Source organism: Punica granatum, chromosome 8, assembly GCF_007655135.1.
Source record: "Punica granatum isolate Tunisia-2019 chromosome 8, ASM765513v2, whole genome shotgun sequence".
Lineage (NCBI taxonomy): Eukaryota > Viridiplantae > Streptophyta > Magnoliopsida > Myrtales > Lythraceae > Punica > Punica granatum.
In genome coordinates, this window is record NC_045134.1 from 9965529 (window position 1) to 10037282 (window position 71754).

The 71754-nt window shown below is 38.0% G+C and overlaps 5 protein-coding genes across 8 annotated transcripts; 4 read left to right on the forward strand and 1 right to left on the reverse strand.

The window, feature by feature from the left end:
* Nucleotides 1-1504: 1504 nt before the first annotated feature.
* On the forward strand, nt 1505-5289 carry LOC116188240 (serine/threonine/tyrosine-protein kinase HT1). Of its 3 annotated transcripts, none has more exons than XM_031517461.1 (5): nt 1505-1793; nt 1888-1958; nt 2823-3715; nt 3863-4318; nt 4586-5289. In XM_031517461.1, exons 3-5 carry the CDS (start codon nt 2990-2992, stop codon nt 4862-4864), a joined length of 1461 nt encoding a protein of 486 aa, XP_031373321.1. In that variant the 5' UTR covers nt 1505-1793; nt 1888-1958; nt 2823-2989; the 3' UTR covers nt 4865-5289. The 3 variants fall into 3 exon arrangements, with proteins under 3 accessions (XP_031373321.1, XP_031373320.1, XP_031373322.1); XM_031517460.1 differs by having other exon boundaries at nt 1505-1737; XM_031517462.1 differs by lacking the exon at nt 1888-1958 and having other exon boundaries at nt 1505-1737.
* Nucleotides 5290-14311: 9022 nt separating this feature from the next.
* On the reverse strand, nt 14312-16548 carry LOC116189307. Of its 2 annotated transcripts, none has more exons than XM_031518910.1 (3): nt 16236-16548; nt 15225-15564; nt 14312-15124 (listed from the first exon to the last, which is right to left on the reverse strand). In XM_031518910.1, the coding sequence occupies exons 2-3, from the start codon at nt 15537-15539 to the stop codon at nt 14522-14524; spliced, it is 918 nt and encodes a 305-aa protein (XP_031374770.1). In that variant the 5' UTR covers nt 15540-15564; nt 16236-16548; the 3' UTR covers nt 14312-14521. The 2 variants fall into 2 exon arrangements, with proteins under 2 accessions (XP_031374770.1, XP_031374769.1); XM_031518909.1 differs by having other exon boundaries at nt 15225-15552; nt 16236-16547.
* A 954-nt stretch (nt 16549-17502) lies between these two features.
* On the forward strand, nt 17503-18845 carry LOC116189097 (dehydrodolichyl diphosphate synthase 2-like). The gene is given in 4 exon segments (XM_031518628.1): nt 17503-17924; nt 18065-18079; nt 18081-18139; nt 18315-18845. Coding segments are annotated over 4 exon segments (747 nt in total). The 5' UTR covers nt 17503-17699; the 3' UTR covers nt 18763-18845.
* Nucleotides 18846-22515: 3670 nt separating this feature from the next.
* LOC116189067 (dehydrodolichyl diphosphate synthase 2-like) lies at nt 22516-23856 on the forward strand. The gene is made up of 3 exons (XM_031518595.1): nt 22516-23009; nt 23197-23265; nt 23637-23856. The coding sequence occupies exons 1-3, from the start codon at nt 22623-22625 to the stop codon at nt 23706-23708; spliced, it is 528 nt and encodes a 175-aa protein (XP_031374455.1). The 5' UTR covers nt 22516-22622; the 3' UTR covers nt 23709-23856.
* A 35110-nt stretch (nt 23857-58966) lies between these two features.
* Nucleotides 58967-60537, forward strand: LOC116188940 (dehydrodolichyl diphosphate synthase 2-like). The gene is made up of 3 exons (XM_031518392.1): nt 58967-59554; nt 59644-59714; nt 59923-60537. The coding sequence occupies exons 1-3, from the start codon at nt 59117-59119 to the stop codon at nt 60371-60373; spliced, it is 960 nt and encodes a 319-aa protein (XP_031374252.1). The 5' UTR covers nt 58967-59116; the 3' UTR covers nt 60374-60537.
* Nucleotides 60538-71754: the final 11217 nt, after the last annotated feature.

Genomic DNA, 71754 nt, shown 5'->3' on the forward strand with positions numbered 1-71754 from the left:
AGAGCTAAATAAATGAAAATGGGCCTCCCCGGCCCAGGAACTTTCCGCTCCGGGCCCATGCCAGTCAATAATTAGCCCGATGGGGGAAGAAACGAGGACCGTATCCGTGCGGGACCGTACTACGAATCAACCGTAGACGTACGTACCCCACCACCCACCTCATTCCCTCCAACAGCGACACTTGGATTCCCCCCTCGCCTTCTCACTTCCTTTTTATCTTTTTCCTTTCTCTTTTTTTATTTTTTTATTCTTTTTCATAAATTGTCTATTTATGATATACTACGATATTTATCTATCTCTGCCAGTCATTTCTGACTTTTTCCTCTGTGGGGCCCGCACGGCACTATGTCCCTCGTCCGGGCCCAGCGGCATGCCTCCTTCCGCGCTCTGGCCTCAGCGGCACATTTGCGCGGGCCCCACCGGGAGAATCTACCGTCCGGATCGTGCCTTTTGTACCCGTACACGATACGTATGGTAGGTAGCATCCCATGGGAGTGGAATTTGATTGATTATTATAATATGATTTGTTTTGATATTTTCTTTCTGTAGGAATTGGAAGTTGATATATCTAGTCCTTCTATTTTCACTTCCTTCAAATCCCTTTAGTCTCTGCATGCATTTTTGCTTGACAGATTATCAGTATCAAAGCCGACCAATACATGTACAAAAGTGAAACATATTGCTTCATTAAGATCCAATTCTTTAAGTATTATGTTAGACCATGACAATTTGCAAAATACATGGATTGATCACGGTGTCCCACAACCATTGTTAATTAATAGTTTGTATTCATTTATGGAACCTCATGTGCTTGGCTGGAATTAATTCAAGAGATACTTTTGACTTTTCTTTTATTTATTTTGTTGAAAATATCATGACAAAAATAAATTTCTTTGTGTTAACATAGAAAAACCTCTTCAATGATATAATCAATGTGACAATATTTCTATTTTTAGGTCAACAAGTCTTATTATTATTATCGTAGTTTTTAACTTCACCCCTCTTTTATTTGCAGTATTCCTATCGTAGCTAGTCACTATTAGAGGATGGATGCTGAATGCCAAAGTATGGATGGCTGTAGTTTGGAAGGTCACTACAAAGAAAATTAAGACTCGCCAAAAGCGATGAAACTTATTTAAGTTCAAGTGCAGCCGTTGTTATTGATCTTCGCAAAATGCTTATCAACTGATGTATCGTAACTTATTTGAGGATAAAAAAGTGAACATCATTCTAATTGAAGCTGAGGAAAGAAGCCACTTATCGAGACACTACTCTCCCGAAAGCATCTTCCTCCGAGCAAATCACTCATCCAAAGCATGCACATGCTAAAATTGACAAAAGCTCAAATTTCGAGCCCGAGCCCTATAGTGAAATTTCAGACAAGCTGGGGGTTTAATTTACCAAAACAAAAGGCCGATAGACTAATTTCTAAATAGTGAAAGTAAAGTCATCGCATATATATAGGTCCCATATACTCTTTTTTTTTTTTGAATATTCTCTTACAATTAATGAAAAGCACCGGAGAGAGAGATAGGGGAGAGAGGGAGAGAAGAAGGGGGGGCCGAGAGAGTCCGTGCGGGACGACACCGTTGTGGGCGGAGTTCCGAAAAAAGTTCCGTGTCCAATTTTCCTCTGGTCTCTCCTCCGAACGGAGAGAGATAGGTAGAGAGAGGAAAGAAGAAGACGACGGATTTGCTTGAACGTTCCTCGTCGCCGGCCGCCGGTTCACGAGATCCGGTGAGTCCGCTTGAATTGATTCCTTTCGCCTTTGACTTGAAGCTCCGTCTGCATCCGTATTGGACTTTTCCTTTCCTCCTTGTGAATCAATTCATATTTATTCCCCCTCTCGTATGCGCAATCAGCTGCTTTTTCGCCATTTCTCTGCAGATTTTGATTGAAATTCTGTTGATTCTGAAGACTCTTCGTCGTCGTCCTCGTCTCTCTGCGGTCCATTTGAGGTTTTCCCTTCAGAACTTTTGCCCTGCCTTTTCATTTCTTTGATGTGGCTCTCTCCGTATATCGATGATTCTCGAGGGTCAATTCATGTGGATGGAATTCTGTTTTTATTAATTCATCTAATTTCATCGAATCTTTTCGTTTTGGAAAATAGATATATTTTGTCAAGCCATTCCTTTTCATGGCTTGCAACGCAGGGTGATTTTTGCATTTAAGCAATATTTCAATTTTTTAAATATTTTTCTGTTTAGAAAAGAGTTTTTTTTTTTTGGCCCCTGAATATAACCGGTGGCTAATTCTCTGTTGTGATTGATGAAGAACGTTGTGGCCATTCTATTTTTACCCGGAGATTCTATGAGAAATGACGCTTGTGAAAATGCATTAGGAAAGGAAGATGCAGGAGAAAAGATTCTGCAGCTGATAGAATTCTTGTTTTCGATACGATACGGTTGTGAAAATTTGATTTTGATGGATCCGCTTATCGTCGTTCTTTAACATTGACTAACCGACCTTGGAATGAGAGTTTGCATCTACTCTGCGATTACTTTCGATCCCCCTTTCTTTCACTTGAATTCATGAGGTTTCTCTACTGTGTCACGGGTCATCGTTTCTGGGAAGTGGATACTTTATTGCTGTTTGACTTGGATCTTTTTCTGACTCTTTGGGGTTGGCAAACCTGAGATGTTTTGGGTTGGTAATTTGCTTGATAAAGAGAGGAGTTTGCCGAGTATTAGGCCTTGGCCTTCTTTGCTTCAACCTGGCAGTGTGTGGCATTATTTATGGTTTTAATGGAAATTATTTATTGCATTTCTTTGAGTCAGCCTGGAAAAGGAAATTTTCATTCTTATTGGTTGATCTGCTGTTAGGTTTGATGGGACTGAAGAACAATAGCAGTTCGAGCTTTTCAGTCTGTAAAAAGTTGTTCTGGCGCAATATTCATGATAATGAGTCTTCTATGCTGAAGAAGGAGAAGATCAAGTACAGCTGTGGATACAAGGTGTTTTAGCGTCTGTATAGTTTAACTTACTTGAAAATGGATGAAGAGGCCAGTTCTTGGATTAGGCGGGCAAAGTTCTCTCACACTGTTTGCCACCGCCTAGACCCTTCAAAGTTGTCCTCAATTCCTTTTAATATTGAGGTAGAACGAAATGCTAGGCTAAAATCACGACCTTCAACAACTATCACAAGCCCGAAATCAACTGCCTGCGAACCACGGATTCAGAAATTAACCCATAAGCAGAGGTCCCTATCCCCACTTCCTGAGACCGCCCTTTCTGATGCATTCAAGGAGGCTAAATCCAGTCAGAGGCGGTTTTCAACTCCTGTTCCACAGAGGAAAGGACTCAACAAGTCAATCCTGTCTCATAAGGAGTCTCGTGATCCCAAGACATCAAATTCCATCTCTTCATCAAATAAAAGCCCATTAAGGCAACTTGCTTCAATGAGAATTAATGATAAATCGAAGGGCAGAAAGGAATCGGCCTGGTCAAAGTATTTTGACCATGGAGGTGGTAGAGTTGTAGCTGTGGAAACAGAAGAATGGGCTGTGGATATGTCCCAGCTCTTTCTTGGGCTTAGATTCGCCCATGGGGCACATAGCCGACTCTATCATGGGATCTACATGGATGAGCCTGTCGCTGTGAAAATTATTAGGGTCCCAGATGATGATGAAAATGGATCTCTAGCTGCTAGATTGGAGAAGCAATTCACCAGGGAAGCTATTATTTTGTCCCACCTTCATCATCATAATGTGATAAAAGTAAGCGAATCTTTTTCCCCTCCCATCTTCTCATGTTAACATACTAGCTCTTTTCTTCTTGTATAAGTATCAATTTTCTTTTGCTTGATCATTTGGTTCTACTTTCAATGTCTTTGTTTCTGGTTCTTAGTTTCTCGTTTTATGCAGTTCGTGGCAGCTTGCAAGAAGCCTCCAGTTTATTGCATCATCACGGAGTATCTCTCAGAAGGGTCCTTGAGGGCATTCTTACACAAGCTTGAGCGCAAATCAATTCCCTTGCAGAAGCTTCTTTCAATATCTCTCGATATGGCTCGAGGAATGGAGTATGTTCATTCCCAGGGGGTCATTCACCGTGACCTCAAACCTGAGAACATACTAATCGATGAGAACTTCCACTTAAAGATTGCTGATTTCGGAATAGCCTGTGATGCTGCTCACTGTGACACTCTTGCTGACGATCCCGGGACCTACCGATGGATGGCCCCCGAGATGATCAAGCGTAAATCCTATGGTCGAAAGGTTGATGTCTACAGCTTTGGGCTTATACTCTGGGAAATGGTGGCAGGAGCAATCCCCTATGAGGATATGACTCCCGTGCAAGCTGCTTATGCTGTACTTAATAAGGTTTGTCTTTCCAAATTTTGGCATAATGTTTTCTGCATTTGTTTCTGGTGTAAACATGGCGCATATAAGTCAGGGAGGCAACTCTTAAGGAGCATTTAACTTTGTAAAAAGGGAATGCTAAGATCACCTTTAACTTTGTTATACTCATTATAGAAAGTCATTTTTTTTCCGGGTTTTTATTATTTGTGTATATATATTTGTGTTTTTATAAATATTCAGCTTGTTTTTGCTCTTAATAAGTTTCTAATGAGGCATGGATTGGTCCAGCGCTTGAGACCGGAAATTCCAAAGCACTGCCCACCTGCCCTCCAAGCGCTCATTGAGCAATGCTGGTGTGTCCATCCCGAAAAGAGGCCTGAGTTCTGGCAGATAATTAAGGTGCTTGAAGAGTTCGAGTCCTCATTTGCTCGGGATGGAACTTTGAAACTGGCGCAGATACCAGCCTGCTCCGATCCCAAGAAAGGGCTTCGCCACTGGATTCAAAAGCTGGGCCCGATAAACCACCAGAACAACAGCCCTTCCATGCCCAAGCCAAAGTTTGCGTGAGTATTCAGCTTTCAATAGCAAGCCCAGCTAGAGTTTGCTTTCATGCTATTGCGAGTGGGGATTATTTTGGAGTCAGAAATCACTTGTGGCTTTCATCATGCATGCAAGTGAATCCACTGAAACATAATTATGTTTTTGTGTATATACATGTCATGTACCCGTGTTGTGTGTGAATGTGTATAGATAATGTGAGAGCCTCTGTTCCATGTGACGAAATCGTCCAGGTACAGAGAACCGTACGGTTGTGGTGTCGTGATTCATTGCGAAAATGGTTGGAATTTGATTGATGAGTGTTCGTTGAAGGGTACTCATTTTATTGGATTCTCAATTGGTTGCGTGGAGTGAGGATGTAATAAATAACTATTGCCTTGCCTTTCACGTGACCCTTCAATGGGACCTTTTCCTTTTATTGGAATAACTTTTCTCGTGCTGGAGTCGTTACGGATTTATTTCGAGGCATGGATATGTGCATGTTTCATGATATCCATGCAAGTGAGTACGTCGCTGTACTGTACCTGCCGTGATTCTGTATATATACTTCTCCGACTACTACTCTTGACTGCTTCATATGATGCGCATAATTATCCTTCTTTGTACTATAGTATGCATTGCTTGCCTGAACTATGCATCCTACATATTAGGAACCTATGGGTATTTAGGATGATCCCTGGTAGATACTATGTGTTACAGTCCTTGGCGTGAACTTTTAATTGCATAGTTGCATGCTTGGAAATATTTATATCTATATTTATATATTAAGTTGAAAGAGAGATTCATGCGGAAATTTTCATTTAGTCACATGTCACTAAATGAACCATTGCTAAAAGAATATATAATATTTTTTTCCGGTATGAATCCTTGTATTCGGAAGGTTAATTGAGTTTCAATTAATCCAGTCGAGCTGGGTCGATTCATTAAGAGGTAAAACTCTCAAAATAATATTTTGAAACTCCTCTCTTCTTTCTGTACAATTAGAAAAAAAAAAATTTGCAGGTGTGAATCCTTCTTAATTCGAACTCATCCATTAATTTAAATTTTGAAGAATTAATTATTATTATTATTATTGAACTTTTGCGACCGATTTCAGTGCATGATTATTTAATTTTTATCAGATTATTTGTTAATTGATTCTTACTCTAATAATTATCATGAGAATATAACATGAAATTGTCAATCACAATTTTTTTTTTAAAAATAAAACAGCTCTGTAGATGAAAATCATATGCCATCAATAATTTGAACTCGAGTTAAATAAATGTTAAAAATTCAATATGACAAAATACAGTACTATCTCATTAAATAAGATTTCAGTGTTATCCCAGCTCGATAATTATAACTTAAGTGGTCAATGAGTCCATATTTTCCTTAAATTCATATCTTGGCATTGCTTTTTTTTTTAAAAATTTTTTCTCCTTCAGTAGACTTGGTATTGCTCTTTTCTTACATAACTTAAAATTTGCACCTATTTTTGGAAGAAAAATATTACAGTAATTAATACATAAAGATTGAAAAATCTAAAGTGAAGATTATAGGATCGAAGTTAAAAAAAGTTCAAGTTTATAGGACTTCCGCTGTATTTCTACCATATTTTTAATTTTATTTTTAATAAATAATTTTGGGAGAAGAAAAATTATATTAACATTCTTTAATTTGTAATGTAAAGTAGATAAAGACCTGAGTGTAGCACATATGTGTAAAGAATTAAAGAGGTATAGTTTATTCAACAAAGTTTGAAGATATAACTCTAGTAATTTCATCTTGTCTTTAAATAATAATTATTCAGGTTGTTATTTGAAAAATAAAAAGCCATACAAAGTTTTTTATCAGGATTTAATACTGTATGCCTTATGATTTGACACTTTTCTTAAATTTATTCAATGATTTAAAAATTACATAAAAAGACTCATGGTTTGCATGTTCTATATCTATCCCGGAGCCACTTTTTTTGTCAATATTTAATGGAATTGCTGACATGGCAAGGATGGGCCCACATTACTTTCACGAGCCACGTCAGCAACTCCGTCAAATATTGACTGAAAAAGTGACATTATGATAGATCTGGAATAACATGCAAATCATTGGTCTTTTTAGGTAATTTTTATACTATGAAATAGATCTAAAAAAAGTGTCAAACTATGAAATATATTGTATTAAAACCCTTTTTAGATGGTATGAAGAAAACATGATGTGTTAACGAAACTGTATATTGAGAATATGGGAAAAAAAAAAAAGAATAGTCGTGAGACATTCTGTTTCAGTCTTCATATTTTGTTTATTGATATTGAATGATTTCACTTTTATCAATAAACTTGAATCTTAAGTGTGGAATTTTTTGCCAATGCATGATAATCTTTCTCATCTATTCTCGAAGTAAAAGATACAATATGTTATTTTATCACATGTATATAACCTGAAAATACATATTTTTTCGAATATTTAGTTGAATATTTTGTTATATATTAGTTTATTACTTTTTATTTCTCAAACGAAGTATCTAACTTTTATCTTTGGAACTTATAATAGAAATTTCACTTTCGGAAAATACATAACGAAGTCCAAGATTTTTTTAAAAAATCTTTTTGTTTGTTTTTTGCTTGAAGCTATCATTTATAAAATGAATACATCTTATTAGCATTAGTTATTAATAATTCAGAAGATCGTGATCATGAAAAGTCCATTTTGCACCTAAGTATTGACTTCTCATCTATATATCCTTTTCTTTCCCAGTCTTTCTTGGATGAAACATATCTAAGTATAAAGTTAAAGTAGAACCCGTCAACCACGGCACCTGATACATTGTTTTCGCAATAAATATAGGACCTGTGAATTTGGTATTCAGTGCATTTATATTATCCATTATAACTTGCCCAATGTCAATTCCTTGGAAATTTCATGATTGTGTCAAGTTTAGTTAAATATGCCAAGCATTTACATTTTGAAACTGCTTATAAAATCAAACTGTAATGTTAGATGATAAAGAACAAAGAGGGTGTAGCGCAGTGGCGCACTGTCTCGTTTGGTAATCAAAAGGTTTCAGGTTCTATATTCAATAAGACTACCATACTCTTTTATTAGATATTAGAATTTTTATTTAATTATATTAGACTTATGAACCTCTGTTGTACCTGAAAGAAAATGTTAAGAGGATAAAGGATTGATGATTAGGGAGATAATGATCTATAATGTACTAAGACATTTGAGTCAAAATCCTTCACAAATTTTCCATTATGTATATTATATATATATATACTCTATTAAGATCAAATTTAGCTCTCTTTTTTTACTTTTTTTTTTTGGAGTGCAATGCCTAATATGCAGTAGGCTAATGGATTCCAACCAATTCATGATCGAGTTGGGTCGTTTCTAAGAGGTAAAACTCTCCAGGTATGAATATTCTAATTGGTGAAATTCAAACCGCGAAATTTTATTTAAAGAGAACAAATATCGAATCACTTGACCAAGCCAAGCTGATAGTTAAATCCTCTTTAGCCTTCCCAGAGCTGGCAAGCTGCCGAAGACGCAGTCTTCCATTCTTCCATCACAACCTCATCATCCTATTCTTCATTGCGGAGTTTCTAGGAAGAAAAAGAGGCATTTATTCACATGAAAAGGAAGTGTCATCAAAATTCAATGCATCATTTCCATAACTTAATAAACGAAAGAAATTGTCTTGCTGACCGTGTCAATGGAATGAAATTTTTGTAACTTCTGTTTTGTTTTTATTTGGGACACATTTCCCATTTTTCGGGGTGTATCTTGATTTTCGGAAATTCATTGAACCTAATTAATTCAGTTCGAGTCGAGTCAGTCCACTAAAAGATAAATCTCTTCCAATTGTAAGTCTTATATATGAACTCGACACCTTACTTAAGCGAAATAAGTGTTGGACCGCTTGAATCAATTCATGTTGATATCCCCTTTAACATAACTTTTATGTTGCGTTTGATTCACATGAATAGGAATTTCATTACAGATATATTACTTACGTAAAAATAATTATTTTATTTATTTTTTTGTAATTGTAATAGCAATTACGAATAGCCTTATTATCTGTAATAGAGGCCGAGTCGCAATTCCTCACCTCCCTCGAGACTTGCGCACGACTATATTTAGGGAGTGTGAAGTGGGCTTGTCTCGATTTAATTTTTCTCTCTCATTTTATTTTGACGCTCGAAAATATTTGCAGACATTTAGGGAAACTCTTCTTTTTTTTTTTGGCTAGAAATTTAAGGAAACTCTTTTATTCCTTTATAATCCACAATATTTGCGAGACTTAAGTCTAGGATTTTCAAAAATCCACAATACTAAGGTTTGCATTTTGCGATTTAGAAGGAAATTCTTTTCATTCCTTCCAATGCCACGCGTCCCATCTTTATTAGACTCCAATGCCATGTCTCAAAATCTTTGATATGAAAAAATTATTCCTTAGAGCTAGGACATTATTTCCTCAACTTACATTGGAAATTATCTCCTCAATTTACATAGGAAATTATCTCCTCATGGACCCTCTAATCTTGTATATTACAGACCGCGTAAGAAGAAATTCAACCTTCAACGAATAATCATACGAGAAAAAGAAATTTGACTACTACAATAATAGTCTTGTCTTCGAGAGAGACCGAGGATGAAGACGGGACCCAAATTCTTGTGTGATCTTCTGAAATTGGAAGATTTTCAACCAATTGGCCGCTCATGTTTGACTCTCTGCATCTAGAGAATTTAACCACTTGGGACCAAGACAAGGATGTCACTTTCATTGCATAGAACTCTAATTATCATCAGCGCAGTTCATGCTCTCAACCATATCCTCTTCTGGGGCAAGTCATATATACTAGATGGAAAAGCAAATTGGGAGGACCTATTCGTGGTTAACGAAAAATTTTCTTTCATCCTCTTATATTAGAAATGGTTGGAGGATGCCATCAATGGCTGCAAGGATTTGCTTAGAAAGGCTTAACTCTTTAATGTTGTATACGTCTCTCTTTTCAATTATGATGATTGTGACTCCATCATCATGAATGCTTTTCGCAAATTATGGCGTCCGAAAACAACTATTCTTGGTATAAGCAAAGCCGAAGCTTCTAATTAATTGTGGGAAACATCCAGCTCTTGCGGATTACCGGTGAGCAGTACCTTCTATGATGAAGTCGTCCAAATTGCAGAAGAACTTGAAGGCTATGACTCACGGAATTATGTTGACCTCCCCCAGAGTCGCAAGCACTTATTTACTGCATATCACCGCTTTAATGATGATGGCAAGGGGGAATGGGCAAGTCAAGCTTTCTGACTTAGTGGCATTCTGGTTTTAAAGATCCATCTCGGTCGATACCCAATTTCGACGAAAAAGAGAAACCGCACTTACTCGCAGCACCCAGAACCCAAGCGTTGATCTTCTTTGGACAATGGTATCGAGATGGACCTTTAAACCAGATTGCCATCCAGTCAGAAGGCTTAGCTTGTCCGCTTCCCTTGTCATCATCATTAAGGCGGTGATATGCATCAAATAAGTGCTTGCTACTCAAGGAGCGACGAGCCAAATTCTGTGAGTTATAACCTTCCAAGTCTTCTGCAGATGGGACAACTTCATCATATAAGGTAGCGCTCACCGATAATCCGCAAGAGCTGTATATGTCCTACAATTAGATAGAAACTTCGCCTTTGCCTGTAACAAGAGTATTTGTCTTTGGACATCATAATTTGCGAAAAGCATTCATGATGTTGGAGCCACAATCATCATAATCGAAAAGAGAGGCGTATACAACATCATAGAGCTGAGCTTTTCTAAGCAAATCCTTGCAGCGATTGAGGGCATCCTCCAACCATTTCCAATATAATAGGATGAAAGCAAAATCTCCATTAACCACGAACAAGGTCCTCCCAATTTGCTTTTTCATCTAGTATATATGGCTTGCCCTAGAAAAGGATATGGTTGAGAGCGTGAACTACACAGGCGATGGAGCCATGCAGGAAATTGGCACCCTTGTCTCGGTCCCAAGTTGTTAAATCCTCCTAATATAAGGAACCGGCTTTCACCTGTTCAAGGCAAAAAACTTGCATTGATGATGAGCTTATCTTTTACCAGAGAAGAAATAACTTGCAGAAATAGCAAGGAAAAAAGAAGAAGAAAGAAAATCAAAGTCTTGGTATAAAGTTTGACTTCAAAAGTATATAATAAAACAAAGAAAAGAAAAACACAAAAGAGAATGACGAGAACCTAGTGTAGGAGAATTAATATGACGAATTAATCAAACCTGTGGGGATGTTTAATCAAAGGATTAAATTTGATTATTCATTGAGGATTAAATTTGTTCTTACACGGTCTGCAATATCCTCTTTCCAAGTTACGCGATCTCTTCTTCCATTGCACTGTCGATTCTCCGCAGTCTCCGATGAGGTGCACGCACGACCAAAGTTGAGGAAGCTTCTCGTTGAATGGCAGGGGTTTTAAAAGAAGAAATTTATGATCAGAAATCGTTACGTGCAAACATATGGCAATGCATGTCAAAGATTTACTTCTCGAAAACTTCAAATAATTGAGACATGGCATTGGAGACTAGAAAAGAACTGGGACGTGGCATTGGAAGGAATGACACGAGCTTCATTCTAAATTACAAAATACCAACCTAAATATTGTGGATTATAAATGGAATAGAAGAATTTTCTTAAGTGTCCCCCCAATCGATTTCAGAATGTCAAAAACATTTTTAATTAAAAAGAGAATGGAGCACAGTGACGCACTCTGACCTAATTAATCAAGAAATTTCGTGTTCGATACTCAGTGGGACTACTCGTATTCGTTTATTAGCTATCAACCATTCTATTTCATTGCACTAACTAATCCCACGAACCTCCCTCATAACAAAAGGAAAAAAAAAATCCTACTGCCATTGTTAATAGTGTTGGAGATAAATAAGTCATTAACCGCACCATTTTTTGCTGTAAAAACTGCTTGTAGTCGGACCTCTTCAAGAGGTTTGTTTTTTCTCATTTTGTTTCCCATTGGATTCAGTTACGATGGAAGTAGAGGTGGGGAAAAGAATTGTCCCACGCTCGCCCCCAGATAAAAGTGGAGGACTTATACGTGGCAAATCCAGTAACTCATTGACGTAAATTTTTGGATTACAGATGAGTCCGAATCTGTATAAGTTCAATCTAACATGTGACATCACAACTAAAAAGGTAACGATTTTGGGGAGACACACGCGTGCGGGCCCACATCACACCGACACGAGCCTAGGATCGAGTGTTGCAAGTAGTGTGCCTCGAGTAGGCACCTGCAACCAAGATAATTATATGTCGCTACGTGAGGCTGGGTGATGGAAGTAGAGGTAGGGACAAAAATTGTCCCACACTGGCCCCAAATAAAAGTGGAGGGAGCTTATATGTAGTAAATGCTTAGTAACATATTAGTTTAAGTTTTTGGATTGCACATGGGTCCGAACTCGTATAAGTGAAGTCCAACAAGTTCAGAGGCTTGGTTTGGTCTATCCCTAGGAGAAATTGTTGGGGAAAGAAGTGTAAAGAGAAAATAATATTTTGCGAAACTCCCTATTTGGCTTTAGAAATTTTTTTCAATTCAACTCAATTTATCTTCAATTCAATAACACAATTATTACTTTTCCATTTTTCTTTAATTTTTTTAACCATTCGATTTAATTTTTAATACTAAATTCTTTCAACTATTCATTACTTTTTTTCCATAATTCAACGAAACAATCATAAATTTCTCTAAACTATTCATTACGTTTTCACACTTTTTCTCATAATTCAGTAACACAATCATTACAAATCAATTAAAACCAAAACTCAACTCAATTTTAATATCAAACACAAACACCCCGTTTGGTTTTACAATTTAGTTTAAAAATTTTAACTTTAACTTTAACTTTACTCACTACAAAATAAAATTCATATCTTCCAAGTCAAATAGGTAGGTCCCATATATTATTCCACATACAATCCTATTATAATTAATTCTCTACACCATCCATTCATTCCTATGTCACTGGCTTCCTCTTGTTCTCGCATCCCATATTTGATTTGCAATATTTCCTGTTTGTCATGTCTACATCAATCCGAATTCCAATTTGATGAGGAGGATTTCAGAATTCATCGTAATATTGCCATGCATTACCATACTCGAACAATCTTTCATGATAATTATTCATCCGAATAAAATTGTGCAACTTGAAGCAGGCAAGAGCAATATGGTGTTGGCGATTGGTCTGAAGTTTGGCATTAACCGCAGTATTGCAAATCTGTTTTTCAGAATCTCAAAACACTGTTCAATAACATTATGAACGGATACGTGACACTGATTGAACAACTATTTCTTCGTCGTTGGAGGGGTGTCGTCATTAAAGTCACTGAGGTGATACCGTTGCCCTTTGTAAAGAGCCAAATAACTAGGAATATTGGGGAAACCCACATCAACTACATAATATTGTTCCGCAAGCATATATGTAGAAACAATATATATATGTAGTTACATGTATTTATCGAAATACATACGAGATTGACAAGAGAAAATGCGATATGAGCAATAAGAACTTATCACCAAGTGGCGCGGGGAATAATTCCAACGTCGTGGCATCGAACATAATTCTCGAGTCATGGGCTTTCCTATCCGATCATGACATATGTTAAGATCATTAATGCGAACAAACAAAGAGTACATTTTGCATAATTTCGCTATTTCGATCGCGATACGCGCCTTCCACCAATGCTAGCACACAAGCAGCCACATGAGTTCCATCTATTGTTCCGATGCAATTCTATAGTAATAATGAAAATAAATACGAATTGCAGTTCACCTAGAAAATTATTGAAGTCCATTTCATTAGTTGTAAGAGAAATACTTTCAAGAATGGGTACCATTGTCGGAACCTTCGAATTTCGGGCTGCAGATCAACGTTCCTCTGTCTTATGTATGCTGGTGCCAACGAATGAAGTCCTTGAAATATTAAATTGAATGCCCGTGACACCGTCTCCTTAGAATGCAAAATCGTTCGACAACCACGACAAATCGAGTACTATGTGCGAGTACCAGTAAGAATATTTTGACCATCTCCTCGACAGTCATACCATTCCTAGTATCTCTAATACCACAATCTGCTCTTAACGTGTCGTACAAATTACAAAATATGTGAAGATTCATCCTGAAATTCTCGAAACACCTGGTGTCATTTGCAAGCACTTCGTTCATGTACTCTTTGCCTTGTAGACTTGAGGTTCTACTTGGATGTCTTCGCGGGACATCTTATTCGATCGCTGCAATCTGCATCGCCAGAAGGAGGAACAAATCTTCTGTGCTGTAATTTTCTTCGTCACTTGATTCATTATCATTTCGTGGTGAATTCCCATGCCTTGGTATTGTGTCTTCCGTTGAGCTTAACAAACTATATCGATAAACAACATGGTAGATTATCAAAAATTGACACAATATAATGAAGGGAAGAAGGTTTCAATCATAAAACAAATGCAACAACAATCGAAACCATAAAAAGACACATCACAGATAGTCACATAAAGCAGATTAAATCAATCCAAGCGAAGCAGGTTCAAACTCAACAAATACAAAATAAGGGTTTGGTTAATATCATAATAGAAAAACAAAAAAGTATATAACAAACACATATGAGGAGGAACCACGCCCGCTCAAGGGCCAACAAGGCGACGCAGCCATTCCCGCCTAGCGCCATCGTAAAAGCACATGAACGCACGGCGCCAGTTCTCATGCTCCGCAATACGCGCACTACCAGCGAGATACTCGTCTATGGAAATTGTACCCCACATTTCATTGAGCACAGCCATGGCTGCCTCGATGCTGTGCATCGCTGGTTTCTCAGGGCTCGTCACGGATTTGCTTCTCTTTGTTTTCGAAGGGGTACACTTTTTCGCTTTCTTCTTCTTGTTCATACTATGCTTGAACAAGTCGATGCACTCCTGCAACAGCGAGTCGGTGTTGGAACTTCTTTTCCTCACTTGACGCCTAGACGCTGTAACGACTGGTTCATCAACCTCATGAACCGGGTCATCACTATCGCCAGAGCCCTCTTCAAGATCGATTGGTTCTTCCCCACGGCTGTTCGGTGCTGCTAGAAATTGCTCTTCCACACGTTCACAAGTTCTGAGGCCCTTAGGTGGGTCGGTGGATGAAATTCGTAGGGCACCTGTTGCTGTCGAAGCTTTGAACAGAGTTTTTAAGGCGTCATAATGCTTGCAGCCTTTGGACCGAAAAGTCCTGAAGTTGCTGTTCCTCTGCATGTTTAAAACACAGGAAATTTGCCCAGTAAGAACAACTTTGGTTGAAATGAGGCAAATTGAAAAGAGTCGGAACTATATGTAATCATTATTGTACCTTGATAAACTTGTCCCAAACATCGGGACTCGCCTTTACTGTGTTGGTTAGGCCATCCCAACCGACACCAGTGTGCTCAATGAGCTCGGTGAACTGATTGTATTGGATCTTCAACCTTCGTGCTTTCTGTTTCAGCTTTTCAGCGCCGAGAATCACGCCAGGAAATTGCTCTTCCAGTTCCTTATTCATCTTTTCCCAGTCTCTCCCTTTCCAAGATGATGTATGTGTCCTTTCAAACTTATCAAGCATGATCTCAATGAAAGCACTCTCCAGATCATTAGTCCACTCAACTATGCCTTCACCCTTGGGAGCCATCTCTGCTACCGAGCTATACCAACAACTTACAGAGCAGAGTACAACAATGTTGGTTGCCGTAAACATATTATAAACACAAATGGAAGCGTAAACAAGAGTCATGGGACCAAAGATAGAGTAACAGTAGAGCACAGACAGCAACATAAGATGGAAAAGGGAACAAAAAAAACGGAGAAAAGAAATGGACAACCGACTGTTGGAAGAACTTTCAAGGTTCACTAGCCACACATGAAGTCAGTCAGGCAAGGCACAGAACAGCAAACATCATACCCAGCCATTTCACGAATCAGCTTCATAGCCATTTCACCAAACAGTTGCAGGTGAGGAGGGCAACGTCAACATTGCAAACAACGGCCGTTCCAGTTGCAAGCCATTAGTAGAAATTAAGTCTACTCACTAAACAATTGCCTTAACAGCTTCAGTAAAGTACGAGATTAAAACGAAATAGCATCAAACAGAGGTATAACCGGAACCGCCTATCTTCTTCCTGCAAACTGAAAGCAACAATAACAGAAGGTAAAAGGAAGAAATTCACCAAAAAATTCATCAGCTGCTCCAAAGCAAGCAAGCAAACACAAATCGAGCTAAACAGGGACCGTTCTTGTACAACCAGTAAAGGCAAGCAGTGAGGAAAACCCCAACCGCCGAGAATGATGCAATTTGACGGAATAACATGAAATTGGTCGGAGAAATTACCTTTCACTTCGATATGGAAGTGGGAAATCGCAAACTGAGCCTCTTCAGAAGAGTACCCACTGGTAGGGGCTCGGATTGGGGATGTCTGTCCGGCCACTGCTCGAACTGACCACCGAATGGTGCAGGGGTGGGGGGCGGCTTCACGCAGCGCTGAAGACTGGGAAATCGGGGAAGGAACAGACAGATTCGCGAAGAAAAGGTGGAAGGATGTCGAGCAGAGAAGGAAGAAAGGGCGGGGAGGGGCTTGAGTTTAAGGCAAAGCTCCTCCGTCGCAACTGAAGAAACAAGGTGGGGGTGGAGTCCCGCATGTCGGGCAAATGGCCATATTTGAATTCTCGGATCTAAGGTTAATTTGGTAAATTTACCTCTTCTCTTCACCAATTTTTTTTTCTCGGGAAAAGAAATCAATATAAATGTTTCTAAACATATTACATAGAAATAACACCATAAATACTTTCTACAAGTAATTTTATAAAAATATAATTACAACAATAGCAAATAAATTTTAACTTAATATTTTGCATGCATAGCGTTCTTTTTTATCTTAAAATTCTGCACATAGCGCAGGTATACGTCCAGTGCAAACAAACATGTGATAATTTATTTGAATTTAAGATGATTGAAGTACCGTAAAATTCAATGAATAAGAGGTTGACTCAAATGCTAAAAGAGTTTACTACTTCTTGAGTTTTGTCGGTTGAATCTCAATGGGAGGTCATGTGAAGTACTTCTGATAATGCGTCGGGTCTGCCGCAGATGATCTTCTCGGATCGGCCATGCGACTTAGGGAAGGGTAGGGATTAGGCTGAAGTTTCAGCACGAGAAATTCTGATCTTTTCCCTAGAAAACCACTCTATATTACATTTAACACGAAGAATATAAAACCGAAATGTCATCAATTTAAGATGGACCACAGAGTTTCCGATTCGGCTGATTATAACATAGTGAGTAAATCTATCGTACACTTATTGAACATGTGAAGAATGATCCTTAGCGTGATTTGCAAGGATTGTGATGATATTTTCCATGTGATCTTAGTACGAGGCCAGCTAATTAACTCGTTCACCAAAAGAACTGCATACACATGCACGTCATTGTCTACACATGACTTCACAGCACACGGCGCACCTAATCAAATCCTCTGAAAATATACAGAAAGTCTTATGTACAATGGGTATACCACGTGACATGCTTACAAGTCAATATATATATATATGATCATTTTGGCGCTAGGGCAAAGCCATTGTCCTTCAGTTCAGTATGGCAACAATTTTCGGCCCGTTTGTGGCCATTGGAAGCGCTTTAATCCCCCTGACGATGTTGTTACTTCGCATCCCAATTTCAGTGATAGAGAAGCTCGTCTCTCTCTGTCTATGGATACTAGGAGCCCTCAGTACTGCCAAAGACGAACATGAGAAATAGGAAGTCAATGGTGGACTGGTCCATGCTGACGGCAGCGACTTGATGAAGGTGGAGTCGCTGCCTCCCGGCCTCCGGCCAAAGCTGATGCCAAGGCACGTTGCAGTAATCATAGATGGCAATGGCAGGTGGGCTCGCCGCCGGTGGCTGCCGGCATCGTTGGGCCATGCATTTGGAGCGCTGTCCTTGAGGGATCTCATATGTAGTAAATGGGGGATTAGGGTGCTCACTGTGTTTGTATTCTCTACCGAGAATTGGTCTCGAAACAAGGTGAGCTAGCTGCTTGCTCTTGCTTTTCCGCAGCATCAGTTATCGTGACCTATGTCCTCGACGGCTCAGAAAAATAATCCTTCTTAATTAGTTTGCTCTGGTTTTGGTTCTAAGTTGAAATATTGGTGCTTCTGGTGCAGGTAGAGGTTCAATTCCTGAATCCTGATGGGTCTGATCGTAAGAGCGATTGAATTCAAGCTGCAGATTTATTCAAGGTAATTTTAAGCATCTCATTCCATTAGATTACCTCTGCAGCTAGCAGTGTCTTTCTGTGATACATGCAATTTGCTTTGCTAGTATAATAGGTAAATGGCCGTCGATCAATTTCCGATAGTCTAGGAGTCCAATGCATACTTGAATCTGCTTACTAGTTCCTCATGTTTTTAACAGGGATGGGGTGCGAATATCCATCATAGGAGACTCATCAAAGCTTACCAAGTCATTGCGACGAGTATTGATTAAGGTAGAGCAGTTGACAAAACAGAACTCCCAGTTCCACCTCATTTTCGCGATTAACTACAGCAGGAAATCCGACGTAACCCAGGCCTGCAAAAGTATTGCTCACAGAGTGAAAGATAGTCTCATCCATCCAGAAGACATTGATGAGGAATTGATCGAGAAAGAATTAGCAACCAGCTGCGTTGAGTTCCCTTGTCCAGATTTACTAATAAGGACAAGCGGTGAACTCCGACTGCGTAACTTCATGCTGTGGCAATTAGCCCATACCGAACTTTACTTCACCCAAGCTCTCTGGCCTGACTTCGGGAAAACTGAGTTTGTAAAGGCATTACGTTCGTTCCAACAGAGACATGGGCCGTATGGTTCACCCAACGACTAATGAAATAGCTAGCCATCTAGTAGCTGGTTCATTTGTGGTTTGGCTACTACCTCTTTATCGTTGCTCTGCGGATCTTCTCTTCATCAACTGATACACACATGACGTTATACTCAACAATATTCGAATTAATAATTGGCAACACACGTATATACATACTGAATCCGACGAAATCGTATTGTGCATGTATTTGCGGTCTCCTTGTTTGGCTTTCATTTATCTGATGTCTGCACGTATGCATTCATGTACATTTGCATGTATCAGCTGTATCGGGTAGATAATCTTTTTTTTCTGGTCCTGTAAGATGAAGTAATTAAATGAGTCTTTTTACACAGAAGTGATTACGTACTGCGGTTCTTGATAGAAGTGTGTCGATCGTTACAGCGGTTTTTCAATGGCAGTGTAAATTCTAGCAATTACTCTAATAGATTCTGAAAGGTCTCCTTGTCAAAGAGCCATTCCTGGCAAATCGAAGAATCACCCCAGGATTCTACGGCCCAAAGACCGAGACTTTGATTGTGGAACTAAGGGCAGTCATCCTGGCCAAACAGCAAAGGGTGAGCGGCGAATGTCGAACCGCTCAGGACTAGCGATGATCGGTGCTCAATGCATAGCTGACCTGCTGGTGAGGGTCCATTGGACAGATGGTGGTTGTTAACCGTTAGTTGCTTTCTACGATCTAATAAGCGTGTAAACTTAAAAGAGAGATATCTTGCTCAGGAGCTAGCCCTCGAAGAGATTCAATTGGCGCTCATCTATTGCCGACAGGTGCAATGGTCATTCGATTGGTGTTGAACAATTGCGGATCCGCTCTTCCTCTATCGAAAAAAAATATTCAATGAGTGTTATTTACTCATCCATTCGGACGAGCAAAACCCAATCTGATTGGCACAAGTATAATTGACTGTGCAATATTACAAACATTTTGATTGGTTTTTCTTCATCCATGGTAACAGTGTTATAAAATAGTATTTTTAGGGAATTTTAGGAAAAATCAGAAAGTGCTCCCGTAGAGTAGAGAGAAAACTCTGTCAAGAAGAGAATAGAGATTAAAAAAAACCAGCGCTTATTTCTCTCAATGAGGTTTTTGGTTTCAGTAGGTGATTGAAGAAAATCAACGATTGAGAGAGGTTTATCTTTTAGTAGATTGATCTGACTCAAACTTGGATTAATCAGGCTCATTGGACATCCGAAAATAACTATTGCACGTAATAAGCGACACTATATATTGAGCATGTGAAGAAAGATCCTTAGCGTAATTAGCAAGGATCTGGGTGATCTTACAAAAAGCCAGCTAATTACCTTGTTCATCAGAAGAACTAGACCCAAAAAAGAAAAAAAAAAGAAAAAAAAGAAGGACCAAGTCCTAAAATTTTGAAGGGAGCTTTTCCATTTACCAAGAAATCGGAAGAATTTGAAATTGCCTCTCTCTCTCGAAAAGATGCAAGACAAATATTATACCTCAGAATCTCAGATGACCTATACTTCGCTACAATATTGTAGGAGTAGTATAGCCATGTAGAACTAACAATTTTGATAGAAAAAGAGAGGACAGGAATGGCGGTGTGAGGACATCGGGAAAAGGGGTAGGCATGTTTACGTGCAGTTTGGAAAACCGTATCGAGCCGAACCAAATCAAAAAATAATCGGATAGTTTTCGAGGGTAAAAATCCTAACCTTTACCACTATTTGAGGAAAAATTGGACAAAATATAATCGATTTTTCTAATCCAGTTTACTAAATCCTTGATATCGTTAATAAATTCGGTTTGGTCGAATGCAATTCTTATGAATCAAACCATAAACTAAATCCGATTATAATAGATTTTATTATTTAATTTAATTATTGTTTAATTATTTTAACTTTTTATAAAAATATTTTTATATTAAAGTGGTTCATCTCACGTAACCCGACTTGGATAATATGGAGCGAGGTATATGTCCTATAATTTTTTTTTTGGCGAATAGGTATGTCCTATAATTTAACATAAAGAAAATAAACCGCAATGTCAATTTGATTACTTTTCTAGGTTTAAGATAAATTAAGCTAGCGGGTGCATTTTAAGATTGTCCTCATACTATATATTTACATATATAAAAAGTAAGAACATGATCGCTCATTTAATTTTAATATTAACCACGGTTAACCGAATTGGAGTGTTTTCATATAACATAAAGAAAATAAAACCGCAATGTTCATTTTGATATAGGGCGGAGGGTTCTTTTTTTTTTCCCCCCTTTTTTCCTTCATCTCTTGGAATTTTCTGTTTCCTTTTCTTTTCTTTTTTCACAGCAATTCGATTATAAATTGCTAAGCATTCTCATTTCTAGATTATAAAGTGTATACTATGGAGAATTCTTCAATTTTCTAGGAAATTTTTCAATAAAATTTTTCTTCTCCATTATTTTAAATTCTATATAAATTAGAGAAGCTCTTTCTTTAGTTCTCCAGTTTTTCATTTGTTAATTATTTCTTTTTTAAATTCTAATTAATAGCTTTTTTTTTCCTCGGGTAAGCTAATGTCTTTTCTTTTCTATTGGCTTTTATATTTATAAATATATTTTATATCATCTTTTTATGGTGATTACTCCAATTATTCTCATATTAGAAAATTTTCTAATTTAATATTAGTAAACATAATCTTATATTTTTATGAAGAAATAAATTTAGAAAAGGAGAAGAAAAATGTAGATGAAAAGTGAAATCAATTTTCAAAAAGTAAACAGGCCATAAATTTTTTTTATTGACAAGAGTCAAACTTGAAACCATATTTAAGGAGAAGAGGTTTTGGTCCATCTGTATCTACATTTATAAATTTGTTTTCGGTGTGCACAACCACTAATCTAGCTAGGTTTTGAACAGAATCGGCCCACTAAAGGAGCAAAACTTTCCAAATCATTAATTTTCTCAATTTACGAGATTAGGACCCTAGATTTTGCTTACCTCATTTGGAATCAATTCTTATAAGAAATGATTTGAATTTAATTCAATAGAGCCTGGTGGTTAAGGGCAGCAAACTTTCTTATGAAGACCCAAATTTCAGTCACCTCAAGATCGTGGAAGAGAATACGTCCTATTGGACCTCCTGCACGGCATATGTGGCCGAACTAGCTTATTCCTTGGACTTGCAGGATACTCACGTGAGCCGTAGAGATAATTTGACGAAACCTAGATACTCCTCGTTATTAAAATAATCAAATATAATTGAATTATATTATTTGAAAATATCAATAGATTTAACTGAAATGAATTGAATAATCCTGTTTGGTGAATATTGGAATTGAGATAAGTTATTTTGATAAGCTTACCCCTTTCAATTGAATCAAATTCTAGCCGAATCTTATTGTTTCTGACCCGATTTCAAATCCAATGCAAATCTTGTATTTTTCAAATGATTCTAGTGTCATTTTGATTTCAAACAGCAAAATTCAATTGAATTCTTGCCAACTGAATTGAATTCTGGTATTTTTATGGATTCTTTTTTTTGATGAAGGTATTTTTATGGATTCGAAACACAAGGAAATAAGCGCCGAATCACTTGACAAACTCATGTTGGTCTACACTCACAAATTTAGATTATATCTCTTATGACATGCACTTAATTTGTCGTAATAAGCGGGCTGGCACACTTACTGAGCATGTGACTAAAGATGCCTTGGGTAACCTGCAAGGATCATTATGCTGATTTCCCCATCCTATTAGTATATGGCCAGCTAATTAACTTGTTCACCAAAAGAACTACACATGCATGTCATTGCCCCGTGCCGTCCTTCAGCGTTGCGGAAGAAAGATGTGTTCGTTGTTTTGGAGGTCTAATTAAAAGGTAATAACACCTTATATTGTGACAGTTCCCTGCGATTTCGATGATGCTTTTCCTTCGAGTCCCAATTTCAGTGCCACAGAAGCTCTTCTGTCTCTTCCGATGGATAATAGGAGCGCTTGCTAGTGCCACTGGTGTGGTCCCCAAGGAGGACCATGAGGATGTCAATGGCAGAATGGGGCGCCGCCCTGATGACTTGATGAAGTCAGAGCCACTTCCTCATGGCCTCCGGAGAGAGCTGATGCCCAGGCATGTCGCAGTAATCATCGACTGCAATGGCAGGAGGGCATGCCACTGGGGGTTGCCGGGGTCATCGGGCCACGAAGCGGGAATACGACCCTTAAGGGAGCTCGTTGAACTATGTGGTAAATGGGGCATTAAGGTGCTTACACTGCTTGCATTCTCTTCCGGGAACTGGTCTCGGTCTAAGGTTAGCTGCTTGCTCTCCTAACTTTTATAAAGTTTCAGAGATGGAGAGAGTAAGCTGTTGCAGCTTGCTTTATTGCAACTAACTCCTTGACACAGACTGGAAAAATACCGATTTTCATGGCTTTTAGTTCAAGAATTGGCTCTAAGTTGAAAACCAATACAGATGAAGTGCTTTTAATTTGATGCAGGAAGAGGTCGACTTCTTGATGGATTTGCTTGAAAGACTACTACAATCTGGGCTTGAGATAATGTTTGAGGTAACTTTAAGCTACCCATCGAACTTGGCTTGCTCGATTCTGGGAGTTGCTCCAATGTGACATGAAGCTCTGCTGCGGCACTTAATATAGTTAGCCAAATGCGCTTTTTTTTTTTGCTAACCCGGGTGTCCGGGCTTCGCCCGACTAATCCCCGAGGCTCCCTAAACCCCCGGTGGCATATGGAACGGATAATCATGCCAAAGGCGCTCCGGTGGCTACAAGGGGTTTCGAACCCGGGATCGGGTTGATAGTTAAGCTCCTCCTCACCACTAAGCCAAACTCTTTGGAGTTGTTAGCCAAATGCGCTTGTTTGTTGATAGTTTTAAATTCCCACATAGTGAATATAAGCTTATTTATCCTGTTCTGAACAGAGAAGGCATGCGGATATCCACGATAGGAGACTCATCAAAACTTCCCAAGTCATTGCAACAAATATTGACTAAGGCGGAACAGTCGACAAAAAAGCAAACTCCGGTCTCCACCTCGTTTTTGCGATTAGCTATAGTGGGAAATATGATATATCTCGAGCATGTAAGAGCATAGCTCACAAAGCGAAAGATGGTATCATCTGTTTGGAAGACATCGATGAGAAACTGATTGAGAAGGAACTATCGACTAGCTGCACTGAGGTCCCCTGTCCTGATTTACTCATACAGACTGGCGGTGAACTGCGACTCAGCAACTTCCTGCTGTGGCAGTTAGCCTATATCGAGCTATACTTCACTCAAGCTCTCTGGCCAGATTTCAGGAAAACTGAGTTTGTGGAGGCCTTACATTCATTCCAGCAAAGGAAGAGGTGGTATGGTTCGAGGGATTCGTGAGATAGTCATGGAGTAGGTTCGCGGTTTCTACTTCCATATGTCTGCTCAGTCCAACAGAAGACGCCAGCTACAAAAGTTATTAGCAATTTCCTTGTTTGGCTCTGCCCATTTATCTAACGTATGTTGCTACGTATGTATGTACGTACATACGTATGTATGTATGGATATATTGACTCAATCTGAAGTAAATATACGTTACTAATGCTAAAATCCTGTTATGTATCATCAGGCACATTGTTTGGTCAGTCTACTTTTATCGATATCATCATCCACTACTAGAAATCTCGGATATCCCGAGAGAACAAGTCCCTAGGCAATTACAAAGGGAAAAGTTCCCTAGGTAATATTTTTTTAAAAAATATAAAAAAAAATTTAAAAGAATTATACCAAGGGAAGAATTCCCTCGATAATATTAAAAAATAATTTTAAATTATTAAATAAATTAAAAAGAAAATAAATAATTTAATTTTGAAAAATAAAAAAATACTATTATGATGAGCACTTTGAAAATTAATTTAATTTTTTTGAAATTTTATACAAAATATTAATTTCTTGGTTGACATAACTTAAAAGACTACTTTATAAATAATAGAAGAAACCCAAACGAGATAAATAGTATTAGAAATAAATTGTATATCAAATAATAATATATTTAAATATAAAATAAATATTATATAACAAATATTATGTTTTGGAATGGAATATTGAAAATCTTAGGGGAGACTTTCGAGTCGTGACATTTAAACATTTCTATATGAAGTTTTATTAAAACAAATGATGGATTATTATTAGCATTGTATAAAATTCAATATAAGGAATTTTGGAGTGAAGAAATCCCCGGTGCTCCCTACACATTCTATTATAATCACTTTTTAAAAACTAATGTTTATTAAAGTACATAGTACGACTCAATAATGTTAAAAGTGTTTAAAAATATTTTATTGATAAAATATCGAAAAAAGAATCGGTTTTTAATTAATATATATAAATATAATAAAATGCAAGAAACGGACAGGCCTTTGAGGTATAGCTTGATTGTGTTTTGCTTCATGTTGCCAGGGAAGTCCGCGGGTCGCCTCCACCCCACCTCCTCCAACCACACACACCCCCTAACATTCAAGATCGGTCCGGTCCAATATTCATTTTTTTTTTTTAGTTTAGCGAAAGATATTTTCTCATAATCTCTCGATACCGCTACCTAGGCCTAATTTACTAAGGGATTCAATCCGTTTCTAAACTTGACTTACTGGAGGATTACCAGGGGAATGTTGACTCAGTAATCGGCCCCATTTTTGTAGTGGTAGCATATACTTGGGCGAATAATTAATGCAGTTGATCGACGATGAGTTGATGATGGTCATGGTAACTTGGCATAATTTTGGAAAGGGAAGTTGGAGTCCTTTTGTTTTCAAGTGTTAATCCATTTGCAGTATTAGGAGACCAAAACAAACTCTTAGAGAATTTATAGATGACCATTGACTACAATAGTATGTTAATGGCGAATTCTCGTAAAGTTAATTTCGGTCTGAGCTAAGGAACTTTACGGCTCGAGATTTCATTGAACCGTTTGAGAGATATTGTGATCGGAATTTTTTGTTTGTGTGATAAAAATAGAATGTCAAGCAATGTTTTTGAATTCATTTCTTCCGATTTTGGCCCGATTATTGTTTTCAAATTGTAGCTTGATATGAGATTTTCGTAGCAGCCAAAGAAGTCGCAAATCGATGGTCTGAATGATGAGATTGAAGGCCTCAAAATTGGCCCAAAGAATTATTCGTCCAATGGGACCCACAAATTGAAGAAAAATTCCTTCAATTGCCATGGAGGATTCTGTTTGTCACGTCCTCACCGTTACTATGCCATGTCACTAAAATTGAGGGATTTGTGGATGGATGCTAGATTTGGAACAACTTTCAAAAGGTCATGTATTTTTGCGGGAAAAATAAAATTTGTACTAGATTTGAAAAAATCGTGAAAATTCGTGATTTTTGGCACAATTAAAGGAAAATAAGGTACAAAGGGTAACACTGTCATCCTCGAATTTTCCTATAGCCACCACTTTAATCCCCAAATTAAAATTGCCATCAATCCCATCCCCACATTTCGATTTTGTCTGACACTTTGGTCACAATATTAAATGCCAAGATGGAAAGCTGACGTGGAGCGTGAGTTGGTACTAGCGACATCAAGTATATTATTTTTTAATGATATTGCCCAAGGCACGACAAAACGATGTCATTTTTAGGAAATTTAGAAATAAAAAGAAAAATAGGGAGGGGTGGAGCTTAGATGGTTCGGCCATGAATCCAAAGGCTCGTTAGCCTCTTGGCCCATGCTCCCAAGCCACCCAGAGTCTCTCTACGAACCCAGAGATCATGAGCTTGGGTTCATTGAGAATGAGGGCTCGAGATCCTCAGGGCTGGGTTCGCGAGCCCCGCGCGATCCCGCCCATGGGTCTCGCGAGCCCTGGGTTGCTTGAGAGTCGGGCTCCCTAAATCAACTGTTCATCTTCTTAAAGAAGAAGATGGACATTAATTTTTTTATTTTTTAAATATCAAATAAGGATAGGGTTCTCTTAACTGGGTAGATATGTGGGCTGAGCCGGTGAGAAATGGAGGAAGTCGGGTTGACTAGAGAAGGGTAGGAGTGGGTTTGGTAGAAGAGGAAGAGGGAAGAGAAGGATGGAGCCATGGGAATTGCGGGGGAGAGCTCTAAAAGCTCTGTCTCTTCCTTTATTTTGGTATCGTCACGGCTTCTTCTGGTACAGTAGACAATAGTCCACACAACAGGGAAGATATGGTAGCTACTATTCATCTTCTCGAGGAAGAAGATGAATAGCACTTAAAAAAAAAGGAAATTTGTTAAAAACGACATCGTTTTTGCTTGGGATAGAAGGAGAGTGCAAGTGATGTCGTTTACGTCGTTACATGGCTTATAGTTGACGCTGTGAGTACCAACTCACGCTCCACGATTTCCATCTCGGCATTTAATTTGGGGACCAAAGTGTAAGGCATAATTGAAATGCGGGGACAGAATCGATGGCAATTTTAATTTGGGGACATGACTAATTTTGAGAAAAAATAGTAGAAATCAGCGAAATGATAGATGGTGTATGACTAAATTTGAAAGAAGAGATGTCGCTGGATATTATATAAATTATAGAGAGTCGTCAAAATTTACTTTTAAAACTTTTGTTAGTTTTCATATGAGGACAAGGAAGGACAAGGAAAGAGGCAGGAGAGGAATTTCCACCACCTCTCCTCCCCTCTTTATTGTTTTTTTCAACAAAACGAAGGGTGAAACAAATGCTAAAGGCAAAATATCTTTCTAGATGTACACCGAAAAAAGGGAAAGGTCTTTCAGTGTTGTCCAATTTTCTTTCCTCGTGATGTCTCAAAATTCTACAAAACTAAAACCATTGCCTAAATTTGTTTGTTTTTCCCGTCTGCAACAAAGAAGGACGACGAGTCGCAAAGTGCTCCTAGCTCTTTTGAGTTTTCCATACAGCGAGCAGTAAACGACAAATCAGAGATCCAGGCTATTCGGTTCATAAGGGTTTCATCATGAGACGGCTATGGAGTAGGTGCACTTTCAACGTCCTTGTTACTGCTATTGACATCTTCTCGAGTTCAAACAAAGTCAATTATGTGCATTGAATCAATTATTAACAAGCTCAACTGCATCTCTGATCCCGGAAAGCTTTTGCCCATTATGGCCATTTATTGTCATGCTGGTAATCGAGCTAACCATGGTCTCTCGCATTTATTTGCGGTTTGCTTGCCTGGTTATTAGGAACTACAATTAATATTGGAGTTTGTTCATATTTTTGGTCACGGTAAATTTTACGCGTACACTTTATAATTTCGCAAAACCGCGGCAACATCTTTTTCTTTAATTTCCTTAAAATATGACACACAACACCCCTCATTTTGCTGACATGACTCAGTGGCACGTGAGCTTTTAAGCTAACATGACTCTCTTAATATTATTGTTATTCATTTTAAAAAATAAAAGAATTTCACAAAAAAATAAAATAAAAAATGCAGGTGGGTTGGCCACCGCCGCTGCCCCCAACCCCTAAGTCAAGGTCGCTGGAGACATTTGGGGCCTACTGGGACCCCGTCTAGAGGAGCAACTGCTGGGTGGCACCCCCAGTCGGACTTGTTCTGCCCACTTTCTTCAAAACTTATGAGAAATTATTATGAAAATAAATAATAATAGTAAGGGAGCCACATCATGTTTAAGAGCTTACATAGCGACCAGTCAGTTGCCACCTCAGTAAAATCGTGAATGATTAGTGTCCGATTTCAAAGGGATAGTGTGTCGCTCGCATTTTGCAAAATCATAGGGGATGCGCATGAAATATACTCTTTTGATTTAGAGAAAACTATCAAAATGGTCATTGAAAAATTTTAAAACTAACAAATTACCACTCGAAAGATATTTTGAAACAAAATGATCATTGAAAGACCATAATCCATAACATTTTGGTATTTCCGTCAAAATTCCGTTAGTGCCATTACGGGAAAATGACATGGATGCTTATGTGGCATCTAGTAGCCAAACGGCTCCGATTGACAGTGCACATCAGCACGTACGACATCGTCTTGCTGGCTCAAGTTTTTTTTTTTTTAAAGAAACTTGGGTGAAACGACGCCGTCCTGCTGCCTCTCCCCTCCCCCAACCGAACAGCGTCATTGCTACCTATCCCCTCCCTCCCGCCATCTGCAACCAAAATTAGGTCAACCCAACGAACCTCCATCGAACCCGACGTCCTTCCTATCTCCTCCCCCCATTGAACTCGACGTGCCCCCCCTCCACAGTCCTTCCTATCTCCTCCCCCACACCGGTGTCGTCGCCTCGAAGGTCGTGGACACACGGACTCGTCGAGCTTGAGTTCGACTCCGCCAGCAACTCTGTACCAAGTCTCCATCTCCGATGGTCTCAACGAGGTGGATTTAATCGCAGTAGCTAATAGAGCTAATTGGTAAGTATGGGAAGTGTCTCTCAACTATAGATTGTCCGATTGAAGTCTGATTTGCCAGCCCTCAGTTCGATTTGTGATTTCTTACAGCCCTAGCTGAAGATCATCTGCTGCCTCCATTGCAATCCAGACGAGTTCATCTGCAGTCTCTTCAGCCGAATCAACGCTCTCAAGGTTAGTCGATTTTCACTTGATTTGGTGACGAATGGTATGTTGAACTGGTTGATGTTGCTCGAAGTTGTGGTCTCCTATTGCATTGTTGTCTATTGCTTGTACTGTTTGTCTGCTCGAAGTTGATAGCTTGCCATAATTTTGATAATTTTGATTGCAGTAACATTTCGATGGGAGACGGAGGTGATGATGAGAAGAGGGAATGAGCAGAGGAGTTGAGGGTGCAAAAGAAAGTTGAACAAGCTATCACTTTCAAGATGAGTTCGCATTCCCATTGCTGCAAATGCCACGGTAAGTACGATAATTTTCCCACAAATCCTGATCAAGCCTCAGCAACCTCCAAGTACAGTTGTTCTTCTCTGGACATAGGTGATTTGACCATGGATAGAGACGGAATCATCCTATGTTATTGCAGAATGCCAGCATTGAGAATGATATCAAACACAACAACAAATCCAAGGCGTTCATTTTACAAGTGCCCTTTATGGAATGATGATACAAGGAAATGCAAGTATTTTCAGTGGGAAGATGAGTTGCATATCAGTAGAAGCTTGTCCCAAGAACAGAAGATAATAAGTAAGTTAAGGAAGAATTTACAGAGGAGAGAGATGCAGCTAAAGAGATGGAGGCATTTGTCTTTAGTTTTAGCTATGGTAGTGATTGTATTAGGGTGCTTGGTTATGATGAAATGAAGTGTGATTAGCTTCAGGTCCTTTAAGTCTTTCGGTTGTGAAGTGATGAAATGAAGTGTGACACTTTGGTTTGTGCTCCTTTAGGTCTTTAGGTCTTTTGATGTAATGGAGAGTGGTTGTGAACTATTGGTTGTATTAGCTTATCTGACTATAATGAAAATGATTTTGCTGTTCTAGACAGTGGTTATTGTTTGTTGTCCTTGTTCTGTATTATGCTTTAGGTTTATGGTTTTTGACTGGAATGGGAGATAATGTGACAAAGTGGCTATTGTTGCTATGTGAAATGGTTTTGCTGTCCAAGTACTAAGAAATCCTTTCTTATGCAATTGTAGATACTCCTATCATCCATTAACATAGAACATATTAGTCCAATGCTAATTTCAATCCGAACTCCAATTTTTCATGAAACTGGAACCAAATAAGCTACAAAAGCCATTTCTGAAAATGGATATAGGAATATTAACTGAAAGCTTAAGAACTGCAAATTGTAAGTGAAAGAACTAACACATAGGCACTTTTTCTTGGCCTTCTCCTGTGACAGAGACAGACATCAAATGGCCAAAATGACAAGATAGCAATAACATAATACCACTTCTCATAAAGAACAACTTCTCATAATCTTTCAATGTCAAGTAGTTTCCATTATCAAAAAGTTAAAATTTTGATGTATGAGCTATACAAAAACCAACAGTATCACATTCTTACAATTGTACGTAAACCACTACAGCATACTCTATTCGAAACCATCATAACAAAGCAAGTTCAATTTCAACCAACGGAATAACTATACACTGCAGCATACTCTATACAAAACCATCATAAAAAAGCAAGTTCAATTTCAACCAACGGAATAACTATCATGTGCACTACTTCCTGCCTTCTCCTCTGACAGAGATTACTGAGGCCTAGAAAGTTGAATTTATGTGGCAGTACTTGCTCGAGTTGTCCTTGCTTTCTTCCTCCTATGCAGTTGAGCATTTGAATCTTCGGGAGCAGCAGTTTCAGCAACTTTTTCTGCTCCCTTCCTCCCCTACATAAAGCATTAAACATACACAATTCAAGAGAGGAACATATGCAAACAAGTTCAGAGCAAACAACTAACTGCTACCTTTTGAACATTTGAGCTTGATGGCCCAGTTATATCAGTAGAAGTACTTGCCCTAGTTGTCCTTGCTCTCTTCCTCCTCTGCGGTTGAGCATTTGAATCTAATGGAGCAGTAGCTTCAGCAGCTTTTTCTGCTCCTTTCCTCCCCTACATAAAGCATTAAACATACACAATTCAGGAAAGAAACAGATGCAAACAAGTTCAGAGCAAACAACTAACTCCTACCTTTCAAACATTTGAGCTTGAGGGCCTAGCTATGTTAGTGATTCCCTTCTTCTCTTTTTCATCTGAGTAAAGAAAAAAAAAAGCAAAGTTGGCAGAGGACATAACCAAACATATTGAAATGGTACCATTGGAAGCAAATTCAACACAAATTCGAACAAGACAGTAGAGGTTGTAAAGGCAGCAAACTCAACAGCAAATTCAACAATTAAAGAGGCAGCAAACTTGAAAAAAACAGTAGAGGCAGTAAAGGCAGCAAACTCAACAGCAAATTCAACAAGTAAAGAGGCAGCAAACTCGAACAAAATAACAAAGGCAATAGAGGAAGCAAGTTCAACACAAATTCGAACAATTCAGCAGAGGCAGTAAAGGCAGCAAACTCAACAACAAATTCAACAAGTAAAGAGGCAGCAAACTCGAACAAAACAGTAGAGGCAATAGAGGAAGCAAATTCAACACAAATTCGAACAATTCAGCAGAGGCAGTAAAGGCAGCAAACTAAACAAGTACAGAGCCATTTGAGCTTTCATTCAAATGATACAGCAAATTCAGCAGAGGACATAACCAAACAAGTTGAAAAAATCGACATAACCAAAAAAACAAAGTTGGTACCATTGGATCATTTGCGTCTGAGCTAGTACTAGCATCAGGAACTTTCTTGTTCTCCTTGTCCTTCACAGTTGTGCCCTTGCATTTTCTCCTATTATGGCCTAGCTGACCACACTTTCCACATCTTATTTTCCTATACTTCCTTTTTGCCTTGTATGGATCCTGTGGAATATCATTGCCCTTGGTCCTTTTCATTTTAGGACGACCACTTGCCCCAGAGTAGTTAGGAGGTAGAATAGGGTCCAAGCTTTGCTTCTCCCAATGATCTTCCCCTATTATAGGTCAAATAGATGGCTCATAAATCCTTTGTCATGTTTCCTTTGAGTAGTAAGAATGCACAAACTTCTCTAGATCAGAATCGTTCATCGTCATGCATGCCACTGCATGCTTGCATGGGATTCCACTTATATTCCATTCCCTGCAAGAACAAGTGCAGTTGTTCAAATCAACCGCATGTTTGTCACTGCTCATATGAATGTGATGCACCTGAAAACGTAGTTCTTCAGAATCTCCAGCCCAAATGGCATGCCAACTCTAGCTACCTATCTTAGCCTTTTCAAGCCTGCTCTGAGCTGTAGGTGTAAGTGGACCGTTGTACTTTGCCATGTGAGTTCTAGTAGCATTCATCTTCCTCGTGATATACATCCTGATCTCCTCTAACATAGTAATGATAGGCTTCCCTCTCATCTTCACAATTGCACTATTAAATTGCTCGGACATGTTGTTCGTCAAGCTTTCATTCTTACTGAAGGATCTGAATGCTGCCTTTGTCCATGATTCTGCAGGCAAATTTCCCAGATACTTCCATGCTTCCTCACTTATTGCCTTCAGCAATTCCATGTTCCTTTCAAACTCAAGCATAGTCCTTGATCTGGCACAATCCCACATTTTCTCATTGAGTTGTTTGCTTTTCCAATTCTTCCACAGGTTTGTCTCCAAATGTCTCATACAATATTTGTGAGTGCATCCTGGAGCTAACTCCTTAACTGCGAGTAGAAGCCCCTACAAGTAAAGTACAAAGAACAAGTTAGCATTCAAATGTAAATTCAATTTAAACAAAATCTACAAAATCAAGATTTTAGTACATTCTACATATCTGACATAAATTTCCACCCATGGATAACAGGATCACCTATGTCTAGAAATAGCCTTGTTAAGAACCAACTCCAAGTCTCCTTTGTCTCTTGCTCCACGACGGCATAGGCTATCACATAGAATGAATGGTTTCCATCTTGCGCAACTGCTGTCAATAATTGACCTCCATAATAACCCTTCAAGTGGCAACCATCCAAACCTATGAGAGATCTGCAGCCTGCAAGGAATCCTTTCTTAGTTGCATCCAAGCAAATATACAGTTTTTCAAAGTGTGGAGGTTCTGACAAGTTCACTCTCTAAACCCCAAGCCCACATGTAGACCCAAGGTTGCTTCTTCTAAGCTCAGCACAATAGCCATGAAGTTTGGCATATTGCTCCTTCTCTGACCTTTCCACATTTTCTCTGGCAATGTGTAAGGCTCTGTAGATCTTTATCTGACATACTTTAACCTTATACTTATGAGACATATAAGCGCAACCATCATTAATAGTCATCTTAGGAAACATTCTGAGCCCTTCCACTAACTTCGGAGCAACCTACTCCCTATTTGTTCTTCAACTTTTTCGAACATGTGTGGGTGGGGTTAAATCCCTTTACTAGAAAACCTCCACAACCTTCAAACCAACTACAAAAAATATACCAATGGCAACCCTCTACACATGCAAACTTACACCTACTGCTGTCATTTAGCTTCATTTTAACAGGCCTCGCAAGTGCAATATTGTAATCTCTCACAGCCATCTTGAACAAATTAAGAGTTGGGAAAACCATCTCCAATTCTAAATGTACCTGACCAAAAGTTGCGTCTTTGTTGAATTGAATAAGCCTTTCAACATCTTCAGCATTCTCATCATCATTTCCATTGACAATTCCCTCTTCCTCTGAATGGTATTCATAATGTTCAAAGAAATTTTCATCAGCTTCTTCCCTTGTAGCAACCTCATCCCTTTCAACATGATGTACCTGCTCATCCATTGGTCTTTTTCTTCTTACATCTTGTTCATCCTCACCATCTTTTGGTTCATCCTCAGCATCTTCTGGTTCAGCCTCAGCATCTTTTGTTCCTGGTTTCCAAGAACCATCTGAATGGCTCCCATATGAACCTTCAACGTCATCATCATCAGCATGTTCATCATCATCATGACCATGCCCTTCACTGTCAGTAAACTCATCACCAAGCCCTTCACTGTCATCATCGTCTTCTGAAACATCCAGTGTAAGTCCTTCAATTGCTTTTTCAACCTCAGTGATATCAATATCAATACCACAAACTCTTTTATCATCCCTTCTACCATCCACCAGTCTAGCCTAACCATTTGTGTCATCCAGTAAGTGGTGATCAAAATAAAACTCAAGTTCATTCTTAATTGCAACTTTCGCGAAAGCATATAGCCTATGAATGTCTTCATCTGTTTCGAGAACTCTCAACCCATCTTCTAAATTGAACCCATACTCCAACCAATAAACCTTCTCGTAGGATTCAATATTATAACCATGCTGCTGAAAGTAGTATTGTAGCTCTGTAATGGACAGTTTGTCAATGTCCACCATCTCCCATGCATCGATCTCTCTCCCAACATATTTTAAGTGGGGTTCTGACACAAACTTGCCCCCCGTGGTGTAAGACTATGGTGCACAGATCATCCATGAGCCCACAAGCTGAATTAAAACATAAAAAAGCAATTTTCAATCGAACGTACAGACAAAGCATCCGATAGTAAAAGCAACAGACAACTTCGAGCAGAGGGACCACAACTTCGAGCTAGCAGACAGTCAAAGAAAGAGACAACACCGCAATAGGGGACCACAATTTCGAGCAACACCAACCGGTCAAACCTAACATTCATAAGCAAATCAAGTGAAAATCGACTAACCTCGAAGCAGACAAACTAGACCGTCGTCTCTCTACTCTCTCTTTGCTCTTTTCTCAGTGTATAACAACGTAGCTTCATTATGAAACTCTCCCTTCCTCAGTCGTCTTTTCTCAGTCGTCTCTCTACTCTCCTTTCCTCAAACTTCTCCCTTCTCTGTTTCAGTCCGCTGTCACACTCAGAGTTGCTGCTGCGATGCCTGTGCGGTCGTCGAACAAAAAGCAGACTCGACGAGTCCGTGTGTCCAACTGGTCTGGGTTCAACTGGCCGACGACAACGACTGCTTGAACTCAAGCTCGACGATGACTCTTATGATGGGGGGCTGTGTCGGGTTCAATTGGTTTGGGTTTAATTGGCCGCGTCCATCAGGTTCGATGGGGGGTTGCGTCGGAGATAAGAAGGACGACGCCGGGGGGGGTCACGTCGGGTTCGATGGGGGGAGGAGATAGGAAGGATGTCGGGTTCGATGGAGGTTCGTTGGGTTGACCTAATTTTGATTGTAGATGGCGGGAGGGAGTGGATAGGTAACAACGACGCCGTTTGGTTGGGGGAGGGGAGAGGCAGCAAGACGGCGTCGTTTCGCCCCCGATTTTTTTTTTTTAAAAAACATTTTGAGGCAGCAAGACGACGTCGTACGTGCTAATGTGCACTGTCAATCGGCACCATTTGGCTACTACATGCCACATAAACATCCATGTCATTTTCCCATAACGGTACTAACGAAATTTTGACGGAAGTACCAAAATGTTATAGATTCTGGTCTTTCAATGATCATTTTGTTTCAAAATATCTTTCAAGTAGTAATTTGTTAGTTTTGAAATCTTTCAATGTCCATTTTGATAGTTTTCTCTTTGATTTATGTGTGTATTTTTGGGGCAAAAGTATAGCTTTGGCCTATAAATTTGGTATTCGGTCAATTTTAATCCTACGAGTTTCAAAAATATCAAATCAGTCATATACGTTTGGTCCGTTAGACTCTTTTGATCCATTTCGTAATCGGCCGTTATGGAGCTGTTCATGTGGACTTCATGCCGCTAATTTTATCCATGTGACAAATTTTTCTTGGTTGAAAATTAATTTAAAATAAAAATTAAAAATAAATAAATAAAAATTATATGAGAAAAAGAAACCCCAGCCTCAAGGAGCTAAATAGTTGCTAGGCGGGGGACCAGATTAGGGACCTCCTTTTTCATTCAGCCCTCCCTCCTGACGACCTTGCTGAGCCTCCCGTGAGGTCACCCGGAGGGAGGATGGCCAAAAGGGAAGTCCCTTGTATCTAGTCTTCCCTACTTTTTGTTAAACAAAGAGAGAAGGGAGGGGTTTGACCAGGGAGCGCTACCCTTTCGGCCAACCCTAACTCCCGCTAACCTCGCTAAGCCTTGGGTGAGGTCGTTAGGGGGGATGAGTGGCTGGAAAAAGGAGCTCGCCCCCTCCTTTCGCCCCTCACTCTATTTTAAGTTTAACCATGAGAGGCGTCAAACCTCTGGCGAGGTCGTAGACAAAGAGAGAAGGAGAGGAGGAAGACTAGATCAAGGAGGCCACCCCTTCCTACCACCCGGTCAGACAAGGTCATTGGAAGTGAGGGGAGGGGTGGTCAAAAGCGGCCCCCTTCTCCCCAACTCTCTCTCTCTCTCTGTGGAAGGGGAGCCTCCCAGTTTGGTCCCCTCCCAATTTTTTAATTTAATTTATTTTTAAAAATTTTCTTTCAAAATTTTAAATATTTAAATTTCGGTCAATAAAAAATTATCACTTGGACAAAATGAACTAGTGAAGTTCACATCAGCCGTTTCGTAACGTTTGATTATTATATGGACTAAAAGTGTCTAACATACGAAATGTATAAGATTGGTTCGATATTTTTGAATTTGTAGAATCAAAATTGATTGAAGGCCTAACTTATAGAATCAAAAAATTATCACTTGGACAAAATGAACTGGTGAAGTTCACATCAGCCGTTTTGTAACGTTTGATTATTATACGGACTAAAAGTGTCTAACATACGAAATGTATAGGATTGGTTCGATATTTTTGAATTTGTACAATCAAAATTGATTGAAGGCCTAACTTATAGAATCAAAACTGTAATTTTCTCGTATTTTTGGTCAAGTCTCACCATCTATTTGAAGTATGTTTATGTATTTATGACTGTTTTTATGTTTTTTTTTTCCAATTGTGTGGAAGTAATAATGAGCTTTAAATGTTGAAAAGCAACAATATTTATAGTATATAAATAGAATTAAAGCTTAAGCGAGAAAGATGGTGTAGTGTATGTAGCGAGACACATTCTCACTTAATAATTTAGAGATTTCAGATTTGATTATCTTGGTGACACTAGCCTTGTGCCTTTATTAAGTTTTCAATTTTAAATTTTCATATATTAGATCTACAAGTCTCCATTATAACTAAAAAAATTAAATTTAAGCATCGCATGTGATTACACTAAACTAATATATACATATATAGATATAATTTTGATATGCAATTAGCGCTCTTTATTAATAAATCGAAACATCATATTTGAAGCTTACAAAAAAAAAATATTCGAAGAGGCCACTATTTGTCTATGGTCTCATAATCTCCAATATCAGAAGAATTCCCATGACCGAAACGATCTAGCTCACGTGCTTTGAAAATCAAATCAACGTCTCAAATAAAGCAGTTTTGACCCAGAGTCCAGACAATTGGTATTAGAGCCACAGTCAATCAACAAGGATGTCAGGATCAAAGCTTGAGGTCGAGAAATTCGATGGGACGAATGAATTTGAGCTGTGGAGAGTGAAGATGAAGATGCTCTTAATCCATAACGAGCTTGAAGGAGCGATTAGTGGCATAAACCAGCTAACATCGACTTTGAGTCTTGCAGAGAAGAAGGCTGCAATGTCAAAAGCCTTGAGCATAATAATGTTGAGCCTAGGAGACAAGGTCCTACGGGAGGTTTGCGACTTGACCTCTCCACCGAAGGTATGGGAGAAATTGGAGGCACTATGCATTGCGACATCATTGAGAAATCTTTTGTATCTGAAGCAATGCATGTATCGTCTAAGGATGGAACCCGGCACCTCCATGAGTGACCACATAGTCCGGTTTAATCATGTCATGTTTGACCTTATCAACATCTGTGAGAAGATCAAGGATGAGGATTAGGCTCTCTTATTATTATGTTCTCTACCAAAATTGTACGATGCCTTCGTTGACACGATGTTGTATAGAAGGACAAGCATCACTCTCGAGGATGTGAAGGCATCGCTAAATTCTCGAGAATTGAAAAAGAAGGTCCATGATGGACATTCGAGCAACGGTGATGGACTACTCACAAGAGGTAGGTCGAAAGACAAGAAGTTTGGTTGCAGAGGGAAGTCCAGAAGCTAGTCTTGAAGGAGAAAGGTAACTTGTTGGCACTGTAAGGAAGAGGGTCACTTGACACAAAATTGTCCTAAGTGGAAGGGCAAGAAGAAGAACGATGGGGCCACGACAAGCGCTAGAGTAGTTGTGAAAATTTTGATGAAGTTAGTGACGATGTCCTAGCATCAATTGAAGTTCCTAAACCCAATGGTAGCATAAGCGTAGAGGTGCTCGCAATGATGTCAGATAACTCTAGCATGAGTTGGATTCTTGATTCAGGATGCTCCTACCACATGTGTCCCAACCGTGAGCTGTTTGCCACCTATCAGTTGATTAAAGGAGGTAGGGTGCTCATGGGGAACAATGATGCCTGCAAGGTAATTGGTATAGGTACGGTGCAAGTTAAAATGTTTGATGGCATAGTTAGAACGTTATCTCATGTCAAACATGATCCTGAATAGATTTTTTTTTTATATATGATTGGGTACGCTTAATGGCCTTAGTTATGAGTACAGGGGAAAAGGTGGAGTCCTAAAAGTGCACTTGTTGTCATGAAAGGGGTCCACTGCAATAGCCTGTATGTTTTGCAGGAAAATACTGTTACAGGGACAACAAATGTCGGGTCTGCTGAGAAGGACACTAAGAACACTATGCTCTGGCGCATTAGCGAGAGGGGGATGTCAAAACTGAGCAAGCGGGGGTTGCTTAACGGTTTGAGAACAAGTAAACTGAATTTCTATGAACACTTTGTATATGGGAAGCAGTGCAGGGTAAAGTTCGGCATCGGGATTCACACGACCAAAGGGGTCCTAGACTACATGCACTCAAATCTACGGGGCCCTTCTTAACTGCCCCCCTTCATAGATGGCTGCTCTAGAAAGGTCTGCGTATATTTCTTGAAGCATAAAAGAGATGTGTTTGAAAATTTGAAGTGTTGGAAAGCACTTGTAGAGAAGCAGCATACTAGTAGACATGTTAAATTGTTGAGAACTGATAACAGTCTGGAGTTCTATAACAAAGAATTCAACAAGTTCTGCAAAGAGCAAGGGATAACTAGACAGCGGACTGTTCCGGGAACGCCACAATAGAACGGCGTAGCTGAGTGAATGAACAGGATCCTCCTGGAAAGAGCTCGCTATATGCTCTCATCTGCAGGTCTCAAGAAGGAGTTTTCGGCTGAAGCTTGCAATACAACAACCTACCTTGTGAACAGGTCTCCTTCTACTACAATTGAGTGCAAAACTCCTAATGAGAAGTGGACCAGATCGCCTACAAACTATGTGGACCTGAAGGTTTTTGGGTGCACGACCTATGCTCATGTCAGAGATGGGAAGCTCTATCCACGAGCTAAGAAGTGCAATATCCTTTGTATGTTGATGGTGTGAAAGGTTACATGTTTTGGTGCCTTGATGATAAGGCTTCAAAGTTCCTTGTTAGTCGTGATGTAACTTTTGATGAGTCTTCTGTGATGCAGCAGCTCAAGGTCACGGATAAGGAGAATGTGAAGCATGAGGTGTAGGTGGAGTCTACTAAGAAGCCAGTGGAGCTTGAGATCAATGCATCTAAACGTCCCCGAGAAGTTAAGGAAGTTATGGTCGAACAACCTCAAGAGCAGCAGCAAGATGAACATCCTCTCCATGATTATATTCTCGTCAGAGATAGGGAGAAAAGATAAATAAAAGTTCCTTAGAAATATGGACATGCAGAGCTAGTTGCTTATGCCCTTAATGTTGCTGAGCAGATTGAAAGCGAGATCCGTCGAGCTACAAAGAAGTTGTTCAGTGTGAGAATTCAGCACAGTGAGGAGTGGCCATAGCAAAAGAGATGGAGTATCTTCGGAAGAATTGGACTCAGGAGCTTGTCAAGAAGAAGGAAGGAATCCCTGGAGTTGAGGATTTGAGGTTTAAAGCAAGACTGGTGTACGGACCCGTATGTGGACTCTCATAGGAACCTGCATGCGCGCTTTTAGATCTCGCGGCTTGGGAGTGTCTACCTTCCCGGAGATGCGTGACGGACACGCGCGAGAAGGAGTCGCCACTTATCATTTTACGACCCGAAGGTCGAGGGCGGATAAGTTGCCCGGGTCTAGGGGTATGGAACACTTAGTTTTACTAAGGCATTGGTCTATGCAGAACCAGAAAGTCCGAATTCGAGGGTTCACGTTACGTGCGGGCCTATATCGCGCATGCCCTTTCGGTACTCTAACTTGCTAGGCTTGCATGTTTTAATTATTTACCGCGTGAATTAAGTTGCGCTCGGCTTACACGTTTTGACACCGAAAATTCGGTGAACTAGGCGATGTCGGTTGAGTAGCTGAGAGAGAAGTAAACCCATATGTCGGGGAATCGGTTCACAATCTTGCGTTACAGTTCATCAAACTATGATGTTTGAATTCCTGCTTGAACCGGATCCACGAAATCTTGGGATTACTCTTGTCTGGGCAAGCATTGGACCGATTTGATTAGTTCGACTCTCGGACTGTTTACTCACCAACTAAAATTCATACAGAATGAATGTACAAAGTAAAATCCTCACAATGCTCTCAGAAAAACAATAAATACAAGTTACAAATGATTGAATCCCAGTCAGTTCGCTTTTGGTTATTATTCCACTCTGACTTGCTGTGAGTTCAAGGAAACACCAAAAAACTGAAATTCAAGCGCTCTCAGTGAATAGGGCGTTGGACCCTGTGTTCGATGGTTAGGGCGTTGAACCCTAAGAGCAATGCATCCTATGGGTTGGGGTCGACTCGCATGGACAATAAATAGCAGAAAAGTAACAAACAACATGTATATTGCAGACAATGTGTTTGTTACTGTCGAGTGTACGTGGATTAACAGATTATTAACCCATGGGTGTTTTTGCAAGCAAACACGTGCAAAACATTTTGCATTCGGCTTTGTTTCAAGAACCTGACAAATATGGTATCTGTATTCAAGTTCTTTGTGTGTGAATTGCTTTTAAAGTTATTCTGTATTGTGACACTGAATTGCTTACAAGTTAATGTACAACAAGTCTTTTGTCCGAAAGCCTAGAACATGAAATCCTAACATGCCACTACCCGTGTGTGCTTAAGTCAGATGCATGATTAGTCAGGTAATTGTATTTTGATCCAGAGAACCCGACTAAATACTAGAAGCTATGCTAGAATGATATAAACTCATCAGTGGATAGGAAAAAGCTTTGCAGATGAACCTGCACCTGAACAACTAGCCTATTCTTATCCTGATACCATAGTGTTTCTGTCAAACTAACCTTGGGGGTGTCGGTAAATTACAAAATGACGCTTCTGCCCTTAACTTGAAAATTTAATTTCAGAAAAGGGAAACAACGCAATACGGGCCACCTCGGCCTTTAACCGGCACCGACCAATTCCTTGGATATTTCAGGGTTATGTGAGAACCCCGTAAAAGCCAAAGATTCAGTCGATCTATCCGGAAGTGATCTAGGAAGAACTTCTATATTCCGACATGAATTACCTGAAATCAGGTAAAACTCAAGTCAAAACACACAAATCTTTCCTAGACGTCCATGTTACATCGTATCGCGCATCTCAGATTTGAAAGTATGCGGATTTTGAAAATGGCATTACCACCATTTTGTCATTCGTCGACGCGAATTACCGGTTAATGGCTAATTCGTGCAAGCTTGTTAAAGTCGAGTGAATTAATCGCGTGAGCGTTCCGATTAACCCGTTCGTAAAATTAATGCTTAAGGATTATTGCCGAATGCATTAATTTAGTGAAAACGATACGTGACTCGGCGACCAAGACGATTCCATAAGGATCGAGGATAATTTGGTCAAATGACCGAAACTACCCTCTATACCAAATGGACCCGAATGAGTCATCGATACGTGAATCTATGCATGTTGCTTAAAAAAAGACAATTTATGCAAAGTTTGCGATGTAAATGCAATTACAAATGCACACAATCCGAGAAAACAATTTCATACGGAAAGAGGAAGCCAAACTCGACTCAAGGAGAGTCAAGAGGGTCTCGGCCTCTTCCTCTTGAGGATGGCCGAGAGCTCTATTGACTCAAATAGAGTCTCAAATGATTTCCTCGTCCTATTTTTGTTGTTTTCTCGCATGTTCGAATAATAAGCATGACAACTAACGCATGTTTTAACGAAAGTCGGTATTGCCATGAGTTGAATAACACATTCAAATATGCAAACATGCACAAACATGTTATTTAAGGAATCGATAAAACAATACCGACTTCATGCACTCGATAAAACACGATGAAACTCGGGAATCGAACTTGGATCGGGTCAAGAAGACCATTCCTTGTCCGAAAAGAGCAAAAGAGCAAAAGAGCATTCGGTCACCTCCCTTGGCGACAAACCCATGAGTTCTCGTCTTTCCCGGGTCGGAATATTCTTCTCGACTATGATCCAAGCATTTCCTGACATATTGACATGTTAATAGATGGTAAACATGCATAATATAACATAAAAGTGCATAAAAATGTAAACTTGCAAGTGAGCATGCTTAATACACCGTATAACTCCCCAAACGCAAAGATAATGTAAAAGTCTTAACTTCTCTAAGTCGAAAATGGTCATACCTAGCCTCAAGGGTCGAGGACAAGTCGGAAAAACAGCTGGAAAAGGCTTGCTGGAATTCGGATGCTTGGGCGGTACCGTTCACCCAAGAAGGCACCCGATTTTGGCTAGCTTGCATCGGTGGCTCGGGATGGTTGCACGAGCTGGCTCGGGCTATGACACCTCCCTAGAGGGTGCTGGAGGTGACTACAGGTGGCTCGTGACCTGCGAGAACCTACGTTAACTCAAAAAGACAAGAAAACCCGATAAGCTCAAAACTGTCTTTTTTTATCCGGTTTGGAAAAGCTTTAGTTTGAGTGGGTTTTAATGGGTTGTTTGATGGCTCCTTCCTCCTGGAAGACCCTTGGGGAGTGCTTAAGGATCGGCTCGAGCTAAAACTCCAATAAGTGGCCCGGTTAAAGAGATGGCTCGGGGCACAAAGCCGGCTGCCACCCGAGGACAGTTTCTGAATCGGTACTGACCACAACTGGTTCGGGCTGTTGGAGGCTTCAAACTTAAAATCTAAGCTCGAAAATGGATAAAGGGGGTCAAAAACATGTGGGATATGAAGTTTGGATTTAAGGCGAGATGATGATCATCGTAATTCCAACTTAAGTCTTGAGGGTTTTTGCTTAGTTTTTGCTGAGCTATGGGCTGCGGTTTGCTTGAGGGAGTTGAGAGGATTTGAAGAGTGAGAAATGCTAGAGAGATGGCATGAAGTAAGTTGTGATTAGCTTAATGACATAAAGGGTATATATAGATAAGATCAAGTGCAATTAAGTGAGAAAAAGCTTGATTAAGGGCATGCTTAGGCTTGGGCGGTTTCTTAATGGAGATAAGGATGAATTTGAACCATGGAATTGAAGAAGAAGAGTTAAAATGCATTAATGGAGATGGATGGGAAGTTGGAGTGTAAAAGAGAAAGACTTAGGATATTTTCAATGCAAGTGGGCAATGGTGGCTAGCTTTGTCTTGAGCAAAGGGGAAGAAGATGCCGTGGGTCCCTCTTGGGTTGGAGTTGAGTCGGGAGGAAGCTCGAATCTCGATTGATCGTGCGTTCGAGGCCCGTAGTTCAAATTGAACATCGAATCAACAATGTACGCGATAAAACAGTTCAAATGAGCCAAAGATTGGCATTTTTCGTGAGAAAATGCCTCGTGTAGTCGTGAGGCTCGAAAGCCGATTTTGCTCATTTTAAGTGCTCAAAGCGAAGTTAACTGTTTCTGACGGCATATCTTGCATCTGTGTTTTGCATTGGTCATTTTGATATGCATTGTCAGTTGGAATGAATAGTTGACCCTTAAGCTGGTATTACAAATGTGGAGCCGGAGACGTCATATGAGGTCGAAACTAGATTTCTTAGATTACTTTCTGAGTTGCTTGGGTAATCTGGAGATCATTGTGATCTCTGTTTGTTGAAAACAGACCTCTAAGGACTAGGAAAGTGCATCTAAGACCATTAAAGCACTACTCGGGAGGCCTAGATGAGTTGTGCAGCTCAGTATGATGATTCCACATTGAGTCTTGGGATGGCTAACACTGTGTAGGATAATCGTCCAGCTCAAGTTTCCGCCAAAAGGACATCCGGATATGAATTTCCGTTGAAAATGATCTTTTATGCTCCTCGGAGGTCACTCAGGAAACTGAAAGGAGTTATGCTGTCTGATTTGCCCAATTGCGTCTGTCTGCTGGAGTTATTAGGGCAATGCAAGGTCAACTTTGTTTGCCATTATTCCGTCAGACCAGTCTCCAGTTATGCATTTTCAAAGAAGGGTATGCTTGTAATGTCGCTCGGAAGTCATTTGAAGTGTCAGCGTGGCTTCAAAGAGACAATCTGAAACACTGCTCATGCTCTGTATGTTTGTGGCACATGGCCGCGTCTGACATTTGGAATTAACTTTTCTCCGAGAAATCGGCATTTTTGGACTTCCACTGAAAAGTTGTCTGTACACAGAAAGTTATTATGTATAGAGCATATGATCTACGAAATGCGTTTGAAGACACTTTTCATCTGTTTAGCACTATGTGAATTTTTGGAGTCCAATATTGAGTATCTTCCGGTGGTCAAGCGAACTATTGGAAAATAGGACTATCGACGTGGTATTCTGAAAATTGCCGGTTTGGGGATTGTTTGGCTTCTTCTTGCTCTATTAGCTCTGTATGTCGTTGGATGATTTTGTATGTTCTTTTGTAGTGTGCTTGAATCATCTGCCTGTCTCTATTGACTTGAGAATGAATAGCATTTTGCTGCTCTGTCGAGCCCTCTTATGCATCGATACTCAAGTCGTAGTCTGGATCGCTGTTGATAGGCATCGCCTGAATTGGTGAGCCAAAATGGGATGCTGACAACTGGTAGCGAAGGGTTTTACCCAAAGGGAGGGGATCGACTTCAATGAAGTGTTTTCTCCTGTGGTGAAGCATAGCTATATCAGAGTGTTGTTACTGGTGGCCTTGTATGACCTCTAGCTGGGGCAACTCGATGTGAAAACAACTTTTCTGCATGGAGAACTCAAGGAGAAGATCTACTTGCAGCAATCTGAGGGGTTTGTTGTTCCGGGAAAAGAAGGCCACGTTTGTTTGTTGAAGAAATCTCTTTATGGGCTCAAGCAGTCTCCTCGACAATTGTACAAGAGTTTGATTCATTTATGAGCAAAAGTAGTTTCATGCAGAATAAGTATGATTGTTGTGTGTACTTGAAGAAGCTCGGTGATGGTTCATATATTTATATGTTATTACATGTTGATGATATGCTGATAGCTGCGAAGATAGAAAGGAAATTGACAGGTTAAAGTATTAGTTGAATGAGGAATTCGAGATGAAAGATTTAGGAGCTGCGAAGAAGATACTCGGGATGGAAATCAATGGGGGCAGAGTTGCAAGTACATTGTTTTTGTCACAGAGGAACTACCTCTAGAAGGTCTTGCAACGTTTTAATCAATATGATTCCAAACTAGTTGATACACCTTTGGTTTCGCACTTTAAATTGTCTGCTCATTCATCTCCTAAAAGTGAAGCTGAGATCGTTACATGTCAAAAGTTCCTTATGCTAGTGCAGTTGGAAGTTTAATGTATGCTATGTTATGCACTAGACCTGATATAGCACAAGCTGTGTGCGTAATGAGCAGGTATATGGCGGATCCTGGGAAGGATCACTGGAAAGCAGTTCAATGGATCCTTCGTTACCTGAAGGGCACTGCAGATGTGGGTCTATTATTCAAGAAAGACAATAACAACAAGTGCAGGATTGTCGGTTATACATATTCAAATTATGCAGCGAACAGAGATAAGAGGAAATCAATGATTGGGTATGTCTTTACTTTATCTGGGCGTACTGTGAGTTGGAAGGCAGTGTTGCAGTACATGGTGGCCTTGTCTACAACAGAGGCCAAGTACGTGGCTATGGCTGAAGCGGTAAAGGAAAGCATATGGCTGAAGGGCTTGGTTGGTGATTTTGGTGTGGAACTTGAGAAGACGGTTTTGTATTCCAATAGCTAGAGTGCAATTTGTTTGACGAAGAACCAGGTTTATCACGAGAGGACCAAGCATATCAACGTCCGATACCATTTCATTCGGGAAGTTGCAAATGAAGGTATAGTTCAGATCGAGAAGGTCGGGACAGAGGACGACCCCGCGGATATAATGACAAAGCCAGTGACTACGAACAAGTTCAGGCATTGCCTAGACTTGGCGAGCATTTGCAGTAAGTGAGGAGGAGCCCTTCGGGGTTGTGGCAGCATTAGACTCGCGCATGATTGATGAAGCACGACTTGGCCAAATATGAGCCAAGGTGGATATGTAATGATATGTCTCACATTTGACAATGAGATATTGAAGACTTGATGAATGAAGGAATGGACGATGACGAAGAAGGCTTGGAAGCAATTGAGTCCCTGCGGCGACTCTGTCAAGATTGTCGCGACAAAGGGCACAACAAAATGCTTCGGTGCGGCTCTATTCAAATTGCCATGGCAACATCCAGAAATTGCCGTGGCAATTCTTCCTGTTGATCTCAATTCGCTTTGCCGTGGTAAAACTGACAAATTGCCAGCAGTGGCAATTTGGCTGTTCGAGATATTTTTGGTAGATTTTGGCTGAGATATTTCTTTTGATTTTGTCGAGTTGTTTCCATTTAAGCGTGTATCTCTTATCAAAATATATTGGGGGTGTGATATCTCTAATGTAATGGGAGATTCAATGAGAGGTTGAAAGATAGAGAGCTTGGGAGACACTCAAGAGCGAGAGGGCTAAGGTTCTCGGTGTAGTGATCTTGAGTGGAAGTCGAGTGAGATGGGTCTCTGTAACTTGTAATCTCCCTTCTTCCTCGTGAATTATTCTCTGGCGTTACCCGTAAAGGTTTACCCTTTCTCGTTGGAAGGGATTTTACCACATAAATCGATCGTGTTTTAATTTCTCGCTTTCTCTTCGTTTGATTGTTAGCCGCATCAAGATCCCAACAGATCATGTACAAAGAATACAAGACACAAATACAACTTCTTTTCAAGCTTTTGATATATACAAGACGCTTATCACCGCTACATGCGGAATTATTTAATAAATTATAGTTTAATTAATTTATGGCGTTAATACATGAATTTTACAAATTTAACTATGATCAAATTTATTTTAATTCAAATTGAACTGTCATCAATATCGAAAAACAATATGTACAATACTTCTTATAAGTGTTATTTTTTAATGAAATTATCGTAAAAACAGTAAGAAAAACAATAATATATATATCAATTGAATGAAAAATATGGGAGAAACCGCACTTTCTCTAAAAGAAAGAGAAGGGTCAGAGAGGAGAGAATATAAGGGATGTGGGATGGTGAAAAGTGTGTTAATGGATAATATTTTTTTCATATTTTACAATTATATATCCTTTAATTTAATAGTTGTAATAAATCCAAACATATACAGTAAGGGTAATAATTTCAAGAAGCAAAAGTTAGACAAACTAATTTTCTTTTCACATATAAATAATATAGATAGATATAGTTAACTCAACCCTCTCTTGTTAGGATTTTACAAGTAAGAAGAGGTTATTCCAGCTTTCTTCCTCATTGCAAAATACACAGGTGGTACTATCACACCCCGCATACTAAATAAGGTTAAATGATTTTTACAATATTTTTATTGGATTAAATTATTTCAACAGATTTTTTCTAATTCCTCCACATTATTATTACATGTTAATTATTTATTAAGAACTTTACGTTAAAAAAAATAAGTTTACTTATTTACTCAAAAAGACATCTTAAAAATATGCAACGTATTTACTGTAATCTAATAATTGTTTGTATACTGAAGATTTTGCAGATAGAGCCCACTTTCACAATAATCGTAAGTTCGTTCACAAACTCTCTTCTCGCGACAAATTGCCTATCCCCAAAGGATGTAATAATTGTTTTTTTTTTCCATAAGTGGAGGAACTTAACCTAGGAAATGAAAAGTTGAAGGATCAAAACGGAGTGATGTATCAGAAATATATGGTTATTCTCTTATAAATATATGAAATACATATGTTATAGATTAAAGAAAAATGAACAAGTACATGAATACTTTTTTTAAGAGTCAGGAGTGGTTTTGGTCCCTGAAAGATCCCGTAGCCATGGGTTTGGTCCCTCAAAAATTTTTGCCAGTGTTTTCGTCCCTCAATCTCCATTCTGTCTGATATTTTAGTCCTGCCGTCATCTATCGCGTGCCAACCGTGACGGAAATCTCACGTGGCGGATGAGCTGGACGTAACGCCATTAAACACCCCCCAAATTGCCAAAAAACGGCGTCGTTGTCTTCCTCGGTCGAAGGTCGGCTGAAAATCCAAGCCGATGCATCCATTCCCGCCAAAATCACTCTCTAATGTTGTCGTTCGAACTTCTAGGTCAAACCGAGGGCCCCAAATGCTATAATCGTTGTACAAATCGATTTGGGAGAGTTGAAATTGGGCGGAAGATCTGCTATTCGTACATTGAAGAGGCGAAGGTTTCAACAGCAGTATACTCGATCGAAGCAATTTTCGTTTGTTGGCATCGGTCGGTCAGTGAAAATTCCCTTCCCTTTTCACTTTTTGTTGTTGAATGGTAGTTGGAATATTTGGGAATGGCAAAAAGCCGACTTTGGTTGTTGTCCCATACGGTTGTGAAGCAAATGTTGTCGAATGACAGTGGGAAACTTCCAATTTGTTGTTTGCTGCTGTTCCTCCCATCACAACCTTTTACCCATTTTTCCTTACTTTGTGGTCCCTTCTTGTCGTCCCATTTGTGTTCACTGCTCTTTGTTATTATCCCCTTCTTGGTTCTTGTCGTCACTTTTTATCTGTGGTCCCTTCTTCTTGTCCACCGTTATGTGGTTCACAGCTATTAGTTCTGAGCAATAGTGATGTTCTTTTTTTTTAATACATGTACAGATAATGGATGAGGACTTGTACACGTTGATTTTTCACCATGGGGGTGAGTTAGTCTCTGAACCCCGTGTGCAAAATGTTGGTGGAGAAATTGATGTATAGGGGGATGTAGATATTAACCTAGTATCAAAACCCATCATTGAGAACTTATATGTTGAGCATGGATATAGAAAACCAAAGAAGATCTTGTGGTTGGTTCTCGGTTTAGAAGTGCATGAAGGGCTGAGGGATTTTGAGACAGACCAAGATGCTCATACACTATATGCATCAATTAGAAATGTCAGAGAAATCGATTTTTTCTTCATCCAAAATGAAGAAGAGATTGTTGCAGCAGAACTTGCAAATCAAGTTATGCAATTTATAGTATCTGATGAAGATGACAGTGAAGATGAAGAACGAGATGAAGATGCACTGGAGCTTGAGTCTGATGGTTTAGATGATTCAGATGATGCTTGGGTACCAGGGCAAGATGGGGATGAACATGATGACTGCACTGGCGATGATCGTGATGCAGGGGAAGGTGGAGGGGTTGCAACAATGGGCAAAACAGTGGAAGTTGCAGTGGAAGTTGAAGCTGCAGGGGAAGTTCCAATTCAAGAAGCAGGGGAAGAAGCAAGGGAAAAGGGTAGGGAAAGAATCAACAGGGCTGAATATTCTCGTGTGAGAAGACCTAAATGGAGACCTTGCAATGCACTAAACAGAACAACAAGGGAAGAACCATCTGATCATCAAGGTGCTGATGAATTTGTAGAGGAAACCGAGTATCACTCTGAAGACTTGCAAAACCTGAAGGGAAGCGATGATGAATCTGCTAAGACGCCTGCTTTTTTTTCACGAGAATGCAGAATATGGTCAAGTACAGCTTAAACTAGATATGTTATTTCCTAACTTGCAAGTTTTCAAAGAGGTTGTGAAAGATTATACAATTTCAATTGGGAGGGAAGTGGTTATGAAGAAGAATGATAAGGTCAGGTGTAGATTCAAGTGTCAACCTGGCTGTGAGTGGGAGGCCTTTTGTTCTTGGTTAGAACCATATGGTGCTTTTCAGCTGAAGAAGTTGATTCCCAATCACAGTTGCTCAAGGAAGTTGAAGAATAAGCAAGCATACAGTAAATGGATTGCTAAGAAACTGGTAAACCAATTGAGAAAGGATACCTAATATGATTGCAGGGGATGCATATAAATATTTATCTGAGGTATTCTCCATTAAAGTTGGTGAATGGAAGATATACAGTGCCTTACGGATTGCAAAAAAGAAAGTTGAAGGAAGTGAAAAGAAGCAATATGGCAGATTAAGGGACTACTGTGGAGAGATTATAGCAAGCAACCCAGGTTCCAGTGCAGTAATTGGGGTAGAGAGACCAGCTTGAGCTTCCCTCCCATTTTTGATAGGATGTACATATGCTTTGATGCCAGTAAAAGGGGGTTGCTAGCTGGGTGCAAACCACTTTGCTAGCTGCTGTCACACGGGATCCGAACCACGCATTCTATGTAATAGCATATGAAGTTGTGGAACAGGAGACTAAAGACAGTTGGAGTTGGTTCTTGAGAAGGCTACTTGAAGACATTGAAGATCCAAGGAAACATGGTTGGGAGTTTATATCAGACATGCAAAAGGTAATTGTATTTTGTTTTATATTGCATTTTCATTTTCCATAACTTCCTGTATGGATCTAAATATTTTTCTCCAAATTTTCTTTCACAGGGCCTTAGGGAGACAATTAAGGAATTATGCCTAGACATAATTCACAGGTTTTGTGTGAAACATCTAGAAGCAAATGTATGGAAAAATTGGCACCGTGTAGATCTTAGGAAAAAGCTATAGCAGTGTGCTAGATCAAACACCATGGGAGAGTTTGAAAGGCATTTTGAGGAGCTTAGATGTATAAGTGAGGAAGCCTATGAATATCTCGGGTTGTTGGACAAGCATAGCTGGACTATGACAGCCTTCAAAGTACATACCAAGAACCAAAGCCTGTGCAATAACATGTCTGAGCAGTTCAATGCTGCTATAGTGAAGTATCGAGCAAGACCTATCATCAACATGTTGGAAGAGATCAGGTTATATTTGATGAGGAAGATAAACTATAATAGGAATCAGATTGCAAGATATAGAGGTCCAATCACACCAACTGCACAGTCTAAGTTAGAAATAGCAAAAAGGGATAGTCACAAATGGCATGCTCTTTGGGCTGGAGACCCTAAGCTTGCAAGGTTTCAGGTGCAACATATATACAGCAGCAACCATCAGCATGTTGTTAACTTGAAGATGTCGACCTGTTCATATAAAGAGTGGAATTTGTGTGGGATCCCTTGTAAGCATGCAGTAGCATGTATGCACTCGGTTGGCATTGATGCATAGAAGCATGTCAATCCATGCTATTTTAAGGAAACATGAGAGAGGATTTATGCTCAGTATATTGCTCCACTGAGAGGTGAAGATCAATGGATTAAGTCAGGTGCAGAATCTGTTGAGGCTCCAAGATTTGCCAAGGGTGGTGGTCGTCCAAAAAAGAAAAGGTCCAAGGCTAATGATGTGCCTCAAAACCCATATAAGTCTAAAAGAAAGTACAAGGAAATACAATGTGGAAGATGTGGTGAGAAATGACACAATGTGAACAGATGCAAGGGTACGGTATCGAATGATAAGCAAAGGAAGAAGGCTAGGACTGATACCAGCCCCCAAAATGTCTCAGCTTTACCCTCTGAGACTCGACTTACAGGAGAAGAATTGCAAGTATACTGACTTTCAACTGCATATTTTCCCTATTTGTACTATTGATATGTGAAATTGACAAACTATTGCCTTTAGGGAGTGGCATCAAGTGGGGTCCAGCAGCCAAAGATGATGTCTCAAGAAGTAGACAACATTTCTCAGTCTAGCATGACTCATCTAGAACCAAGGAGACCTCAGAAGCTAGCAATCAGATCAAGTATGAGAAAATCAACAACAAAGACAGTTGACAATGGTGCACCAACGTCAATTTCACCAAATCAAACTCAACATTCAATTGTAAAGGTGGGTTATTATTCTTATGTGCCCGTGCTTGTGCTGGTGTGTTTTAGTGTACTCATCTACCTGTGCTGGTGTGTTTTCATGTGCTCAGTGATGGTTCTTCCCTTGTTGTTCTGTTTAGTGTGCTCATCTGCCTGTGCTGGTGTGTTTTAGTGTGCTCATCTGCCTGTGCTGGTGTGTTTTCATGTGCTCAGTGATGTGCTTTTAGTGCTTGTGTAAGTTCAAGCTATTGATCTTTGTTGTGCTTGTGCTACTGAACTTTGCAGGGAATGTCACCATCGATGTGTCAGCATTTGACTAGTGACCCCTCCAATGCTCATGTTATCTCAGGACCCAGCGAACCTAAGAAGCAAACAAACAAGCCAAAAAAGGATTCAAGGAAGCGAAAGAAGTAGTCCATTTTGTATAGAGAATACTGTGGTTTGTGAATACTTTTGATAATGTTAGGTGGCATTGTGGCCATTGGCTTTAGATACCTTTTGTATAGAGAAGAATTTGATACCTTTTTGTATAGACAAGAATGTTAATGAATGGCCACTCAATAATGTCAGTTTTTATTGTATATATGGTTTACATATTGCAAGTTAGTATATTGATTGCAAGTTTCATTTGGTATACAGATTACAAGTTTCATATGGTATAGAGACTACTGTGGAAATTGTATTGTGATTGCATTTGCTATACAGTCAGGTAAAAACCAAATGCAAATTCCAGAGCAGTATGCACAATCCAGAGCAGCGAAATCAAATTGCATATGCTAAACGGATGAAAGATGCAGATGAAGATGGACAAATGGACAAGAACTGATGGCAAACGAATTTTATTAACCAACATCAATACAAACCAAGTCATACACAGGGCTGAGTTAGATAGCAACTTGCAAAAACTTCCAACTCATTGCTTTAACAGTACCATATCAATACAACATATCCTAGCTAACTAAAACTACCCATAATCCATCCATAACCAAGCTCAGGACCACCCACAGCAATCCTCACAACCAACAAGCTCAGTCGACTGAGAGGAAGCTCATAAAATAGCTATCCTCACAACCAACACACACACACACTACAATAGTCAAAATCCACCACAGCCGAGCCAGCTTCTTCAATTGACTCTCACACTCCACAATCCTGCTTTTTAACAACACCACATTCCTCTGAAGTTGGACTTTAACTGAAGAAGTGTCAAGCTGGTCTTCCCATTGAAAATAACTGCAGGTATGAGCTTCATCCTTCCATAAAGGACACCTATAAAATGGTCGATCAGGATTTGCAATGGTATTCGAGATCATTCGACGTGCTCTTTGTCCACAATAACAAAGAATCGATCCAGCTCCAAAGATGCTGGAACTGCAATTGGAATGACAGCTCACACTCGATTTCTGATCTTTGTTCATCTCTTTCCTCTGCAATTGAATTGTAATTGGAGTGGCAAATGATTAAGGCTTCTTTCCCTCACCTAAATTTCTTCCTTCCTCTTCGATTGAGTTGTGATTTCGAGTGAACAGTCTCCAATTTCTTGCTCCAAAGCCTCATACTTCTTCCGATTGTTGGGTAATTCCAGGTGCTCCAAAGCCTCGTACTTATTCCAGTCTCCTTCCTTTGCGATTGAACCTTAAATCGATTGCCCAGCCTCGGATTTCTTCCTTCAAAGTCTCAAACCTCTTCCTTCCTCTACACTAGATTTGCAATTGCAGTTAGGGTTTCGAATTTGGAGGAGCAAAATCGCAATTAGGGATTCTGGGTTCAAGGGGCATTCAACGCACCGTTTATGTTATTGAGTAAGAGGGGGGAACGACGTCGTTTAGGGCGGCCTTCGATCGACGAAGACGACGACGCCGTTTTTGTTAATTTTGCAGGGTGGTTAACGACGTTAAGTCCAGCTCATTCACCACGTGAGATTTCCGTCATCGTTGGCACGCGAAAGATGACGGCAGGACTAAAACATAAGACGGAATGGATATTGAGGGACGAAAACAATGGCAAAAGTTTTTTAGGGATTGAACCCAAGGTTTTGAAATCTTTTAGGGACCAAAACCACACTCAACTCTTTTTTTAATGCATTATGTAATGAAATGTAATTAATTTCTTATCTTTAATATATATATATATAGTTGACTAGGATTATTTTCGTTTGTTATCGTGTTTTATCATATCGTCTTTTATCATATAATGAAATTAAGAATTCTTTTCATTTTTATCAGACCTACCGGGAACTGTTTTTTTTCATATAATCACGGAGAGGTTTCCATTACAAGTGAAATTCGCTATATTTTTAATATTTTTGTTTTATAGTTTTTCTTTTGTTATAAGGGAGATCCGTAAATCTGGTATAATAAAATAGAAATTCTAATAATTAATAAAAAGATACGGTAATTTCGCTAGAATATTGAAATCTAAAACCTCTTGTTTGTTGCATCCTCTTTGATCATTTTATAGCTCTTATTGGAAGACATAAATGAGATGAACAAGAGATGAACAACAAGCCAGTAACTTTTTACTATGGCATGACGGCCCATGCCGAGCTTAGGCTTTGTTTAGTTTTAGATTTTTTTTTCTATACTCCACTTAACTTTACTCATTTTCAATTTAACAACATAATTATTATTATTTCCTTTTTTTCTTTAATTTTTTAATCATTCAATGAAATTTTAATATTAAATTCTCTCAACAATCATTACTTTTTTATTTTCTCCCTCCACTTTATTATTACAACCCTATTAAATATATATATATTTATATATATATATATATTTATACATAGTTGGAATGGAATTGAGTTAAACTCAACTCCATTTCCAAACAATCCCTCATTTCCCAGTTCTCTGGACTGATTTTGAGAAAAGTTAATAGGGATTCATCGTGACCGACCAAATGGAGTAGGTTTGGTTTCAGCCTGCGAAATCAATTGAGTCGCTTGTAAGTGCATTGAATTAAATTATTAAGAGCTCAACCATATTTCTGATTCTGAAAAATTCTTTATACATTACTGTGATGCAGGAAATCCAGCTAACAACGGCCTTCTGCATTTATTTGCGTTTCCTTTTTTGGTCCATCGTTGGAAGTACATTAACGGAGTTTGTATGTTCATTTATTTAATATATGTATAGCGTAATGGCGCACATCTTCATCTAGTAATCATAATATTCTACATTCGATACTCGTCATTAGACAACCCGTAACCATTTATTAGCTATTAAGATTTCTATTTTCATTATAGTAAACTCATTGACGTTCCTTATAATAAAAAAAAATTGTCTAATAATATGTCCTCCCTATTAACTTAAAGATGGCACATAACAAATTTTGAACTCTTAAAAAGCAATTAAAGCTTCTCTCTCTTTGACATTATCTATTCTTCCAAATTTACCCCACTCTCATTCAACAAGAATCAAGAGTCTCTTAATTACTTTTTTTCCGGTTACAAGGGAGTCCAAATGGCAGTATAATAAAATAAAAATCTTAATAATTAATAAAATGATACGAATAATCCTACTGGGTATCGAACCTGTAACGTTATCATTTTTTCCCTCCTTCAATATCCCATGCAACCACGCATAAACCCTTCTTCAACAAGTGAAAGTTATTTTATTTTATTTTCTTTAGTTATTACAGGAAGTGCGATAAAGAACAAATACATGGCTCACTTAAGATGAACATAATCATAAAGTAAGAAATTTTAAACACCTTAAAAAATATAAACAAAACAAAGTAAGAATAAATTCAATGAGTGCCCAACATACTTTATATTCCATCAATTTTTATTTTGCGTAATTTTTATGAAAAAATTTTTGTTCCTTCATTTGCGTGGAACTTTATACAGAAAGGATTATCAAACGCTTGCATAAAAAAAAGGAACTACCATTGTGATGTATATATAATGCAAGTCAAGTTCAGTTATCAACTGAACTGATTGACTGAATTGGTTGTGTGTATTTCATCAATTTAGAAATACTTAGTTTGTGTGATATAACTCTTGACATAGAATAATGGACTCCAAAATAATCAATGTCCTAATTTATATATCGATCGACACAAATTCTAATAAGCCCACAAGCGTTGAACCATGAGATTATGCAGTTCACTTAAACGGAGCTCCAATTGTCCACTATCTCCTATGTTACTTAATAATTTTCTACATAAATTTGCACATACCTAAACCAAAAAATGGAATTGCTTGACACCAAGCTATAAATATGAGAAGAGAAAAAAGAACAAAGCAGTGATATTTCCATTTTGATTCTGTCAAATACTTATATATTTAACTGATCATTAAATTTTTATTTTCTAAAATATTTGAAAAAACTCTGAATATTTCTTATAATGGGGCATGTACATAGGGGATGTGGACGTGGAGATAAAGAAAAAATTAATAAACAGAGAGACTCTAAATTCTGATCGGGAGAAAGATCATATTAGGAAGAAAAGCCAATGTGGGAAAGAGAGAAGCATATAATGTTTTTAGTACACCAAAAATCTGCCTAAGTATCGTTCTTAACTTCAAGGGTTTGACTTAATAGTTAAGAAGGAGTTCATGTATCCACTCAATCTAGGGTTTAAAACTCCTTGGAGGCACCGGAGTATCTTTGGCGTGACCACCAGCTCCATACACTGCCGGGAGTTCACGGAGTCCTGTGCATTAGTCGGGCGAAGCCCGGATACTTCGAGTCAACAAAAAAAAAGTATCATTTTAAAATTTTTAGGAAGACTAGAGGAAGGATCTTAGTGCAGTGATATAAAGCGTCGACTTGAAATCAAGAGGCTCTGGGTTTGATCCTCATCAATAAGATTTATTTGCCCGTTTATTTCATTTTATTTCCTATCATTCTACTAGTTCCATGGGTTTCCTTAAAAAGAATTATTAGGATGACTACTAGGCTTAATTTTAGGATAAAAGCATTTCTCAAGTGTGTATGTTTAATTGTTGTGTTTGTATCTCACATTTAGTGGTATTTTCGACATATTAGACTCTCGAAGTTCATTGGAACAAGCAAGGATCAATGGAGCAGTCAGGCTAGACCGTTGTTTGGGTGCTGCTCCATGTGAGAACCGCAATCTCCCCCTCAAGACCACAGTTCCGAGTTGGGTTAGAACCCCCATTTCGATTCTGTGATAGCCAGATCCATCTAGAGAATGCGAAGCAATGAGTCGGTTAATAGTTCTATAACTAATAGTTCATGGTAGGGCTCCTTTCACTATCAAGCATCTTGATACTGCGGTCTGGCACCAATTCTCTGATTTTTGAACCCTGTTCATGGTCGGCAGAGCCCCAATTTAAGCCTTGTATAACTTGGTTGTTTCTCATTGTATTTATTTAAGGGATTGGTTAGAGTTGTGATTTGTGAGAACTTTGAATTTGTGGTTAGTGTTTTCACATTTTCTCTTAATTCTCCCCTGGTACTCTGGCGATTCCTTGCTCATTAGTGAAGAACGAAGCTTGTCCTTCACTTCTGGATGTTTCCCTTTTAGTCACATTGATTTGGAGGTTTTTATCACATAAATGAGTGTATCGTTCTTCTATCTTTTCCACTACTTCATTATTCTCAAGTTCGATTTCTTCATTTATGCAGCGAGAAATTTTTTTCGTAATTCTATCTCGTCAGATGGCATGAGAAAAAAACTAATAGGATTGCAACAAATAAGAAAATGATTATTAGTTACCTAAATGATTGCTTTGTTCTTAATTGAATCTCATTGATTATTTCTCGCTGTATTATTATGAGATACAACCATTTAAGATTTAAGATTTTCTCCCTTGCAGCATTGGATAAGCCTCATCGTTTATTTGATCTATGCATGCATTTAATTGATGTCTGCGTGTGTCAATCTGTCAGAAGTGATCATGAGCGTTTAATGTATGATCTCTTTGGAAGGGTTTTTCCAACTTCTTTTTCCCCTTTTTTTTACACTTAATTGAATCTATAATATTAATCGATATGGGTTGGTTCAAATAGTTTGGCACTTGTTCCCCTTAAATAAAATCTCTAGTTCAAGTCTTATGAATGGAGAAAATCCATGCTGGGAGCGCTTTATTTCTTAGAGGGCCAACACAATTTGACCGAATTAGTTGGAGCCTAATTGAACTTCTAGATATCAGAATTTATACTGAAAAAAATCTATAATATCAGAGAAAGAGGGTGTAGAGTAGCTGCATGGTGGCGCACATCCTTGCCTGTTAATCAAGTGGTTGTCGGTTTTATTCTCATGGCGGGACTATCTGTGCCTTTTAATTAGCTATTAGGATTATGATTTCTATTTCATTATATTAGGCTCATGTGCTTTTTGTAACAAGAAAAAGAAAAATCTATAATATTACTATATTTCCCTTTATGTTTCATTGTGCACCATGAACTAATGAACCCGACTAATTCAGTCTGAATCGGATTATCCCATAAAGGGTAAATCTCTTTCAGCGTAAGTTTTCTTCTTTACAAAACTCAAATTGAAATCATCGCTTAATGGGAATAAGTACCGAACTAATCAAAGCACTTGAACTAATCCACGTTGGTCACTTTATCACCCTTGACTTAAACTATCCATTTAATAATAGCTTTTGATTCATGAATCTCATTTTTCTTTTTTCGGTGTACATCCATGAAATTTATAATCTAACAAAAGGACATCACGATTGAGGAAGGGGTCTTAGTGCAGTGGCCAAGACACCGACTCGAGAGGTCTTGGGTTCAATCCTTACCAGTGAAACGTATGTGCCCTTTATTTCGTTTAATTTCTATCTTTTTATTAGGCCCATGAACCTCCCTTATAGGGAAGGAAAAAAAAGATATCACAACTATAAATAGTAAGAGGAGGATATATCTTCTGCCATGGAAGAGACATTTTCCTTGTGTAGAGCTAACTTAGAGCATTCTGTGAGGTCTGTGACTTGGCCAACAACCTGCCACCCTTCCAAGCACAAGCACTTTAATCAAACGCAAGCACCTTAAATTAACCCTAACATTCTCCACGATCATGCTGTCACTTCGCGCCACCATTTCGGTGGCAGATAAGCCTATCAGTCTCAACCAAAGTCCCTGCCTATCTACTAAGACTCAAACACTCTCGCTGTTGTCCCTCTCTCAATCGATACAGCGGCGAGCCTTGGTTAGTGCCACAGATGGGGCCAAGGACTTTGAGGTGGTCAACGGCAGAATGGCCTCCGCCGGCGGCTTGACGAGGGTGGAGGTGGACCTGCTGCCCTCTGGCCTCCGGCAAGAGCTGATGCCCAGGCATGTGGCGGTATGCGCCGATGGATGTGGCAGATGGGCCCATAAGCGGGGGCTGCCACCATCAGCGGGCCATGCGGCAGGAGTGCGGTCCTTGAAGGAGATGATTGACCTCAGTGGTAAATGGGGGATTAAGGTGCTTACCGTGTTTTTATTCTCGACGGAGAACTGGTTTCGACCCAAAGTGAGCCGCCTCTTCCCGCTTTTATGAAGTTTTAGAGCTTATTACCGCATCATATCTTATGGTTAAGATGAGTTGCTTTCTCGGTGCAGGCCGAGGTTGACTTCTACATGGATTTGTACGAAAGGGTCGTAGAACACGAGCTGATGTCAGCTTGCTCTGGGTAATTTTCAGCTCTCAATATTCTTCGGCTTGTTCATCCTTCCCAGAGTTACACTAATATGATGTAATATGACACTATGATGTCATTATATTATAGCTCACCCGCAATGTACTTAGTTGGTGAGAGCAAGATGACCGTGATGGAATTTTTAGATTATATAATTGAAAACCATAGCCTAAGTTGGTGTATTTTCCATTGTTTGCGACAGAGATGGGGTGAGACTATCCATGATAGGAGATGCGTCAAGGCTCCCCAAGTCATTCCAGGAAGTGTGGGCTAAAGCAGAGCAATCGACGAAGAATAACTCCGGGCTTCACCTCATTCTCGCTATGAGCTATGGCGGGAAATATGACATAACTCAGGCATGCAAAAGCATAGCTCACAAAGTGGAAGACGGTCTGATCACATTGGAAGATATCGACGAGAAACTGGTTGGGCAAGAAATATCTACTGGCCGTGCAGAGTTTCCCTGTGTAGATTTATGGATGCGGACGAGCGGTGAACTACGAATCAGTAACTTCCTGCTGTGGGAATTGGCCTATGCCGAGCTTTACTTCTCCCCAGTTCTCTGGCCCGATTTCGGGAAGGCTGAGTTCGTGGAGGCCTTACATTCATACCAGCAGAGACAGAGACGATTTGGTGATAGGGTTTCATCATGAGACGGCTCCATATAGAGTATATGGTCAGTTTCAATCTACTAGTACTAGTGATTGCTAGGGGTGTGCACGAGCATATCGGTTGGAACCTACCCAATAATAGATTTTGGATAACTATTAATATAAAATGAGTACGTTCCATGCATTGTTATCTGCCCGCACACTCAATATGCATAATTATAACCCACGCACTAACCCACAAGGCAACATCTACTTGCAGCTTTATTTCTTCGTCAATTAGCTTTGCTCCCTAAATATTATACATTTTTTTTAATGAAATTAGATAGATATTATGCATTTAATTATCATTAATATTACTTTAAGCAACAAAATATTATGATTAATTAAATCTGCCCATAGACCCATTGAACCCCCGATTAAACTCATAAATCCATGAACCCATATCCTATCAGATTCAACATCCAGTCCGGTTATAATAACACTGGTTTCAGGTATGAAAATTAGTAATCGGTAAAATTAGGTTCTAGTTCCAATTCCATTGACAAATACTCGAAACCAGAATCAGGACTGAACATATAAAAATATATATACCATGTCCTCATTTTTTTTCGGTTACAAAGGAGACCTATGGGTTTAGTACATTGAAATAAAAATTCTTATATCTAATAAATGGGCACGTATAGTCCTATCTAGTATCAAATCTAGAACATCTTTTTTACCGGGCAATAAAGTGCGTCACTGTGCTACATTATCTTTTGATTATACCATATTATCATTTTTTACACATGTATTTATTTATTCATATTATTATTTTTAAATAAAATCAAATGAAACTCAATTTCTCCACATTTTCACCTCCATTCAATTAAATTTCGTTCTCATAATTCCAACTCTATTCCACTCATATGCTTTTATTGACTCAAGTTTCAACTCTATTCTATTAATTCATTCCATACGATTTTATGCACTCATTGTGTATAGAATTATTTGGCAATTGTTGAAGATTATTTGAACCAATAAAATAGCTATGGAAACCTTCTTCGGTCCAGCAAAGTCAATTGAGTGATTTATACTAATATTATGATGGCAAACCCTAAAACCCTATAAAAAAACAAGGTACTCAGACCCAACCACCTAGTGATTGCTATGGAAACCTTCTTCAGTCCAACAAGGTCCATTGAGTGACTTATACTCACTCCACGTACTAGTAAAAAAGCCGTGTGTGAGGAAAAGATGATGTAACGCAGTGGCGCATGCACTTTTATATCAACCAAGAGGTTTAGATTCAATTCTCATAGTCCGTGCTCTTTATTAGGATATTAAATTTAGGATTTTTACTTTATTGTTTTAGACTCTTGAATCTTTCTTATAACTAAGAAAAGTCAAAGATGAAAATATACACACTCAATACACCATTTTGCATTGTATAATAGATAATATTTATTATTAAGACAAAAAATAATACAAAATATGCATTTTTTTACAATAATTACATGAAAGTATATTTCTTCACTCATTTTCGTAATGTTTGAATAGTTTCCATCATCAGTTCTGTTGTTTTAATTTTACGTGAATTATAAAGTATTTTATTCATTAATTTACAATAATGTAAATTAACGACGAAGAAAATGTTTAAGCGCAAATAGGAAGAAAACTTTAGATCTCTCAACAAATTAGAGGAAACATTTGACATGCAAGCTTGAAAGATTTTCAAATTCGAGAAAGGCAGTATTCATGAAATTAAAACTTAGCTTGACAAGTAGAAGATGAAAACTTAAAAAAAAATTGAGAAATAGAAAAAAATGCATAGGTATTTTGTGTAAAATATGTATGTGCTTCTAGATTATTATACTTGAATTGTCATTATAAGTTATAATACAGATTGATGTACTTATTAGAAGTGAACAATGACATTGAAAAAATAATTGATAGCATGACAAAGAGTAAGAATTAAAATTTGTCTAGGTACACCAAAATGATAGTCATAATGAAAAATTAATTATAAGACAAGAACGACATCATACATGGACTAGATCCAAATGATGTAGTTATAATGAAAACTAATTATAGGACAAGGACAGCATCATGAAGATTTCTAAAATGACTCGCGTCCGGTAACACGAGATCCTCTCACCATTGGATGCAACAGTGCCCATGGCCCACACCTTTCCAATGAGGGAAATTACCGTTCTATTTGATTTTACAATTATATTTTTAAAATTTTAAATCTAATTTTAAAATTACTCACTACACAATAAAAATTAACAATACAATTATTACTTTTTTTTCAATTTTTTAACCATTCAATTCAATTTTTAATATTAAATTCTCTCAACTATCATTACTTTTTTCACAATTCAATAGTACAATCATTACTTTTTATCAGCTATTTATTGTTTTTTCACATTTTTTCTCATAATTCAACAATATAATCATTACAATTCAATTAAAATCAAAACTCAATTTTAACTATAAAACCAAATACACTTTACATGTCCCGGAGACACATAGTCACTATATTGGGGTCCCAACGTCATATATATTGTTCACATCAAAACACATCCAACTCCTAATTGGCAACACGTGACGAAGAAATATTCAAGAAGCCAAGCGTGAGAGGATGCAGCCCCAAGATGCTTGTAGTCAACGTGTTGTACCACAGTCTCGAGAGTCCGTGATATTGAACGGTTACTGGATTTACGAGATCAAAGTGATGATGAATAAGACGAAACTCACGGATCGGGGATTTAGCCGTTGCGTGTTCTCCACCTATCTTCGTGTGCTATAAGAAATCCAAGATCAATAGAAGCGGCCCTAAAATCGGGTGCTTGATCTCAGACATAGCGGTTGAATTGCGAGTCTTAAAAAACCTCGGCTTGCTAAAGCCGATCCGGGTTTTCGATTGAAGTTTCTGGACCTTTACCACGAACTTTAAGTAATGTATTTATAGGTATGTACATGAAATCCTACGAAATCTCCCTAAATCGTATACTCCTATAATTACGATATAGGAATCCTACTTGAAAAGCAAATAAACATCTAGATTGCCTAAATTATTCAAAAGATAAAATATTCTAGCAATATCGGAAAAATATCCGATTTATTTCACTACCTAAAACAAAAAAAATATCGAGAATGTAGAATGCTTGTCGCGTAAGCTAATTCGGCTGCCATGGAAATTTCTTCCTTCACCACCACCCTGGAACAAGGGCTGCACGTCCAGACTCGGAGTTGAGTCTTCCACCGTGGGCTCTGCACTAGGTGTAACTAATTGGGCTTCCTTAAATCATCGTGGGCCTCCAGTTCGACTTAGATTAAACGTGGCCCACTTCTATCAATCACGGGCTCCCTCTTGATCGGATCGGGCTCCAAGAAGTAAACCCGAAATTAACTGAAATTAACGGTCACATGTGTCTCGACCCCACGATTCTCACAAGGTGCGAAAACAGGTGTAAACATATATGTGTGTGTATATATATATATATATATATAATTAGATAAAAAGGAAAGATGTGTCTTTTCGGTGTGTACCCTATATCCAAAAACTCAATCGGTCCTGATTAATCCAATTCAAGCAGGGTTAGCCCATTAAGGGGTAAAACTCTCTCAATCAAAGATTTTTTCTATCAAATCTGAGACCTTGATTAAGGAGAATAAGTATTGAATCGCTTGAACCAACTCTTGTGGGTCAAAGGGGTGTGTCTTTATGTATAAAATAGAGCCCACATCTTTTAATCAGTTTAATATATATATAATATTAGATCAAAAGAAGGGGCATGGTATTATGTCTGAAATTACACATTCCTATTCTACTAGTAGAGAGACTTGAACGTTGTACTCATGACTATAAAATTTGAAATAATAGAAATAATATTTTTCAATTTTTTATTAGGTAATGAACAAACAGCTGAATACTTTTGAAAATTATTACATTTGCAAAATTATAAGTTGTGGAGCTCATAATAAAACAACATAATATGTGTGTATATATATATATGTATATGTATATGTATATGTTAAGGAACAAGGAAAAGAACTTGGAGCACAAGTTTCAACTATTGTTGCTCTAAAAGCCGTCTAACCAAAGCGATTAACAATGCAGACAAGAAAAGTAGCCTTAATTGAAATTGTTAGGAAATCTAGTATGCTCCATACCTGACTTGTAAAAACCGAATATTTATAGGTACAGGAAGTATATGCGGAAAAAAAAATTAAACCACTAACAATTGTCTAAGTTTTGCCACCAAGTCTACCAATTTTTCATGGTACGTTTTGTATCCGTTTTTACACAGTTAAACTGAATAGACTTTTGTTCAATTGACGAACTAAGTATGTTGGCTAAAATATCTTCAGTATCATCACTGCAATAGAATTTACTGAGATGTAAAACTTGCTTTTACTTTATTTTCTATAATACTAAAACACATTTTAATCAATTTATCAAACTATTACTCTCTAAATATGAAAGTATGCTTAGAATGAAAATTGAATAATCAAATCCCATCTTACACTCATAGCGGTGAGACCATTTACAATATGCTCTCGGAATGGCTTATCTGCTTTCATACGCTTGGAGAGAAACGACTCTTTGTTATACCCAAAAAATGAAAAACCCATGAATCCATAGATAAATATAATGAATCAACAAAGTTAATTAATACCAATAAATCACTCAACAAAATGAAAAGTTATATGTTATATGGTGGTTTCTACACTATTCGGATACAGAAAAGCCGGTAGTGATTTACTCTTTTTATATATGCCATCCGCTTTCTATAAGAGACTAAGGTAAGTATATATTTGTATTTTTTATTCTTATACTTTTCCTCACCATTTATAGTGGTTAATATATACTTCGTACATACCTTTTTTTTTATTTATATTCGTTCATATTATGTCTTTGAATTATATATTTTTTAAAATATACAAAAATTGATCAAAGAAAACTAACCGCGCAATGCGCGAGCGTTGCCTAACTGGTTCATTAGAATGGTCAAGCTTGTTAGAGATGATGTGGTTTTTGTTTTATTTATTACTCATAAAAATTTTAGTAATGCACATTAATTCCAAATTTCAAACTAATATTTATGCAAGTATCATATATTTCTTTTAAATTTCTTCCATCTAAAAATATGTATGTGCAATGACATTTTGACAAATAAGTCAATTTTTCTTTAACTACAATCCAGATTTTTAAGTTCACCGGAAGAATTATTATTTTTTCTCTTAATATAATTACGTTTAACTACTGAACCTTTCCACTCCATTGATGTTTACAAATGTGATCCAAGAGCTTCGTATAATATGGGTGGGAAACACATTGATGCTGAGTCATTTTGTGTTGACTGTAGAGTTTAGCTATTGGGCTAGAATTTCCAATGACTGTCATTCCGGATAAAAATACTTATATGGGCTGACATATTGGCCCATTTATTCATGGGGAATTGTCATGAACAGGAATGAGAATATGATGGATGAGCTTATTTGATCATTGCAAAATATCATGTGAACAATGTGCTATATGCAGAGCCAATTACAGATAGGAAATTCTATATTCTCCAAGACCATATCTTTGAAGGATAAATTAATTGAATATTTGTTGATCCTCCAAGAATTTGCCGGATATATTCTATTTTCATCAAACAGAAGAAAAGTTGAATTGTCATTAAAAGTTCTTATAAATTGAGAAGGAATTAATCCTCACCAAAACCTTTGCAGTATGGGAGAATTATATTCCCACGCCTTCTTTGTGAATCTTAGCCTACAAGCGATACTGAAGGGCCATAAATTTGCTTTAATTAGATCATGAAAGCATCTCGTTTAGCTTTATTTTGAAGATATCTTCTTCTTAAACAATGAAACCTCGTCCATCCACCAGAGGGAGCGAGTGAGGACCTTTTCCCCACTCGCACCCTCTCCATTTTTTATTTAAACTTTTTGTAATTTTTATTTTTAATAAATTTCCCCTTTTCTTTTTTTTTTTAAATCTTATCCCTTTTCTTTTGCATTATCAAATTCGATCCGGAAAAGGTACCACGTAGTTCAATCAACACGTTATGCCAAAAGATTCGATTGTAAGGTCGACGCATTATGACTTTTAGTGATTCATATCCGACCCCAATAAGACTCCACATAATTCGGTTGGCAAACTCAACACGTTTTGCCAAATGATCCCATCATTAGGTCGAGATGTTACGCGTTTTTAATGTTTTCAAATCTAAACGAAATAAAGGACCACATAATCTAATCGACATGTTATACCAAATGATCTAATCGTATTTTTTATTTCATTTTTTGTAATTTCCCTTTTTTTGCCCTTTTGAATCCCATCCAAATAAGGTATCACATAATCTAATCACTCGTTATACCAAAAATCCCGAATATAAGATCGATACATCACACCTTATTTTCGAATTCAACTCCAATAAGGTTCCACATAATTCAATCGACGTATTATACCAAATGATTCGATCGTGGTCGAAAAGTCAAGAATTTTTAGTGTTTTCATATCTAACTTGAATAAGATACCATGTAATCTTCTAGTCGACGAGTTATGACAAATGATTCAATCATTATTATCAGGTTATTTCCATAAGATACTTTTACTCCAATTTTTACTTTAAAAAATTATAAGAAATTTCGTACTAGAAGTACTATGTAATATTCTTTTTCAAATTTGCATTTGTGAGTGTAGAATATTTTTCCTCTCTTTTAATTTTTTTTCTTCTTTTGTCTAATATTTTTAATCTTGGCTCGACGAGGTAGTCGTATAACCTTTTTTGATCCATTGGGTCAAATGACCCATCATTATGGTTGACCAGTCATATTTTACTCCCTCATGGTGCACGAGATTTTCTCATTTTTTCTCGATCACTATAAAATTCGACACAGTACAGTTTTACTCTATTCTCTTTATCCATTTTGCCTTTTTTTTGAAGAGTTATGTATATTCTATACTTTATTTTTCATTATAAAGACAGCCTTTATTCGTCTATGTTATATCTTTATTAAGAAATTGCACTAATTAAACACACACCTTTTTTTACAGGTAATACATTTTCTTCCTTCATCCATATGGGAAGATCCAATGATGAAAATTAATTCCGTTCTTATTTATTCTCATAAATTTATAAAAATGTAAACATTTTCATTTTCTTAAAATCCACCATGTCTTCCTTGACTTAATATTATTTTCAAATATTATTTGTACATCTTTTTAAGAGCCAAACTATAAGCTTTATATTTAGGAATCAATCCATTTACATTCAAAACACACTCCATGAAAAAAACATGATATCATATATGATAGATACTATCTTTTCAAAAAAGAAATAGATTATTTATTATTAATAGAGAGTTCATATTTTTTACAAATAAGTAGCTTTATTACGAGTTTCGGTTATACATTATATTAATTATTACACAAACTATTATGATGAATGAAAAAATTCTCAATCCGCGGAACCGCGTGGGGTTCCTGGTAGTGTCAATATATAATGGGACAACTGAACCATAAAATCTGAGCCATATTATTTTTCTTATTTTTTGGAAAATTTTCATCAAACACAGAATGCTGGAGTTTCTGTTATCTAAAATGGAGCGCACTTTATTAGGGAAGATGGGGATTTCCTAATTCCCAATGTGAAGGGATATGGAGAAGAATACTATATATATCCTTTAAACAATTTGAATTGGTTGATATGATTCGGCACTTTTTTTTTTCAAAAAAATCTGTTGCAAATGGAAAAAAATTATGATTCAGAGAGTTTTGCCTTTTCTTAAACTGAGTCAGTTAAAATCTGGATTAGTCGAGGCTGATTGGACTTCCAAATATCAGGTTTGTGTGCAACGGAAAAGACATAATTCCCTTAAAGACCTCCTTTTCCATTCTTGACCATTTTGAGATTTCAAATTATTCCATTTTCTGATGTTAGCAACGTACAACGGTCAAATAAGATCATTTTCTTCTCAAGACCTTTTACTTTTTTTCATCATGTGGGAGTTAGAATTCATTCCCATTTGTTCAGTTGTAAGGAAGATTCATGATACTAGTGCATGAGAAGAAGGGAAAATAATATTAAGAGTATAGAGAGTTTAACTAGCAAAAATCGATTATGAAACCTCTTCATTTTAGGCGAGAACGTATACATTTAACCTCCTGGTGGGGATAATTCGTCGACATTTTTAGTCAGTGGGAATTGCTTGGACGACAATTATAGCAGTCCGGCAGGGATGCTAGACAGGGTTACAAGGGGGAGAGTTTGTCACTTCTTGAGTCACGCACAGGTTTTTGTTAAGAAGGAGATAAAGCATAAAAAATAAAGGAAGACGAAGGTGCTTGCTTGATGAGATTAAAGTCGAGTAACAAAGTCTTTGCTTCTGTAAACACTTGAAAGCTAGATGTTAGATGATAGGCCCTCATGTTTATAATCTCATATCTCACATTAGTTCTGGACGGAGGAGATTTCGAATATACTTGTAAGATACAATAAAACTAAGAGTAAATTCAGCTAGTACATTTGGGTGACAGGTCCACGGTGCTATCAAGTGGTATGAGAGCCAACTTTGGCTCTTGGTTTTCACGTAGATTTCATTTGGTGCTTCCCTACGAGTCTAAATTGGCGAGACTTATTTCAACCCTGACTTATGAACAACAAGGTGAACCTAGATTAATGCACATCGATAAAAAGGAGAGCTTAACACCCAAATTTTACACCAGTTGGGTAAACCGGACATCTTTTTTTATATACATATATATATATATATATATATGTATGTGTGTGTGTGTGTGTAACATTTGAACGAAGCAAGACTACTATCAACTAGCACTTTTAGATGACAGACTAGTGATATTTAGAATTTAGAAAAAGGAACTGTTATATAATATATATTAAATAAATACCAATAAAATATTAGTTAAGCAATAAGTAGTTTTAACCTTAATAAGGAGGAGAACACAAGTTTGAGTATTGGAAAACATACTTGTTGGGAGAGGGAAAACCTCTAAGACTTGATCTCCCAAATTTGCAATAGTAACATCTCCCACAATTTCAATCAACATGAATTGGTTCAAATGATTTGACACTATGTTCTCTTTATTCAAGGTCTCAAGTAGGAGCCTTGTGAATAGAGAAAATAAATGATTTCGAAAGCTTTATCTCTTAGTGAGTTGACTCTGCCGAACTATATTAGTCAAGACCCAGTGAGTATCCGAATACCTAGGTAAGCACCAAAGAAAAATTAATCTCAATATAGGAAAGCGAATCTTGGAAGCATGGTTGTGATTTAATTATATAAACCTGCAGCAATTTGTTTAGAATAATCGTAAAAAATATTAAAGAGTGAAAGAAAACTAAAATTGATATATTTTGAAAAAGAATTTTCATAGAAAGAAGTTTTTTTTATTGTTGATTATTTTTTGTTCACGTTTCAAATCAATTTATGAATCGATATAAATATAGAAAAACTAAAAGGCCCTAGGTAGAAGTACCACATATGCTCGAAACACAAACCCTAAGTTCATTATTTGCTAAAAAAAATCTTATTTTTCCAGATAATTTATCATCACTTTTTGAGAATGTAAATAAATAGATATTTAAAAATCTTAAATTTTTTTTTCAATTTATATTTTGATATTAAAAGTACTTGGATATACGAAAAGAACTCATTATTAATATGAGTTTGACATTTAAAATATTTTTCCAGTAATCTTATCAATCTATGCAAAATGAACTGACTTAGATTTTTATATAAAAAAATTATTAATTAAAAATAAAAGGAATTACTACTTAATGAATTGTAAAGTCAAAAGTATATTTATTTCTAGATTTTTAGTTATGGTACTCTACACAAATATATATACATATATATATTAAAATTAATTAACTTCACGTAATGCCTGGAGAAAGTTTTTTATTTGACAAATTGTACTGTTCAATTTCAATGTAAAAATTATAAATGCTCTTTTTAAGTGTAATTTAGAAACAACAATAAAGAAGTTTTAATCTAAAATAATAATTTTTTTTATTAAGTGTAGTTTCACCAATCTTGCACTGGTTGACCGTAGTTATTGGAAGATAACCCCGAAGATGAGATTGAAATATATATATATATATATATATCGAAATGGCGTACAGGAATTTTATTATAAATTAATTTATAATTGTTGGAGTGGCTGTGGGCCCTAGTTATTCTTAATCGTCCGTTAGTGACAGTTAAAAAAAAGGCTCGGAGTGCTAGCTCATCGTCGAACACTACCTTTAAGTGGGAAAATTTCAGCCACAAATAATGATGAAAGGAATATATTTGGCCTATACGTTCACCAATAAAATTTGCATAAGAAATATATACAAATACTATGCCCTACTATTTCATTCCAGAACTTCCACTAAATCTAAGTGGTTGTGAATCCATGTCAAATCCAGAAGTTCGAGGGAAAATGATTGTGATTCCGATCATAGTATATATGCATGGGCAGATCTAGAAATTAAACTCAATGAGGGTAAAATCAAAATGAAACCAAAGCAAAACTAAAACCATAAAGTCAAGGGGGCCGGATATGACAATTTCATATAAAAAATTGACAAACTCTTTATAATATGTATGAATTTTGTAACTTTTTTTCCGAGTCCAAGGGGCGACCGCCCCCCTTGGATCCATCCTTGTATATATGAAGAAACTTTATTATCAACTTCCCAAAGCGAGCTTTCTCTTCCACACTAGATTGAGCGATACTATTGACTACAGAACGGGTTTCTACTTTTTGGACTCAAACTTATTGACCATGTGTTCCACCCTGAGATCAACTGTGGTGCAAGTTCGCACGAGCACGTTACACCCATTCCTATATACATGTAAAATTTACATTGGGTCTATAAGTAATGGGATCCATACAAGGATGGACCGAGGGGGACGGTTGCCCCCTAAAATTTTAACGTTTTAAGAGAATCTATATATTATGATCTAATTTTTTACGAAAATCCTTATCTTCACCCCCTAAATCGGAATCATGACCATTGTATATGCCCTCTCAAAGAGTTCTCCCCTCAATTGAAATCCCAGGTCTGTCCTTGTATCTTGTCTAATCTAAAAGGTCAAAATGGGAGGATGGTGCATTCAATATATTCTTATACATATTTCTGATTTGTTATCAACTCTTCGATGTGAGAATGATACCTCTTAACACTTTCTCCGATTAGAAAGGAGGCCTTCAAACCAAAAAGATAAACATAGGGATTGGCAAAATAAAGGAATATCAAGGAGTTTCATTAATGAAAATAAAATTGGGAGCGATGTTGCCACACTCGTCCGCTTTCATGCACTAACTCTTGCTTTGGTTTGGCGACAACATGTTATATGCTTCGACTCTTTTGAAACATTATAACTGAATATTTTCTTTCTTCGCGAGCGATTACTTGACAGTT

What these genes read in the sequence shown, in the direction of transcription:
- LOC116188240 (XM_031517461.1), top strand. Translation starts at nt 2,990, where the DNA reads ATGGATGAAGAGGCCAGTTCTTGGATTAGGCGGGCAAAGTTCTCTCAC. An exon ending in ATCATCATAATGTGATAAAA is followed by an intron (nt 3,716 to 3,862) that starts GTAAGCGAATCT and finishes CGTTTTATGCAG; the next exon opens with TTCGTGGCAGCTTGCAAGAA. An exon ending in CTTATGCTGTACTTAATAAG is followed by an intron (nt 4,319 to 4,585) that starts GTTTGTCTTTCC and finishes GGATTGGTCCAG; the next exon opens with CGCTTGAGACCGGAAATTCC.
- LOC116189307 (XM_031518910.1), bottom strand. Translation starts at nt 15,539, where the DNA reads ATGGCTCCCAAGGGTGAAGGCATAGTTGAGTGGACTAATGATCTGGAG. An exon ending in TTTGGGACAAGTTTATCAAG is followed by an intron (nt 15,125 to 15,224) that starts GTACAATAATGA and finishes TTAAACATGCAG; the next exon opens with AGGAACAGCAACTTCAGGAC.
- LOC116189067 (XM_031518595.1), top strand. Translation starts at nt 22,623, where the DNA reads ATGATGCTTTTCCTTCGAGTCCCAATTTCAGTGCCACAGAAGCTCTTC. An exon ending in GGAACTGGTCTCGGTCTAAG is followed by an intron (nt 23,010 to 23,196) that starts GTTAGCTGCTTG and finishes AATTTGATGCAG; the next exon opens with GAAGAGGTCGACTTCTTGAT. An exon ending in GGCTTGAGATAATGTTTGAG is followed by an intron (nt 23,266 to 23,636) that starts GTAACTTTAAGC and finishes TGTTCTGAACAG; the next exon opens with AGAAGGCATGCGGATATCCA.
- LOC116188940 (XM_031518392.1), top strand. Translation starts at nt 59,117, where the DNA reads ATGCTGTCACTTCGCGCCACCATTTCGGTGGCAGATAAGCCTATCAGT. An exon ending in AGAACTGGTTTCGACCCAAA is followed by an intron (nt 59,555 to 59,643) that starts GTGAGCCGCCTC and finishes TTCTCGGTGCAG; the next exon opens with GCCGAGGTTGACTTCTACAT. An exon ending in CTGATGTCAGCTTGCTCTGG is followed by an intron (nt 59,715 to 59,922) that starts GTAATTTTCAGC and finishes TGTTTGCGACAG; the next exon opens with AGATGGGGTGAGACTATCCA.